The sequence below is a fragment of the Suncus etruscus genome, chromosome 11, assembly GCF_024139225.1.
Source record: "Suncus etruscus isolate mSunEtr1 chromosome 11, mSunEtr1.pri.cur, whole genome shotgun sequence".
In the NCBI taxonomy this organism is placed as follows: Eukaryota; Metazoa; Chordata; class Mammalia; order Eulipotyphla; family Soricidae; genus Suncus; species Suncus etruscus.
In genome coordinates, this window is record NC_064858.1 from 50,075,603 (window position 1) to 50,147,691 (window position 72,089).

The following is a 72,089-nucleotide window of genomic DNA, read 5'->3' on the forward strand; positions in this document are numbered from 1 at the left end:
AAAAAACAATCCGAAAGATCAATAAAAGCAGAAGTTGGTTCTTCGAAAAAATAAACAAGATTGATAGACCACTGGCAATACTAACAAAGAAAGAGAGAGAGAGAGAAACTCGATAACTTGTATTAGGAATGAAAAAAAAGAGATCACTACTGATATGGCAGATTCAAACTACTTTGAGAAACTCTATGCCACTAAAAATGAGAACCTGGAAGAAATGGATAAATTCTTGAACTCTTAAATCTTCCACGGTTGAATGAAGAGGATGTAGCATATCTAAACACCCCCATCACTATTGATGAAATTAAAATGGTAATCAAATGTCTGCCCAAAAACAAAAGCCCAGGCCTAGATGGATTCACTAATGAATTCTTTCAAACTTTTCAAGAGGAACTACTACAAATCCTGGCAAGACTCTTTCATGAAATCAAAAAAACAGGAACACTTCCAAATAACTTTTATGAAGCCAACATCACCTTGATACCTAAACCAGACAGAGATGCTACGAAAAAAGAAAGTTACAGACCAATATCTCTGAAGAATGCAGATGCAAAGATCCTCAACAAAATCCTGGGAAATAGGATTGAGTGCCTTATTATGAAGATCATCCACTACGATCAAGTAGGTTTCATCCCAGGAATGCAAGGATGGTTTAACTTCCATAAATATATCAACACAATACACAACATCAACAACAAGAAAAATAAAAATCACATGATCATAGCAATAGATGCAGAGAAAGCATTTGATAAGGTCCAACACCCATTCTTGATCAAAACTCTCAGCAAGATGGAAGGAACCTTTCTCAATATAGTTAAGGCCATCTACCACAAGCCAGTGGCAAATATTATCCTCAATGAAGAAAAACTAAAACCCTTCCCTCTAAATTTTGGCACAAGACAAGGCTGTCCTCTCTCACCACTCCTATTCAACATAGCACGGAAAGTACTCGCTATAGCGATTAGGCAAGAAAAAGATATCAAGGGAATCCAGATAGGAAAGGAAGAAGTCAAGCTCTCACTGTTTGCAGATGACATGATGCTCTACTTAGAAAACCCTAAAGACTCTACCAAAAAGCTTCTAGAAACAATAGACTCATATAGCAAGGTGGCAGGCTACAAAATTAACACACAAAAATCAATGGCCTTTCTATATACCAATAGTAATAAGGAAGAAATGGACATTAAGAAAACAACCCCATTCACAATAGTGCCACACAAACTCAAATATCTTGGAATCAACTTGACTAAAAATGTGAAGGACTTATACAAAGAAAACTATAAAACTCTGCTCCAAGAAATAAGAGAGGACACGCGGAAATGGAAACACATACCCTGCTCATGGATTGGCAGGATTAACATCATCAAAATGGCAATATTCCCCAAGGCATTATACAGATTCAACGCTATCCCTCTAAAGATACCCATGACATTCTTCAAAGAAGTGGATCAGGCACTTTTGAAATTTGTTTGGAACAATAAACACCCTAGAATAGCTAAAGCAATCATTGGGAAAAAGAATATGGGAGGAATTACTTTCCCCAACTTTAAACTTTACTACAAAGCAATAGTTATCAAAACAGCATGGTATTGGAATAAGGACAGACCCTCAGATCAGTGGAATAGGCTTGAATACTCAGAAAATGTTCCCCAGACATACAATCACCTAATTTTTGATAAAGGAGCAAAAAATCCTAAATGGAGCAAGGAAAGCCTCTTCAACAAGTGGTGTTGGCACAACTGGCTAGCCACTTGCAAAAAATTAAACTTAGACCCCCAGCTAACATCATGTACGAAGGTAAAATCCAAATGGATTAAAGACCTCGATATCAGACCCCAAACCATAAGATATATAGAACAACACATAGGCAAAACACTCCAGGACATTGAGACTACAGGCATCTTCAAGGAGGAAACTGCACTCTCCAAGCAAGTGAAAGCAGAGATTAACAGATGGGACTATATTAAGCTGAGAAGCTTCTCCACCTCAAAGGAAATAGTGCCCAGGATACAAGAGCCACCCACTGAGTGGGAGAAACTATTCACCCAATACCCATCAGATAAGGGGCTAATCTCTAAAATATACAAGACACTGACAGAAATTTACAAGAAAAAAACATCTAATCCCATCAAAAAATGGGGAGAAGAAATGAACAGACACTTTGACAAAGAAGAAATACAAATGGCCAAAAGACACATGAAGAAATGCTCCACATCACTAATCATCAAGGAGATGCAAATCAAAACAAAAATGAGATACCACCTCACACCACAGAGAATGGCACACATCACAAAGAATGAGAACAAACAGTGCTGGCGGGGATGTGGAGAGAAAGGAACCCTTATCCACTGCTGGTGGGAATGCCATCTAGTTCAACCTTTATGGAAAGCAATATGGAGATTCCTCCAAAAACTGGAAATCGAGCTCCCATACGATCCAGCTATACCACTCCTGGTAATATACCCTAAGAACACAAAAATACAATACAAAAATCCCTTCCTTACACCTATATTCATTGCAGCACTATTTACCATAGCAAGACTCTGGAAACAACCAAGATGCCCTTCAACAGACGAATGGCTAAAGAAACTGTGGTACATATACACAATGGAATATTATGCAGCTGTCAGGAGAGATGAAGTCATGAAATTTTCCTATACATGGATGTACACAGAATCTATTATGCTGAGTGAAATAAGTCAGAGAGAGAGAGAAAAACGCAGAATAGTCTCACTCATCTATGGGTTTTAAGAAAAATGAAAGACATTCTTGCAATAATAAATTTCAGACACAAAAGAGAAAAGAGCTGGAAGTTCCAGCTCACCTCAGGAAGCTCACCACAAAGAGTGATGAGTTTAGTTAGAGAAATAACTACATTTTGAACTGTCCTAATATTGAGAATGTATGAGGGAAATGCAGAGCCTGTTTAGAGTACAGGCAGGGGTCGGGTGGGGAGGAGGGAGATTTGGGACATGGGTGATGGGAATGTTGCACTGGTGATGGGTGGTGTTCCTTTTATGACTGAAACCCAAACACAATCATGTATGTAATCAAGGTGTTTAAATAAATAAAAAAAAGAAAGAAATCCTAAATGGAGCAAAGAAAGCCTCTTCAACAAGTGGTGTTGGCATAACTGGCTAGCCACTCGCAAAAAATTGAACTTAGACCCCCCAGTTAACATCATGTACGAAGGTAAAATCCAAATGGATTAAAGACCTCGATATCAGACCCGAAACCATAAGATATATAGAACAACACGTAGGCAAAACACTCCAAGACATTGAGACTACAGGCATCTTCAAGGAGGAAAGCACTCTCCAAGCAAGTGAAAGCAGAGATTAAGAGATGAGAATATATTAAACTGAGAAACTTCTGCACCTCAAAGGAAATAGTGCCCAGGATACAAGAGCCACCCACTGAGTGGGAGAAACTATTCACCCAATACCCATCAGTAAGGGGCTAATCTCCAAAATATACAAGGCACTGACAGAACTTTTCAAGAAAAAAACATCTAATCCCATTAAAAAATGGGGAGAAGAAATGGACAGACACTTTGACAGAGAAGAAATACAAATGGCCAAAAGACACATGAAAAAGTGCTCCACATCACTAATCATCAGGGAGATGCAAATCAAAACAACTATGAGGTACCACCTCACACCACAGAGATTGGCACACCTCACAAAGAATGAAAACAAACAGTGTTGACGGGGATGTGGAGAGAAAGAAACTCTTTTCCACTTCTGGTGGGAATGCCGTCTAGTTCAACCTTTATAAAAAGCGATATGGAGATTCCTCCAAAAACTGGAAATTAAGCTCCCATACGATCCAGCTATACCACTCCTAGGAATATACCCTAGGAACACTACAATACAAAAATCCCTTCCTTACACCTATATTCATTGCAGCACTACTTACCATAGCAAGATTCTGGAAACAACCAGCTATTGTAAATAGCTCTGCAATGAATATAGGCGTGAGGAAGGGATTTTTGAATTGTATTTTTGTGTTCCTAGAGCATATATCCCTAGGAGTGATATAGCTAGATCATATGAGATCTCAATGTCCAGTTTTTTGAGGAATCTCCATATTATTTTCCATAAAGGCTAGATTAGACTGCATTCCCACCAGCAGTGAATAAGAGTTCCTTTCTCTCCACATTCCCACCAGCACTGATTGTTCTTGTTCTTTGTGATGTGTGCCAGTCTCTGTGGTGTGAGATGGTACCTCATTGTTGCTTTGATTTGCATCTCCCTGATGATCAGTGATGTGGAGCATTTTTTCATGTTCCTTTGTTTTTCTTCTTTGAAGAAATATCTGTTCATTTCTTCTCCCCATTTTTTGATGGGAGTATACAGCTTTATACCACATCTATGTTCCAGAAACTTTCATATCACTCTCAAACATCCATATTTCTCACAGATTATCTGGTTATTTTGCTTGGATGCACTGCAGACTGCTCAAACTGAAAATGCATAAATCTTATCTTTCTTCTACCTTTCAGGAAGCCTCATCCTGCTATATTCCTACCTTTTCTGGAAGTAGAACCACTAAACACTCTGGAACTCAAAGCAGAAACCTGAGTGCCCTTTTAAGTCTTACCCCTCCATGCTGGCCACTCAGTTCTCTTACTTCTACCTTAGAAATGTTTCTGCAATGCCGCAATGTAGTGTCTCCTCTCAAGTCTCCTAACAAGTCTGTAAAGTTTTCATCAATACTGAATTGGTTTGGTTTGGTGTTGTTCATGGGCTACTCTTGGCTCTGCACTCAGGAATTATTCCTGGTTGTGTTGGGGAGCCATCTGGTATGCTTGGAATCAAACCCAGGCCAGCCTAATACAAGGCAGTGCCCTACCTCGAGTACTATCTCTACAGCCCTGTAATGAGACTTCTTAAGATATACGTTTAGCTATAGCCACATCCTGTAGCTTATCTAAACAAGCAGCTGTTTCCCCTAAACACAGACGCACACACCCTGTTGTAATCCCCTACCCAGGTGGCTGACACAGAGTCCACACCTTACTTTCCTTAATATAAATACCCATTTCCCACCTACAGTAAACTGAATTACTCCCTCGAAGTGGCTGGTGGATGCTTCTTTGTGAGTGTTCTACTGGCCTGAGATCTGACCTCACCAGTGATTTCTACATCCAGCGACTCTGACCTCACCAGTAGTGACTTCTACATCTTGGGTCAAAACCTTACCAGCTTTATTTACAACGTATCTTAACCTTAACCTTAGGTGACATCTATGATACTCGGACATCTAGTTTGGTGCATTCCTACTGGGGTGTCAGTATTAAAAAATTTGGAGCTATAAACTGGTCTACATATGATCCAGGAATTCAGGTTCTGTGGCTGACATGGTGGTAATTATGGGATGTGTCTGGTTGCCAGGGCTTCTGGAAGCACGGAGGAGAGGATAGGAGGCTGTTTGCATTTATTCTTGAAGACCCTAGAGTTCACAGCCAAAACAGAGTGGGGTTTTGATAAGTTAAGTGTCTCTGTAGAGATCAGAGGTAAAGTGGTGGCATGGTGGCAATTATGGATTGTGGGTGTAATTGCCAAGGACTCCACAAGGTGGAAACTTAGCCTATCCCTCCTCTCAAGAGTGCCCCAGTTTTCAGCTACAAGACTTGTTTACCCAGAGTTTTCTGCAACTTAGCTTACATCTCTTTCAAACATAAAATGAGCCTGGGGAGCTGGTCAGTGAGCTGATAGTGAGGCTACTGTGAAATGTGTCTGTGGCTGCCAGGGATTCTAGAAATACAGAGAGGCCAGGGAGCTGCCCACATTAAGTATAACAAGCCCCTAAAGTTCTTGTTACTTAACTTTTTTTGATAATTCCATCTCCTTTTAGTTGTAACAAGCAATATATAATAAATTATTTTGTAGCTGCCAAGGGGGCAGGCTTGGAGTGAGTGGGAAACTGGGGACAAAGGTGGAGGGAATGTTATATTGGTGGTAGGATTGGTGTTGAAGCACTGAATGCCAGGAAAAATTATGGGCAATTTTGCAAACCATGGTACTTTAAAAATTTAAAAAATATGTTGGTGCCAAAGCAATAGCACAATGGGTAGGGCATTTGCCTTGCTTACATCCAACATAGATTCAATCCCCGGCATCCCATATGGTCTCTCAAACCTCCCAGGAGTAATTTCTAAATGCAGAGCCATGAGTAACCCTGAATGCCCCCGGATGCCCCCCCCAAGAAAAGATGTACATTTAACAATCACTAAGTATCTATTCTTCTAAAAAATTAGTTTATAACATTATATAAGTTTCATGTGCCTGGTTATAGTTTGATATTACAATAAATTATTAATTATAGTCACCATATTAAACATTATATCACCATAATTTATTTATGTTATAGATGGAAATTTGTATTTTCCTTTTTTTATTTTCCATTTTTATATAGAAGCCATATTCAGCAATCTTAAGGGGTCTGGGGATATTCCCAGTGACACTGAGCCTACAGGTATGGGTCTGATGACTCAGTGCTAAACTCAGGGCCTCAATATGCCAGATATGTGGTCTACTACTTAAGCCATATACCCAGCCTTCTATGGACTTTTTAGTCCCTTTATCATTTCTTTCTGGCAACTACCAATCTATTATATGTATCTATGAGCTTTTCTCAAACCATTTTATTTAGGTGGTGGTGGTGAAGGGACACATTTGGCAATGCTCAGGATTTACTCCTGACTCTGCACTCTGCACTAAAGGATAACTTCTTTTTCTTTTTTTTTTTTTTGGTTTTTTAGGCCACACCCTTTTGATGCTCAGGGGTTACTCCTGGCTAAGCGTTCAGAAATCGCCCCTGGCTTGGGGGGACCATATGGGATGCCGGGGGATTGAACCACGGTCCTTCCTTGGCTAAGACACCTTACCTCTAGTGCCACCTCACCGGCCCCAAGGATCACTTCTGGCAGGGCTAAAAGTACCATATAGGTGCTGGGGATCAAATCCAGATCATGCATATACAAAGGGAACTAACAGTCTTAGCCACTGTTGTTATCTCTCCAGCCTCTTCATTTTCTTTTAAGCCATTTTTGCCAGGCATTAGGGAACCGAGTCCCTCTTCCCTTCTCCAAGAAGACAACTAACAGTGTATATTAATGGTATATGTTTTGTTCCTCCCCAAATTTACATTTACAAATTTACTAGCCCAATTGTATTTGAGTCTATATGTGCATATATATACTTGTATATATATATATATATATATGTATTCCAGATATGATCAAATATTTAAAAGCTTTTATTTTTTTTATTGTTTTTGGGCCACACCCGGCAACGCTCAGGGGTTACTCCTGGCTATGTGCTCAGAAGTTGCTCCTGGCTTGGGGGACCATATGGGACACCGGGGGATCGAACCGCGGTCCGTCCAAGGCTAGCGCAGGCAAGGCAGGCACCTTACCTTTAGCGCCACCGCCCGGCCCTATTTAAAAGCTTTTAACTATATTTTAACTATAAAGAAAATGTAAAAGCCTTAATATTGCCCTTAATATCAGGGAATTAAGTATCATCTGAATTTTTTTTATCAATCCTAATAATTTTATTATTTGGGGCTTCTAAATTTCACTTGCCCTGATACTCAGGGGCTACTCTTGGTCTTTTTCTTGGAGGTCAAAAGAATGCATTGTGATCATGCATTGTAGGGACTAAATCAGGATCAGCTACATGCAAGTTGAGTATCTTAATTCTTGTACTATTTCTCTATGCCCAAATCCACACCTTAACATATTTTCTTGTTAATCTGTTCCAAAAGTCATATAATATAAAGATGTGCTCTAGAATACCTAGACTATCACAAAAATACCTACTTCTTTACTATTAGAAAAAACATCAATGAACATAAAGTTGGGCTAATGCACTTGTCTATTCTAGAATGAAATTTTCCTCAAAAAACTGGATTGAGGAGGACAACTCGATGATTTTTATAATAGAAGTAACTCTTTACTAGGGGAGCCCCTCATTTTTGTCTGCTTATCTATTATGTCTGGACAAAAAAATCTTGTGTAATAGGAACATAAATATTCTAGAAATTGGAGAGATAGCACAGGGTTAAAGTATTTGGCTTGCACATGGCCTACTGGGTTCAAAACCTGACACTTCTAGGATTGAGCAACTAAGAGTCAGGAGTAAACAAGTCCTGAACACTGGCATGTGTGACCCCAAAACAAAACTAGTAATGAGTCTACTTTTAAAAACTGAGCTCACTTCATTAGTTCTAATAATAAATTTTATTAAATTCTTCCTTAGGTTTTTCTCAATTCATTATCCCATTCAATCTCATCTTGTAGAGAACATTAAATGACAAAATAAGAAATGAGGGGTAGAGAGATAGTACAGCAGCTAAGGGATTTGCCTTATACACAGGCTAACCGGGTTAGATCACTCACCCACATACCATAATCCCCCAAACATTACCAGGAGTAATTCCTGAATGCAGAGCCAGGAATTAAACCTTGGACATCAGTGGATGTAGCCTAAAGACCCAAAAAGTAAAAAAAAAAAAAAAAAAAAAAATTAAACCAGACATCTATTGTATCTAATTATTTAGTTAACTCAAACTCTGGATCAGGGGCCGGAGAGATAGCACAGCAGCGTTTGCCTTGCAAGCAGCCGACCCAGGACCTAAAGTGGTTGTCTCATATGGTCCCCTGCCAGAAGCTTCTGAGCAGATAGCCAGAAGTAACCCCTGAGCACCGCCGGGTGTGGCCCAAAAACCAAAAACCAAACAAAAAACCTCTGGATCATTCTGCAAAATAATCATCCACCATAAGCTCACTCACCTTACTGTGAGTTCTATAGTATTTTTCCCTTACTAGTCTTAGTTTGATTCTCCTGCCCTTTTTCAATATAAAGGGGAAAGTAGAATATAATCCATTTGCAGCAAAGAGACTTTATTTTTTCACTGTACAAACTTTGACATTGATAACTCTGTAGATCAACCTATAACTTAAGCACCATTTTAAAAAATGTGTGAACCCTACGAGGTACAGGGAGATAGCACAGGTGATATTACCTGTGCACAGGTGCAGCAAACACTGATTCCCTCCCTGGCACTGCATGTGTTATCCCTGAGCATCACCAGAAATCATTCCTAAACAGAGAGCTAGAAATAGCCCCTGAGCACCTATAGGTATGGTCTAACCCCATTCCCCCTCCCCCAAAGTTCATTAACTCTGCTGTTCAGAATTCCGTCACTCTTGGACTGGGCAAAAGTAGTAACGAGCTCTGGCTCAGGTATTTGTACAAGTGACAGAGGAATTTCAAAGATTCACAGCAAGACCCAAAGACTTTGTAAGATAAAGGTGCATGGCCCTTCTTTTCCAGTCCCATTTACAGATTCATTTGTTCCACTCCAAAGCTCAATCTCAGATTCTCTTTTTTTGCTTGAGACTTACACTAATCAATAGTAATATAATGAGTCACTTACTACAAATTTTCTAGTAGGTATGTGGTAGAGTGCAGTCTGTTACTTAAAAGGCCCTGAGACATCCCTGGTACCACATGCTCTACCCCCACCTCAGTCAGTGGTCCTAAACATTCCAGGAGAAACTTAGAAATGCAACTATTTTTTCAGACTATAACCTTTTTTGGCTTTATTTTTAAAAAGTGAATCATCATTGGTTTACAATATGCTTTCAAGGTATGCTTCATACCTCTCTAAGTATTAATTCCACCCCCAAAGTTACAGCTAAAGAACCCCTCTACTACGAGAAGCTTTAACTCCTCTTTTAAATATGCTGATTCTCTCTTACTTATTTCTCGTTTCAGGGAATATTCTTTCCTACCTTTTGCCAATTATCTTAACCTATTTACCATTTGGTAAGAGAAGCCTTACTGGATTATTTTGTCCATGCAATTCCTTTTATAATACTATTATACCGCTAGTTATACATTTGTCTTTATTGGCATGATTAACAATTGTTAGTTTTAGGACAAAGGCCATATTTGTTTTGCCCTTTGTAAGACTCAAACACAGTGAGTAACAGAAGTATGGTGGCTAGGTGGCTTGTTGAGACAAAAGAGTAGGTTAGACAGAAGGAATAATGTGTGCGTGCAGAGCACCAAGCTCAGAAAAAAAATAAAGATGAGTACCAGAACCTAGCAAGAGTGGGAAGAAGGAAGATGGATGGCACTGTCGTGAAATGCAGTTTTGTGAATTTGGCATACATGATAATCACCTCGATTTTTGTTCCAGTGCTTTTGGTGTGGGGAGGGGTGAAGAGTCCCATACCCAGGAATACTCAGGGGAGTGATTACTTCTGATTCTGCATTCAAGAATTACTTCTGGAAGCTAGGAGTACCATATGAGTTGCCAAGATCAAGCCCTGGTTGGCCGGTACACGCTGTACCTTATTTATCTGAGGGCCAGCGTGTCAGTAATGAGTCGGAGGAGAGATAGCATGGAGGTAGGGCATTTGCCTTGCATGCAGAAGGACGGTGGTTCGAATCCCGGCATCCCGTATGGTCTCTTGTGCTGAGTGCAGAGCCAGGAGCGCTGCTGGATATGACCGTTCCTCCCCCCCCCCCCCCAAAGAAAACTAGAGTCGTACAAAAATAAGGAAAGTCGTTTTTTTGGGTTGAAGAGGCCCTACTTGAACGTAACAGAAAAAAGCAACCTAAGGAAACCTGGAGCAGTCAGTGAGTACAAGTAGCCCCAGCCCGATCCAGCAGAGCCAGAGCAGCTGAACCCCATGGGTGCAGCCAAGAAAACAGAATAAAGTAGTGGGCGTTAAAACCCACCTTTCGGGGGAAAAAAAGGCGACAAATTGGAGTGTGAGTGAGGTGTGTGTATGCATGGACTTCCAGGGTCAGAACCTGCGTTTCCATAGACATTGCGTGCGTGTTTCCAGGGGTTTGGGCTCACACCAAAGAATCCCAATCCCGCCAGGCCAGGAGGGAGGCCTACACACACTGAATCCTACAATCACAACAGGAGCGGGTCCCGAGAACATCTACATTCTTCCCGGCTTCGAGAACCTTTTCTGTGCCAGCCGGGCCACCATGAGGCTAGTGCATCAGGAGAGGCTCAATCCGAACACATTCCCTTCCTAAGGGGCGGCGCTCTGCAGCCAGGACGCAGGAGACGCAGGAGACGCAGGAGACGCAGGAGACGTAGGAGACGCAGGAGACGCAGGAGACGCAGGAGACGCAGGAGGCGCGGGAAGCCGGCAAGGGTCGGGCGCGGCGCGTGCGCACCACCGTGAGCGACCTGCGGGCGGGCCTGTCCGATGCCCGAGCGCGTGGTTCCACCGCCGAGTCCTCCACCGTCCCGGCACCCCCCGCGGCTGCTCCCCCGAGAGCGACTTCCGGCGTGGCCCGTGCAGGCGGAGTGGTGGTGGAGAACGAGAGCACCCACTGCGCTCACTCTCGTTCTCGCGCGCGCTCGGTCAACATGGCGGCCGTGGCGGAGGCCGCGTCCTCCGGGAGCCACTTGAATGGCGACTTAGATCTCGACGACAAGGAGGAGGGAGCGGCCTCCACGGCCGAGGAGGCGGCCAAGAAGAAGAAGCGGAAGAAGAAGAAGGCGAAGGGCGCCGGCCCAGGTAAGGAAAGGGCTGGTGGGGTCCCCAGGCTCGAGTTCCCTGCTCAGGCCCTGCGCTCTTTGCTTCTGGACGAGGGCTGTGCACTCGCCGAGCCCCGGATTTGGGGCTGAGTCAGGGTCCGAGCCCCCTGGCGGCGACGTCTCTCCATGTGGGCCTGAGAGGGGGAGGACAGCGTGCCTCGATTTCCCTTGCCCCAGCTCCGGAGTTTGGGGTGTCTCTGGGTTGGGAGCCGGGGCTCAGACACCCCAACGCTGCTGGTGCGCCTCGCGCCCGACCCTGTCTGTCATCCTCCTGCCTGCAGGCCCGCCACCAGACTTCGGGGGGTCCCATCTTCTCCCCCTCCCAGCCCCCGAGGCTGCCTCCTCTTTAGGGGAGCAGCAGCAGCATCTGGGGTGTATTTGTGCCCTGCAGGTAAAGGTGCAGGAGAGGAGAGGCCTGCCGGCTTCTCCACTCCCAGCTCCATCGGCCTCTCTCCTCTCTCTCATATCTCTCTCCTCTCTCTTCTCTCTCTCCCTCTCTCCTCTCTCCTCTCTCTTCTCTCTCTCTCCCTCTCTTCTCTCCTCTCTCTCCTCCCTCCCTCCCCCCCTCTCCTGGCTTGCGATCTCGAGGTGTCTGCCTGTCAGTGTTGGGGTTCGGGGCCCCGCGAGCGCACCTGCTCCCCAGAAGGAAATAATGGGTGATGGGAGCGAGGGTTGATAATTTTCACCTGCCCAAACCCACCCAATCGCCCACTGCCTCAGCCTGGCCTCTCCTCGCCTCGCCTTGCGGGTGGCCTAGAGCAAATCCAGGAGGCCAGGCTCTCTCTCGGGGGTTCTGCGTGGATCTCTGTGCAAGCACTCCCGGTTCGATCCACGACGAAAAGGCAGCGGTGGGAAGTGGCTGGGAATCTCCGAACCTGCAGAGATGCATTTGTTTTTCTGCTTGCTTGCTTGCTTGCTTGCACCAGGTTGGGCTCATCCCGGGGCGAAGGGGATTGTTGTCTGTTTTTAATTACTATCAGCCCTTGAAAGCTAGAGTGCGAGAGGCCAGGAGCGAGGAACTCGGCTTGGCTTGGCGGCTTGGCAGCTAGGCTCTGATCTTTTTGGGGTTCTGATTGGCTGCGAGTTGTCGAGGGAGTGCATAAGTAGGTGCTGGGACACTTGCAAAGGAAGCTCAAATCCCAGGATTTGTACGTTGCCCATTTCCGGCCAGCTGATGAAATCCACCCTCCTCTGGTTTTTATTTCAGGCGTTCAGCATACCGACCCTAGTATAGACATACATACATACATACATACATACATACATACATACATACATACATACATACATAGATGATAGATAGCTATAGATCTATTACTTTAGTTTTTTTCAGGTTTATTTGGGGGGGGGTCACACCCAGCAGCGCTCAGGGATTAGATAGATAGATAGCTATAGATATATGACTTTAGTGTATTTCAGGGTGTGTTTTTATTTTTTTTTTTTTGGTTTTTGGGCCACACCCGGCGGTGCTCAGGGGGTACTCCTGGCTGTCTGCTCAGAAATAGCTCCTGGTAGGCACGGGGGACCATATGGGACACCGGGATTCGAACCAACCACCATTGGTCCTGGATCGGCTGCTTTCAAGGCAATCGCCGCCGTGCTATCTCTCCGGGCCCTAAGGGTTTTTTTTTGGGGGGGGGTCACACCCAGCAGCGCTCAGGGGTTAGATAGATAGATAGATAGCTATAGATATATGACTTTACTGTATTTCAGGGGTTTTTTTGGAGGGGGGTCCAACACCCAGCAACGCTCAGAGGTTAGATAGATAGATAGATAGATAGCTATAGATATATGACTTTAGTGTATTTCAGGGTTTTTTTTTTGGGGGGGGTCACACCCAGCAGCGCTCAGGGATTAGATAGATAGCTAGCTATAGATATATGACTTTAGTGTATTTCAGGGTGTTTTTTTTGGGGGGGGGTCACACCCAGCAGCGCTCAGGGATTACTTCTGGCTCTATGCTCAGAAATTGCCCCTGGCAGGCTCAGGGGACCATATGGGATGCTGCGATTTGAACCATTGACCTTCTGCATGCAAGACAAACGCTTTACCTCCATGCTATCTGTCTGGCCCTCGTATGTCAGTATATTTAGGGTATTGTGTATTTGACTCTTAACAGGCAGCATGCCTTTGTGTATAAAACTCATGCTCTAGATTCGCTTTCCATACACCATGCATAACATTCAGATAGTGCACTCTTCCTCTGAACCAGGGGTGGCGAACAAGTTCGACACAAAGAGCCAAATTTCAAACTGTGAGAGTCAGAGAGCCACACCACGCAGTGGCCTGCCAAAACAAACACTCACACAAAAGTATATAGTTTTAACAATAATATATTAAACACATAAGAGGCAAAGAGCCGCATTCATTTTGGCCGGGAGCCGCTTGCGGAGCCGCGTGTTTGCCACCCCTGCTCTGAACCATAATGTTTCTGTTTTGTGTTGTTTTGTTTTTTTGGGGTCACACCTGGTGGCGCTCAGGTTTACTCCTGGCTCTGCACTCAGAAATCGCTCCTGGCAGGCTTGGGGGAGCATATGGGGTGCCGGGAATTGAACCAAGGTTGGCCTTGCAAGGCAAATGCCCTATCGCTATCACTCCAGCCCCTGGACCATAATGTACTTTAATAGTTTTATTTCACAGTTCAATCTTATAATACCACTTCATTAAACACTGTCTAGTTAGACTATGTCTTTCTACATGCACAGTCTTTCTACATGCACACACATAATGCTCCTATGGCTGGCTGGGTTGTATTCGATTCCAGTAGGGCCTGGTCTTAAGCCTAGTTGAAGACATTTTTAATAATGGAATATCTTTTCCCATTTGTTTTTTAAACTTGAGAGCTTTCTTTGTGGAAGTCTATAGCTCCTACTATGCCACAGCGATTTTTTTCTAAGGCCATTGCCAGTTACTGTCTTTTTCTTGTTTGTTTGGGGCCAAACCTCAGTCTACTCCAGGATTACTACTGGCTCTGTCCTCAGAGATCACTCCTGGCTGCTCTCATGACCATCTGTAGTGTTGGAGGTTGAATCCAGATCAGCCTAGGGGGTCACTTCCTGGGGCTTGGGGACCATTTGGAGAGTTCTATCAACTGGGTGTAAGGCAAACTTCTTGCCCACTGTACTATTGCTCTGGCCCAAATTTTTCTTTTTAAACAAAATTCTATTGTAGCAGAAAATATTTTATTGAGTATGATTTACTATATTTAATTTGATCAGCAGGGCAACAAGAACCTGATAAGGAATCAGGAATCTCAGTTGATGAGGTTACAGGACAATTGGAAAGACAAGCTTTGGAAGAGAAAGAAAGAGATGATGATGATGAAGGTAAATGGTTATTTTATTTTTGTGATTAAAAAGGCAAGAACACCTACCTATTTGTGTAATTTATTCTCTAATGTTCTTTTTATTTATTTTCCTCTAATGTTTTGATTGGTATGTAAGACTCATTGTTACAGATCAAGAGAAGATGGTATAGCAACTTTAAAATAGTTGTATATATTGAATGACTGCTTGAATTACACTGATTTTAGCTTTTCAGAATGTACTTGATAAAAGACCATAATATGGCTGAATAGTAGTGAGATAATATTGATAGGCTGTTTATTTGACTTATTAAACAGCTAGTATATGCTAGATATTATCCATGGAAAATTTTATAGCATTACCCTAAGTTTAAGTGAAGTAGGTTCGCAGTCAGGAAATAATGGCTTTTGTTATTTGCCGATATGTTACTGATAATATATTTGGAGTAAATATAAATTTGAAATTTAGTACCTCATCTAAAATATGTTCCTTTACCAAGCAAAGTAGATGTTCTATTTAGAAAATAATAGTTTTTGTTATTTGTCAATATTCTACTGACTGTATATTTAGAATAAGTAGAAATTTGGAACATAGTACCTCATCTAAAATCTTCTTTAACTTTCTCATCAGAATTATCTTTCTCTACTCGAAGGAATATATTGGGATGTTTCTAACTTCCATAAATTCCTTGACCATAATTTCTTAGGGCCTTTTATTGTTAAATTTTTTTAAAGTTAACAACTGTCAAAATTCTGGAATTGGTGCTGTTAATGAGACAGTGGAAGATGAGATCACACAACTTTTATTCTACATCTCCCATTGACAGTTGGAAATAGGGTGTACATTTTCAGTTATATATAGCTGTCACTTTCTTGTTCTGCCTTAAAGCCCTGCCTATTTGGGATTATAACTTTCAGCCATTAGTAGAAATCTGATTATATCCTATTTGGGATTATAACTTTCAGCCATTAGTAGAAATCTGTCAATTCTTTTGCAGAGTTAACTATTTTGTAGAGCTAATATTGCTACATAATTACATATATCTTCTAAGGCTACAGAGAGTTGTGCAAAAAAGAAAAATCAATCACTATCTCTAAATTATGGTACCATTTTTTTTGTTTTGTTTTGTTTTTTGTTTTTCGGGCCACACCCATTTGATGCTCAGGGGCTACTCCTAGCTAAGCGCTCAGAAATTGCCTCTGGTTTGGGGGACCATATGGGACACCGGGGGATCGAACCTAGCGCTTGCAAGGCAGACACTTTACCTCTTGCACCACCTCACCGGTCCCTATGGTACCGGTTATTAGGTAAATCTTTTAAGAGACTAATGCTAGGGTGCCAAAGAGATAGATAGTACCAGAAGTATGAGGTATTGAATGAATAGAGGTAGATGAAAACAAGACTTGTGGTGGTGGTTCTCATTTGATGTACATAGATGTAGAGTTGTGTAGACCTATATGTGAAAATTATATAGTGTTTGTCAGTGCTACCTTCATTTTTTTCATTTTTATTTTTTTAAATTTTTTATCTTTATTTAAACATTGTGATTACGAACATGACTGTAGTTGGGTTTCAGTCACAAAAAAGAACATCCCCCTTCACCAGTGCAACATTCCCACCACCAATGCACCCCATCTTCCTCCACCCATATTCCCTGCCTGTCAGGCAGACATTCTACTTCTCTCACTCATAAACACTATCATGGTAGTTGTTAAGTGTATCATTTCTCTAACTGCACTCACCCCTCCTTGAGGTGAGCTTCATATTGGCCCTTATCTCTGGGCATTATTACAATAATGATTTTATTTTTCTTAAAACCCATAGATAAGTGAGACTATTCTGTCTCTCTCTCTCTCTCTCTCTCTCTCTCTCTCTCTCTCTCTCTCTCTCTCTCTCTCTCTCTCTCTCTCTCCCTATGACTTATTTCACTCAGCTTAATAGTTTCCATGTCAGTGGTACCTTAATTTTAAATGAAAAGGATATATATTGAAAAACTATGTACATAAAAGATGGGTTTTATGTGTATGTACTTGTCTGGTTGCTTATTTCTCTACATATAAGGTTAAAATGAATATGAACTTCTTTTCTTAGATGGAGATGGTGATGGAGATGGAGCAGCTGGAAAGAAGAAAAAGAAGAAGAAGAAGAAGAAAGGACGTTAGTGTCTTTAAGTTGATCTTCCTTGATAAATTGGAAGTAGTTACTAATAGGTTTAATAACTGGTTATTGGATTTATTTTTATTATTATATTTTGGTTATTAGGTTTAAATTAGGATCCTTATATAACTTAAGCACTAATAGAGGTATTTAACAAGTTGGATGCATCATACTATAAGTTAGAAATTGATTCTTTTATATGAAATTTAAGGGGCAAGAGTGATAGTACAGCATGTGGGGCATTTAATTTCCAGCCATCTTAGGTTCAATCCCTGGCATTTCATATGGTCTCTTGAGCCAGCCAGAAGTAATTCTTGTGTACAGAGCCAGGAGTGACCCCTGTGTTTTTTGGGTGTGGCCCAATAGTCAAAAAAGAAAATAAAAATACTTTGCAATCTACTGTTCCACTTTGAAATTGTTGAAAGTATGCAAAGTTAATGAGATTTTTCATTAAAAATTTATATATGGTGAAGTTTTATTAATAGCATTTATATTGTATTATTTCGATTCACTAAAAATAGAATCCTTATTTGTATTTTGTGTCTATAAATGGTGTCGCCAAACTTTTGTATTTGCAACTTATTTAGAACAACCTAGGTGAGAGTGTAGTACTGAGGATAAAGGTTGGGTTGAGCAGAACTCTTCTAATCACAAACACTCTTTGGGTAGTTGAGTAGCTGGTGATCCTTTCCTTTAAAAACTTGTAGGTTAGGGCTGGAGAGATAGCATGGAGGTAAGGCATTTGCCTTTCATGCAGAAGATAATTGGTTCAAATCCCGGTATCCCATATGGTCCCCCGAACCTGCCAGGACCAATTTCTGAGCATGGAGCCAGGAGTAACCCCTGAGCTCTGCCGGGTGTGACCTAAAGAAAACAAACAAACAAAGAAAAAAAACCCAAAAAACTTGTAGATTAAAATTTTATGAACCAGATTTTGGAAACTTAACTTTGATTTTTTATCTGTATTAATAGAAATAATTGTTATTTAACATAACACTACTTATAAGAATTATATAATTTAATTCTTTTTTTTAATTTAATTCTTATAATAAGAATTGTAAGTATTACAAATACTTTTTTTTTTTTTTGGGCCACACCCGGCGGTGCTCAGGGGTTACTCCTGGCTGTCTGCTCAGAAATAGCTCCTGGCAGGCACAGGGGACCATATGGGACACCGGGATTCGAACCAACCACCTTTGGTCTTGGATCGGCTGCTTGCAAGGCAAACACTGCTGTACTATCTCTCCGGACCCTACAAATAATTCTTATATAATATAACAATACTTATGAAAATTATAAGTATTACAAATACTTCTTAAAGAAAGTTTTTGGCATTGCCAGCCATTTCCTCGAATGATTTTTTGAATGAAACGCGTTTCTGTCCTCGGTAGACTTTCTACTCTCAGAAGGCCTATCCCTAGCAGTTTCCTCAGTACAGATTATTTGCATTTAGGACTCTTAGTGGAATTGTAAGATTGTATTCCTTTTATTCAGTGCTTTCTTTGAGTTCTCTGAGCATCCTCCATATTTCTACTCTAAACATCTTATCTGAGAGGATACCTAGCTGGTTGGTACTTTTTGGGTTATCAGAGCTGTTATCTTCATTTTCTTTATGTGGGGTTGTCCTGCATTTTTTCCCCATTGCCACGTATGTGTGGGGTGGTTTTTACTGCTTGCGGGTTTGGGCCCTGGAGAGACTATGTTCAATGGCGTCTTCTTGGCTGCCTCATGCAGAAAAGCAGGCAGGAAGCGAGGCAGCAGTCCTTTATATAGCTCTCGTGTGCCCAAACACACAGCAGGAATCAGCCCCCACATTTATAGGGTGAAGATTGATACTCCGTTTGGGCCCTGGAGAGATTCTGTTCGATGGTGTCTTCTTGTCTGCCTCCTCTGAGGATGTTGAACTTATCCTTCTTTATATATCCTGATGAACATTTTGGAGAGTGCTTTTTTTTTATCTTAATATCAAGAATGTGTATTTCCTGGGTAGGTAATGTGTTTTCTTTCAGACATGAATAGCCTTGCTTTTCATTTTTATGATGGCTATTAAAGGGCACAGAGCCAAAATCACTGGTTTTATATTGACCTTATTTTAGATTCTATTTTTCTGTTTGTTTTGGATTGGTTTGGGGGTCACACTAGCTGCTGTTTTCAGGACTTATTCCTGGCTCTGCACTCAGGGATCACTCCTTGTGGGATCAGTAGACCATATTGGATGCCAGGGATTGAACCCAGATTAGCCACATGCAAGGCAAATGTCCTACCTGCAGTACTATTGTTCCAATCCTTGTTTTTACTTTTTTAGATTTTGGTTTTTGCTTTTTTCCTGTTGGCTCTACACACAGGTATCTTTCAATCTTTTTTTTTTTTTTTTTTTGGTTTTTGGGCCACACCCGTTTGACGCTCAGGGGTTACTCCTGGCTATGTGCTCAGAAATCGCCCCTGGCTTGGGGGGACCATATGGGACGCCGGGGGATCGAACCGCGGTCCGTTCCTTGGCTAGCGCTTGTAAGGCAGACACCTTAGCTCTAGCGCCACCTTCCCAGCCCCATATCTTTCAATCTTGACTCTGCACTAAGGGATCATGACTGGCTAAGGATGGGGAAGCCTATGGGATGCTAGGGATCAAACTCTGTTCAAGCCCTGGTTGATTTGTTTGCAAGGCAAACACCCTACCCACTGGGCTATTGCTTAGCATCTGGTTGATGTAGCTTTTGATAGATTTAGTTGATAGGATTTTGATGTCCTGAGTTGTGAACTTAGAAACTTGTCATAAAGAGCCTTATTTATTCATTTAAATTTGTGGAGCCAGGGATTGAACCTGTCTTATATTTTAAAAAACAATTGGGATTTGATCTTCAGCATCATATATGGTCCCTTGCACACTGCCAGTAGAGACTTAAGACCGTAGAGCTAAGAATGGCCCAAACCCCCCAAAAATAAAAGTCAGGGGTGAGAAAGAGAGTACAATGGTAGGGTGCTTATCACGCCAACCTGAATTTGATCCCCAGTGTTGGTCCCCTTAACACTGCCAGCAGTGATTCCTGATTATAGAGAATGAACTAACCCCTGAGCATTGCCAGGTGTGCCCCCCCCCCCCGAAAAAAAAGTCCAAGTCAGCTTTATTACCTTAAATTATAGCAAAAGGAATGCAGACAAGTTCAAGGTTTGTTAAGTATGGTTGAAGATGAGTACGCACTTAATATGTTTTGTCATAGAGAGAGGAATCAATTGAAATAGATTTTCTTTTTGTTTGTTTTTGGGTCACACTTGGCGGTGTTGCACATGCTAACCTAGGGGATAGCGGTTCAATTTCCCCCAGCGCCCCATATGGTCCCCCAAGCCAGGAGCGATTTCTGAGCGCAGAGCCAGGAGTAGCCCCTGAGCGCCACAAAAGTGTGACCCAAGACCAAAATATAAAATAAAATAAAAAAATAAAACCTAGAACAAAACCAATTGAAATTTAAAGATATATATACTGACATAATAATTGCTATGGTATATATTGAAAGTCCAATCTGCTTGAATTAACTGAACTTTCTTATAGTCCTTGGGATAGCATTAATTGCTAAAAGGCCTTTCATATTCTGAGAACTAATGAGTAGTTATTACATATTTTTAAATAAAAGAAGATATGTTTTACAAAACTTTTGGAAATCTCAGTGTTTTATTAAAGCATCTAAAAATCTAGCGACATCTAAAATGTAACATAGGAAATAATGTCCCTGAAACAATGCAAACTACTAGAGCTTTTTTGTTAAAGTATCTGGAATTGTATGATTATTTAAAAAAAAAAAAGAAAAAAAGAATACAGTCTTTTCTAATATATTTTTTAAATAAATTTTCTATTTTATTAATGTTTTTTACTTAATTGGCAAAGATTCATTGTTGATTTTGCGAAAGCCAGCCTGTTATACTGTTCTATTCCCTTATATATAATATATGAAGACACAAACCTTAAAAGATGTATGTTTTATATCAAGGTAATGCTGTTTAAAAACATAATGGAATTCCAGGGGGTTGAATGTTTCTATTTCTAAATAAAAATGAATCAGAGTAACTGTTGTGATGAAATGATGAACTATTTTCTGTTTTTAATTTAAGGAGGTGCCTTCAATTCATGCAATGATAACTGCTCATTCATTTTCATTTTAAACCATTTGGAAGTTAATGCTTTATTTGTTTCTTACAGCAAAAGTTCAAACAGATCCACCCTCAGTTCCAATATGTGACCTGTATCCTAATGGTGTATTTCCCAAAGGACAAGAATGCGAGTACCCGTCCACACAAGATGGGTAAGGATCATAGCTTTTAGTTTGATTTTTAAAAACAGTAGTTGAGTAGTGAAGTATATTTGATTTTTCTCAGAACTTTGCTCCATAACCTTACTAAAAACTTGGAAATTTGTTGGCAGAGAAAGTAAGAGAACCTTAAGCAAAAATAATTGGGACCAGTGGTAGTTTGGTTAGTTACAAATTGTATTAATGAATAATACAACATAGATACAGAGGTTAAGGTGCTTGCTTTGTGCACAGCCAAGCCTGGTTTCATCTCCACACTAAGTCTGATCCCTAATGCATTGCCAAGCACTGAGTACAGAGCCAGGAGTATGCTCTTGACATTGCTGGCTTGAACTTAACACTCTTCCAACCGAAGATTATATTAAAATGGGGATTATGAAAAATAACAAAAATCTTCATTGACGTAAAAATGTATGTAGACCCATTTACTTTTTATCTAACACTTGGTGTTTGAGCACTGATTTTTTTTTTTCTCCTTGTAAGTTATTTTGTTGTTGTTGTTATTTTGGTTTTTTGGGGGCCCACACCCGAGGTAATCAGGTTACTCATGGCTCTACCCTCAAAAATCGCTTCTGGCTCAGGGGACAGTATGGGATGCCGGGGATCGAATCTGCATCTGTCCTGGGTTAGCCACCTGCAAGGCAAATGCTCTACCACTGTGCTACCTCTCCGGCCCTCTTCATAAATTATTTCTATAATTTTCATTTTGAGTAGCTGTGAAGAGCAAGAACTGAATAATGTCAGGACTGATGCCTTTATAGTTGCATGTATTTCTAAAGATTTATAGGGTATTTTTATGTTTTTGTGTTTTTTTTGGTTTTTGGATCACACTCAGCAGCACTCAGGGGTTATTCCTGGCTCTCTATGTTCAGAAATTGCTCCTGGCAGGCTTGGGAGACATATGGGATGCCGGGATTCGAACCTCCATTCTTCTGCATGCAAGGCAAACACCTTGCCTTCGTGCTATCTCTTCAGCCTCAGTTATTGGTTCTTTTTTTTTTTTTTTTTTTGGGTTTGTTTTTGTTTCTTTTGGGTCACACCCAGCAGCGCTCAAGGGTTACTCCTGGCTCTATGCTCAGAAATCACTCCTGGCAGGCTCAGGCGACCATACGGGATGCTGGGATTCGAACCACTGACATTTTGCATGGGAGGCAAACGCCTTACCTCCATGCTGTCTCTTCAGTCCCTGGTTATTGTTTTTTATTTGTTGGTTTTGGTTTTGGTTTGGGGGCACATCTGGCCAATCTCAAAGTTTATTTGTTCCTGGCTTGATACTCAGGATAGTTAACTGGTAGTGCTTGGAAGATTGTATGGTATAAGGACTGATTCTGGGCTACTGGAATCACATCTAAAACATGTGATCTAGCCCTTTAATCTATCCTCCTGACCCTACAATTTTTAACTATAAATGTAAAAAAATATATGATAATTTACAAAAAATAGTAAGTCATCTATTGTGACTTCTAGAAAAGCAGTTTATTTTAGATAGAAACATTTTGGGGGGGAGGTAACTAAGTTAAATTACACAATTATAATAACGGGTTTAGGAAAAGTTTTGCCAAGGATACATTTATTGATACACTGGTTAGTAGAGATTCGCAGTGGTAATATTTGGAATGATAAAGAAGTTGAGGGTCCTGAGAGAGATAGTACAGTGGGTGGGGCATTTGTCTTATATCCAGCTGACCTGGGATCGATCTATCCCTATTTGTTTCCCCAAGCTCTGCCAGGAATGACTCTGAGTGCAGGACCAGGAGTAAACCCTTAGCACCCCTCCACTCTGAAAAGAAAATGTTGAGTCGGGCCGGGCGGTGGCGCTCGAGGTAAGGTGCCTGCCTTACCTGCGCTAGCCTAGGAGACGGACCGCGGTTTGATCCCCCGGCGTCCCATATGGTCCCCCAAGCCAGGAGCGACTTCTGAGCGCATAGCCAGGAGTAACCCCTGAGCGTCACTGGGTGTGGCCCAAAAACCAAAAAAAAAAAAAAAAAGAAAATGTTGAGTCTAGACCAAATAATCTGCATTTGAATCATAGCTTAACACTTGCATTTTTTACTTTGACAGCTTATGTCTGTGCTTTCATTTTCTCGCCCATAAAATAGATACTTCATAGAATGGATGCAAGGAGCTTTTTTTTTTTTTTGGTTTTTGGGCCACATGGCTATGCGCTCAGAAATCATTCCTGGCTTGGGGGATCATATGGGATGCCGAAGATCCCCAACCGCAGTCAGTCCTAGGCTAGCGCACAAGGTAGACACCTTACTAATTGCGCCACCGCTCTGGCCCGAGGAGCTTTTTTTTTTTTTTTTTTTTTTTTTTTTGTATTTCTGCAGATAAGGGAAACTGGGGTAAGAGAAATTAATTTACTGCTTTTATTTTTTTAATATCTTTATTTAAGCACCATGATTGCTAACATGTTTGTAGCTGGATTTTAGTCATAAAAAAAAAGAATATCCCCCTTCACCAGTGCAACAACCTTCCTACCACCAATGCCCCCATCTCCTTCCTTCCCCACCCCCTGTCTGTATTCTAGATAGGTATTCTATTTCTCTCAGTTATTATTATTGTCATGATAGTTGTTAGTGTAGTTATTTCTCTACCTGCACTCACCACTTTATTGGTAATATTCATATCATGGGCCAGTCCTTCTAGTGCTCATCTCTGTTGACTCTGGGTATTATTACAATAATGTTTTACTTTTCTTAAATCCCACAGATGAATGAAACTGTTCTGTGTCTGTCACTCTCCCTCTGACTTATTTCACCCAACATAATAGGTTTCCATGTCCATCCATGCATAGGAAAAATCATGACTTCATTTTTTCCCCTGATGGCTGCATAATATTCCATTGTGTATATGTACCACAGTTTCTTTAGCCACTCATCCATTGTCGGGTATCTGGGTTGAGTTTCCATATGATCTAGTTACACCACTTCTAGGGATATATCCTGAGAACACAAAAACACAGTACAAAAATACCTTCTGCACACCTATATTCGTTGCAGTACTATTTACAATAGCCAGGATCTGAAAACAACCCAGGTGGACAATCAGTTGTACTAAATATGTTTATTAAATCATTCTACTGTGTTGAATGACTACCTTTGCTATATTCTTACGTAATAGAAATATTAATATACTAATCGATTTCTGTATTAACTCATTGGTCCATTTATTTATTCCTGTGCAAAATTCTATTTTGACTTATCAAGTCAGGTCATTAGCCTGTCTTTGCACAAGTACTCAAGCATAATCGTCATTCAGGCTAAATATTTATTAGCATTATTTTGATTTGTATTATATTTAAAATATTAATTCCATTAATATTAATATTAATTTGACTCAGTGGTAGAACACATGTCTTGCATGTATGAGGCTTCAGAGTTTAATTCTTGGTACTAAAATTTAAAAGTAGAAAATAGTTTTAGGGGCCAGAGAGATAGCACAGCGGTGTTTGCCTTGCAAGCAGCTGATCCAGGACCTAAGGTGGTTGGTTCGAATCCCAGCATCCCATATGGTCCCCCGTGCCTGCCAGGAGCTGTTTCTGAGCAAATAGCCAGGAGTAACCCCTGAGCACCGCCGGGTGTGCCCCAAAAACCAAAAAAAAAAAAAAAAAAAAAAAAAGTTTTATATTGTGAGTTTACTTTTTACTCAGGTTCTCTGAGCTGAGCTCAGGGGACCCTGTGTTGTGCTAGGATCAATCTCTGTTCGTTGCATGTAATCAAATGCACAACTGCTGTGCTATTAGTTTGGTCTCAATTAGTGGTTTCCTTTTATGAAACAATAATAATAGCAATAACATTCTGAGTCTGACACCTGCTGCTGAGACTACATTGGAACAGTCTCATATCTTGGGGACATAGACACTGCTGTCTTGATTGCCTTGGTCCTCATGCTCCAAAAATAAACAGAACTTTGATATGCTCTGAGCACAAGGCCAAGGCTCAACAGATTATAAACCTGTTTGGCCTCAGCCCTAGTCAACTGCTCCAGTATCTCATGCATAAAGCCAGCACCAGCTAATACCCCTCCAGGGGTCTCCATGGCTGATATTGTACTACAGTAGTAAAAGTAAGAGATACTCCTGAAACAGAAAGGAAACTCAGCCTGAAAGACAAGTACTGACCAAGAAATAACTAAGACTTGGAAAAGTGGGTTCTGGGGAGCAATTAAATGAGGATGTGGAGGAGATTCTCCTGCAAATGGCTAGTGACTTTGAGAGTGATGGCAGCACCTGCCAGCCTCTTGGCATGGAAGCCCAGTGCACTAGAGTTTGAAGGTGCCCAGTTTCATCTAGAATACCGGTGGAATGTGTGGATCCCAGGATTTAGTTTGAAGACATTTAATCCTGCAAATAAGCTCGTATCAGAACTGGAAAACCAAATTAGCATGTGGGATAGAATGACAACAAAGCGTTTGGAGATGTTTAAGCGATATTTTCACTATCTTTCATCACTTGAAATTTAAAAACTAAGTGCTTTACAGAGAAACTTTTTTTTTTTTTTTTTTTTGCTTTTTTGGGCCACACCCAGTGACGCTCAGTGGTTACTTCTGGCTATGCTCTCAGAAATTGCTCCTGGCTTGGGGACCATATGGGATGCCGGGGGATCGAACCTTGGTCTTTCTTAGCACGGGCAAGACAAATAAATGCCCTACTGCTTGTGCCACTGCTCTGACCCCGAGAAACATTTTTTTATTATTAGTGCAACAATATAACCTGAAAGGATCTGCTGAAAAAATAAAAGCTTCCTACCCCAACTTTTTTTTTTTTTTAAGATCTTTCTTTAGTGTGCATTTCCTGTCATTAGAATTGTAGGGGTTAGGATTTGCGTCATGCCTAGCTGTGCTCAGAACTTCAGAAATACTCCTAAGGGTCCAAGTGGAGACCATATATGATGTCAGGGTAGAACCTAGGTTGACTGCATGCAAGGCAAGCTCCTTAACTACTCTAGCCTGTTAGTTTTCTTTTAAATTTTAAATTTGGTGGGGGGCATACCCAGCTTTCTTCGGATTATTCCTGGCTCAGTGCTCAAAAATCACTCCTGGCAGGCTTGGGGGCCATATGGGATGCTGGGGATCAAACCCAGGCTGGCCCCATCAAGGCTATTGCTCCAGCCATGTCATTAGAATTTTAAACCAATTTTTAATGACTAATAATATTCTGTTCCATATCTAGCATAATTTATTGAATATTTTCTTTCTTTAACATACATATAGGTTATTAAAAAAATTCTGTGATGATAATCAGTCTGTTTTTCAGATCTGATTTTTCTCATTTTGAATTCCTAGATGTGTGATGAACAATTTGTTATGAAAATTTTAGTAATTGTTTCTAAGATTAGTTTTGGAGGTAGATATTAATTTTAAAAACTTTACATGTTCATCTAGAACAATAATTACCTTTATTCTGCCAGTTAATTTAAAAGAAAATTAACATGTTTTGTGGCAATATTCAGACAATTTTTGTTTAGCGGCATATTGAAACATTTTTCGGGATATACTCGGCGTATAAGACGACCCTGATTTTTGATTGACTTTTTTTTTTTTTTTTTTTTTTTTTTTGGTTTTTGGGCCACACCCGGCGGTGCTCAGGGGTTACTCCTGGCTGTCTGCTCAGAAATAGCTCCTGGCAGGCACGGGGGACCATATGGGACACTGGGATTCGAACCAACCACCTTTGGTCCTGGATTGGCTGCTTGCAAGGCAAACACCGCTGTGCTATCTCTCCGGGCCCTTGATTGACTTTTTTTGTTTGTTTGTTTTAAAAGTCATCTTAGGGGCCCGGAGAGACAGCGGCGTTTGCCTTGCAAGCAGCCGATCTAGGACCAAAGGTGGTTGGTTCGAATCCCGGTGTGCCATAGGGTCCCCCGTGCCTGCCAGGAGCTATTTCTGAGCAGACAGCCAGGAGTAACCCCTGAGCACTGCCGGGTGTGGCCCCAAAACAAAAAAAGTCATCTTATACGCTGGAAAATAGGTATATGTGTATTACTTATTTTTGGTTTTATGTTAACTCTTGGGGATGCTCAGGGGTTACTCCTAGCTCTGTACTTAGAAATTACTTCTGATAAGATGGTAATAATGGGAGGCTGGGGATTGAATTCGACTTGTCCATGAGCAAAGCAAGCACCTTAGTATTGTACGATCTCTTCAGCACCAGGTTAGTCCCTTGCAAGGCAATTGCTCTACTTGCTGTTCTATTTATCTAGACCCTCATCTGTACCCACCCGCCTTTTTTAAGCCATCCTTGCCTCCCTGGGATGAATCCCATTTGGTCGTGGTGGTGTATGTTCTTCTTGATGAATAATCAGGTTCAGTTTGCTGATACTTGTGTTCATCAGAGATATTAATTTGTAATTCTCTTTTTGTATTGTCTCTGCTTTTAGTATCAGTAAACTGGGAGTGTTTACATTACCAACCGGAAAATAAATCAGAGGCCTCTTTAATTCTTAAAATATCCCCAGGTTCACAAGAGGACAGCTCTTCTGTGTCTTTGTAGCAAATTAGAGGTGCTAGAAGTTGGGTGTCTAAGTAGCAGCTTGCAATAAGGAATGAACATAATGAACTTAATATTGATACCCAGAAAGTATTTTGGAGCATTAGCTTAGAGAATGTATTTTAGACGTGTGTTTCTTGATCTTTTTTCTGTCTGTGGCTTCTCTGTCCTGCCAGTTGGCCTCATAGTCTCCTACTATGTCTTGCCCTTTTTTTGTGATTTTTCTTTTTTTCCCTCTTGTAGCCCTCTTGTAATATCCTTGGGACTATAGTGCTTCAGGTTAATGCTGGTTTAGAGCGTCGTTGGGTAAGATTTTTCTATAAAGAATTGTAAATATAATATGTTGGCAGTTACTGAGTTCTATATTAAATATTATTTGAAATAAGATTGTTTGAAAGTTATAACACATGTGTTAAAGATTGCTATTTTAAATAGTTCCTTGTTTTGAATTCTAGTGACTAAAGGAATCAAATGGTCTCATTTTATATATGTCTTCTGCATATAAAAATCTGTTACCCCGGGCCCAAGAGATAGTACAATGTGTAGGGTGTTTGCTTTGTATGCTGCCAAATCAGGTTCACTCCCATATGGGACCTGAGTTTACCACAAGTGATTCCTGAGTGCCAAGCTAGGAATAATCCCTGGCCCCAAAACAATAATATCTATTACATTAACCCATCCCTAAGGATAGCCAGCAGTGGCCCCAAAACATACAAAAAAAAATTAAAGGAAAAAAATTGTTTCTTATTTTTGGTGTGTTCTTTTGGAAGGGAGTTTGGGTTTTGAGCCACACCCAGTAAGCTCACAGGTTCCTCTTGGCTCTGTACTGGGTGATCATTCCTGGAGGGCTTGGGGAGACCATATGAATCCAGGTTGGCCAAATACAAGGCAAGCGCCATAGTACTGTACTATTTCTTCAGCCCAGGTATGTTCTTTTGAAGTCTCAATGTCTATATGACCTAAGTGAAAGGATAATTTTTTCCTAGATTACTAGAGCTCATTTTCTGACTGTTTGTTTGTTTGTTTGTTTTGAGTCAAACCTGGTGGCATTTGGGTTACTCCTGGCTCTGCTTTGATATTACTCCTGGCAGGCTCGGGATGCCTGATATCTAACCCGAGTCGGCCATGTGCAAGGCAAATGCCCTACCTGCTGTACTATTGCTCCATTCTCTCACTTTCTGAATTATTTTAAAAAATGCTATTTTGGGGGCCAGAGAGAAAGTACAGTGGTAGGGCTTTTGCCTTTCACGAGGCCAGCCAGGTCAGAGAGTGGTTCCCTGCATCCCATATGGTTCCCCCCCACCCCCATCCCCATAGCCTGTCATAACCCCTGAGCACCACCAGGTGTGGCCAGAAAAAACCAAAACAAAACAAAAGTTATTTTGTTGGGGCTAGAGCGATAGCACAGTGGTAAGGCCTTTGCCTTTCATGTGCCAACCAAGCCTGCCAGGAGTAGGCCCTGAGGGCTGCTGGGTGTGGCCCAAAAATAAAAAAAGTGTCGAGTGACAAAGATTTTCTTTGACAATGAGTGAAAGCACTTGAGGACATTTTTCACTGAGAGCCTTACACTTCTTTGCATTTGATTACAAATGTGTGGTCAATTGTAGTTCAGAAACTTTGCTAACATTTAATAAACCAACATAATGTATTTTTTTAATCTATAAATAAATAGTATATAAGATCCAGGGGCCGGTGAGGTGGCGATAGAGGTAAGGTATCTGCCTTGCAAGTGCTAGGCAAGGAAGGACGGCAGTTCGATTCTCCCAGCATCCCATATGGTCCCCCCAAGCCAGGGGCGATTTCTGAGCACTTAGCCAGGATTAACCCCTGAGCATCAAATGGGTGTGACCCCCCCAAAAAAAAAACCAAAACAAAATAGTATATAAGATCCATATATAATGTTTACATTTAACTTTCTTTAGGGCCTTATGGTTAATATAACTTTTTTGCTAACACTATTTTTAAAATGACTAATTCTGTGCTACACCTACTTAAAGGAGGACAGCTGCTTGGAGAACTACAAGTGAAGAAAAGAAAGCATTAGATCAAGCCAGTGAAGAGATTTGGAATGATTTTCGAGAAGCTGCAGAAGCACATCGCCAAGTTAGAAAATATGTTATGAGCTGGATCAAACCCGGAATGACAATGATAGAAATCTGGTAAAGGAATATATTTTATGATAAGATGGAGCATAAGCCATAGAATTTATTTATTGTAACAAAAAATATATTTTGTGTGACCTTCATTTGTATTTTTTCAAAACTTACAGTGAAAGTTATAGAAAAAGACATTTTGGATTCTTGTGTCATGGTAACAAGTCAACCTTAGAGAAACAAGTATTTGTACTTCAATCACCTTGTATTTATGTACACTCTGTGCAAATGCACATGGTACTAATTCTCTGGAAATCTGTTCTACTAACACTTTATTTTTTTTAATTTACTTTTTTGGTTTTTGGGCCACATCCGTTTGATGCTCAGGGGTTACTCCTGGCTATGCACAGGGGGATCGAACCACGGTCCATCCTATGCTAGCGCTTGCGAGGCAGACACCTTACCTCTAGCGCCATCTTCCCGGCCCCACTAACAGTTTATATTAAGTTAAAATTTGGGGACATTAAAACATTTACAATGGAATGAGATACCAGTAGCAGTAGTTGTATCTTCAGTTTTGCTTCTCAGAATGAATTATTAAGTTATCTGATTATAGTTTTCGAAACTGCCAACATTGAGCAAACAAAATGTTTAAATATCTTACTTCCATGGGGCCCAGGAGAGAAAGTACAGTGGGTAGGGCACTTGGATTTCACAGTCAACTTAGGTTCCATCCCTGCCGCCACCCCCATATGGTCCCCTGAACCCACTAGGAGTGATCCCTGAGTGCAGAGCCAGGATTAAGTCCTGAGCACAACCAGATGTTGTCCCTGGAAAGCACACAAATAAAGTAAGTCTTACTTTCAAATGAACTAGGTTAAAAATGGCTACTATGTTTCTCTAGATTTCTAGTGGAATTTAATTCTTTTTTTTTTTTTTTTTTTTTCTTTTTGGTGGTTTTGGGTCACACCCGGCAGTGCTCAGGGGTTATTCCTGGCTCTATGCTCAGAAATTGCTCCTGGCAGGCATGGGGGACCATATGGGACGCCAGGATTCGAACCGATGACCTTCTGCATGAAAGGCAAACGCCTTACCTCCATGCTATCTCTCCAGCCCAGAATTTAATTCTTGAGCTAGTTTTCTAGCATCAGTGAACTTTTATTTACATCTGGAAAGTTCCCATATCACTTCCAGAAAGCAGTTTAACAGTTTTAGTGAACTTTCTGGACTAGATGAACTGTATGTGTGTAAGGGTAAGAAAGTAACAATAAACACATGCATCTTTTTCTCCTCCTTTTCTTTTCAGTGAAAAATTGGAAGATTGTTCACGGAAGCTAATAAAAGAGAATGGCTTAAATGCAGGCCTGGCATTTCCTACAGGGTGCTCTCTCAATAACTGTGCTGCCCATTACACTCCTAATGCTGGTGACACAACAGTATTACAGTATGATGACATTTGTAAGATAGACTTTGGAACACATATAAGTGGTAAGTTCTTCTAAACCATTTTTGTCCCACCCTTTTTTTTTTGTGTGTGTGTGTGTGTGGTTTTTGGGTCACACCCAGCAGTGCTCAGGGGTTATTCCTGGCTCCAGGCTCAGAAATTGCTCCTGGCAAGCACGGGGGACCATATGGGACACTGGAATTAGAACCGATGACCTCCTGCATGAAAGGCAAATGCCTTACCTCCATGCTATCTCTCCAGCCCCTCGTCCCACCCTTTTCCTTAAAAACTCTCGGCAAGTTTCTTTTGGATGTAGCTCAGATCTTAAACTCCCAGATTTTCTTGATGCCTTACTTTCCAGTAGAGCTATATTTAGGCATAGCTTCAAAGCCTCTGACAACATGGTGGACAATTAACAATTTAAAAAAATTGGCAATTGAGGATTATTACCTCTTATATGAAGGAATGAAAAGAATAATCTTGTCTTCATTCAGATCATTACATCTGACACAATTTATTCAAATAATGACAATAGACATATTTAGTGGATTTTTATATATATATTTAATAGCTTTTCTAAATTCTCCCTTAAATCATCTTACATTTTTATCTGACTTGAATATGAGAAAGCAAAATTAAAAGTTTTTTTTTTTTTTTTTTTTTTTTTTTTTTTGGTTTTTGGGTCACACCCGGCGGTGCTTAGGGGTTACTCCTGGCTGTCTGCTCAGAAATAGCTCCTGGCAGGCACGGGGACCATATGGGACACCAGGATTCGAACCAACCACCTTTGGTCCTGGATCGGCTGCTTGCAAGGCAAACACCGCTGTGCTATCTCTCCAGGCCCAAAAGTTTATTTTTTTTGTTTTTGGACCACACCTGGCAGTGCTCAGGGGTTACTCCTGGTTCCAGGCTCAGAAATCGCTCCTGGCAGGCTTGGGGGACCATATGGGACACCGGGATTCGAACCAGTGACCTTCTACATGAAAGGCAAACGGCTTACCTCCATGCTGTCTCTCTGGCCCCTTTATTTATTTATTTAAAGTAAAAGTTTTTACCTCTAGTCTTAATTGAAGGAGCTGGAACTCCAGGTTAGCAGCATGTTGTGGTCTTGTACATTTTCTTCTGTCATCTCGCTATTGAAAAGTATTTGAGACTTCTCACTTTGGTCTGTTTCTGTTTCTATTTATGCCTAAGTAGTGCCTGATGAGAACTATCTAGAAAGCAATGCATACTAGCTCTAGAATTCATCTTTTTATTCCATTATTTTTATTTTTATTTTTTTTTGGATTTTTGACGCTCAGGCTATGCGCTCAGAAATCGCTCCTGGCTTGGGGGACCATATAGGACACTGAGGGATTGAACTGGGTCTATCCTGGGTCAGCAAGGCAAATGCCCTACTGCTATGCCATCGCTCTGATCCCCCCCCCCCTTATTCCATTATTCTTTTTTTTTTTTTTTTTTTTTTTGGTTTTTGGTTTTTGGGCCACACCCGGCATTGCTCAGGGGTTACTCCTGACTGTCTGCTCAGAAATAGCTCTTGGCAGACTCGGGGGACCATATGGGACACCGGGATTCGAACCAACCACCTTTGGTCCAGGATCAGCTGCTTGCAAGGCAAACGCCGCTGTGCTATCTCTCCGGGCCCTATTCCATTATTCTAAAGTTCGTAATTTTTCCCCTTTGATTATGAATGCTTCTGGATACTTACTTGGAGTGTTGCCATTGTTAACTAACAAGGTTTATTGTCATAAAATTAGATGCTAAAAAGTAGGTAACTAAACTTAACAGGAATTTTCTTTTTTAGGTAGAATTATTGACTGTGCTTTTACTGTCACTTTTAATCCCAAGTATGATACATTATTAAAAGCTGTAAAAGATGCCACTAATACTGGAATAAAGGTATGTGAGCTTTAAACATTCATTGAACCTAGTATGAGTACTATATAATCTGATTATGGCTTCTGGGTTGTAGATATGTACTATGCTTAGAGTCTTAAATGAGAATTAGAGGAGACAAAATGTATACATACTTTTCTAATGTTTATTGTGTGATGGGAAAGAGAGCTATGGGCACATACTTACTGCTCGGAACCATATGTGGTGTTGGGGAACTATGGACAGCAGCCACATGCAAGGCAAAGATCTGGCCTCTGTACTATCCTCAGGCACTGATTAAACATTGAAACATTAAATTGCTGTAAAAGTACACATTTTTAAATAGCATTATGTACCTTTTCTTATTTTTAGTGTGCCGGAATTGATGTCCGTTTATGTGATGTTGGTGAAGCCATCCAAGAAGTTATGGAATCATATGAAGTTGAAATAGATGGGAAAACATATCAAGGTATGTACTTAGAAATATATGATAAAAAGTGCATTATTGGGGCTGGAACATTAGTACAAAAGGTAGGGCACTTGCCTTACAACTGAACCAGGTCCTATCCCCAGCAGCCATATGGTTTCCAACCCACCAAGAGTGATTGATCCCTGAACACAGCCAGGAGTAACCCATGAACAGTGCAAGATACAGTGTAAACCTTCCCCACCCATAAAAAGTTATCCTTTGCATTTCTAAATCCCTAGATTTGATCCCTATCATCGAAAAGAAAGAAAATATGGTGCTGGAGTGATAGCACATCAGATAGGGCATTTTTCTTGCATGTGGCCCACCTGGGTTCAATCCCTGGCATCCCAGATGGCTTCCTTAGTCTGCCAAAGTGATTTCTGAGTGCAGAACCAGAAGTAACCTTGAGTGCAGCCAGGTGTGGCCCAAAAATCAAAAACCAAAATTAAAAAAGAGAAAATATATCTACCTGATTTTGAGTGTGTGTTACCTGCAGAGATTACTTTACAAAATAGTGTTTTACAAACTTTAGGTTAGCTCCTCAGCTGTACCTCTTGAGGCTAGAGAAAAAGAAAGGAAATGCCCTTTCTGTGGTAGAAATTTTCTGGTACCACCGGGGAGTCGTTGCTGGGCTACCTAAGCTGTTGATGAGAATACTTTTGGGGACAAATCTCACTGTGGACAAAATCAATCCTTTTTATTGATGATTCTTTAATTTTATTTGGTTTTAGAGACCAGGTAATTCTGACCTCCTGTCTTTTAGTCTTTATTTCCTTTGCATTCTAGTTTTTCCTTGACCATGCCGTTGACACATGATCCCAAAGTTGCCTGTGCTCTGGTGTCTGTCTGCCCACCCTAGCTAATGTTTCCTTCTTTGTCTTGTTTCTTATACCTGCTCAATAATTCCCTTTATGTACTATTTTCTGTATTTCCTTTACCTGATTCTTATCTCCATCTTCTTTATGGTTCCTTCCTCCCTCCCTCCCTCCCTCCCTCCCTCCCTCCCTCCCTCCCTCCCTCCCTCCCTCCCTCCCTCCCTCCCTTCCTTCCTTCCTTCCTCCCTCCCTCCCTCCCTCCCTCCCTCCCTCCCTCCCTCCCTCCCTCCCTCCCTCCTTCCTTCCTTCCTTCCTTCCTTCCTTCCTTCCTTCCTTCCTTCCTTCCTTCCTTCCTTCCTTCCTTCTTTCCTCCTTCTCTCTCTTTTTTTCTTTCTTTTTTTTTTTTTTTTTTTTTTTTTTGAGTCACACCCAGTGATGCTCAAGGATTACTCCTGGCTCTGCACACAGAATTACCTCCTGGCATGCTCGGGGGGGGACTATATGGGATGCTGGGATTTGAACCGGTGTCTGTCCTATGTTGGCCATGTGCAAGGCAAACGCCTTACCCGGTGTGCTGTCGCACCGGTCCAACCTTTATGGTTTTCTGATTATAGACTGACGCTTCTTTGCCTCTTCAGTGAATTCACATCATTCACTGGGATTGATATATGCCCCAGGCTCCCCCCAAAAAAAACAAAAAGGGAAGAAAAAAGAAATGTAAAAGTCTTGGTGCTAGATGAAGTACTGATTGTTTCAAATTGCCTCTTGCTATTTTTCTTAATCTGTAAATTTGATTGACATGTTGTTTTTTGAGATCTAATAGGTGATGTTTTGACAAAATGTGTAATTTCTCCATGATCATTACAACCTGTAATATTGGAATCTTTAATATCTGTGCCTTCCTGCCTTGTGCCATATTTCATTTTATTTTAATAAAATAACTTTGGGTTTTGGACTACACTCACAATGCTTTGGGGTCATTCTTGGCAGTACTTGGAAAACCTTAGGGGATGCCGGGATTGAATTTAGGTTGACTCTTTGCGAGACAAGTGCCCTACTCACTGTACAAGCTCTCTGGATCTGGTGCGGCATTTTAGGTTTTACCCTTTTTTTGTTTTGTTTTGGGGTCACAGCTGGCAGTGCTCAGGGTTTACTCCTGGCTCTATGCTCAGAAATCGCTCCTGGCAGGCTCGGGGACCATATAGGATGCTGGGGTTCGAACCACCGTCCTTCTGCATGCAAGGCAAATGCCTTACCTCTATGCTATCTCTCCGCGCCCCCCTCCCCCTTTATGGTATTTTGGGCCACACCTGGTGACGCTCAGGAGTTACTCCGGGCTCTTCGTTTAGAAATCGCTTCTGGCTTGGGGGGTCATATGGGATGCCCGGGGATTGAACCGTGGTCAATCCTGGTCAGCTGCATGCAAGGCAAACAGCCTACCGCTGTGCTATCACTCCAGCCCCAGGTTTCACTATTTTTGAATCCTCTTTTGCATCACACCTGCCTATGCTCAGGGGACCATATGTGGTACTGGGCTTTTAAGCCAGTCTCATGACCCAACTTAACCTTTGTACAATTTTTCTGACTCCTTCCATATACCTTTTTGATGCAGTTATTGACCAAGGTTTTTGATAGGAATTGATAGGACTCATCACCTAAAACTTTCAATACACCAATGCCTACAATAGAACCTTGGGCCTCATTCATTCGAGGGAAATGCTTCCCTTGTCTCTCAGGGAGTGGTTTTGATTTACTTTGTTTAACTACTACCTTTCTGTTTCATTGTTAACGGTTAGGAATCTTACCCATATTTGAGTGCTATGTGAGAGACACCAAATGACAGTGCCACAAGTGGGGAGGTGCTGGGGATAGATCTCGTGGCTGCCTCCTGCAAGGCCAGTGTTTTAGGCTATCCAGTGGCCTGTGGTGTCAGAGTAAAGCTTCGCTTTTAATGTAAATTTAGCTAATAAAAAAAAGTAAGACTTTTTGAAGTGCCCACTGAGGATTGTTGTTTGGTGGTATTTTTGTTTGTTTTTGATATCACTCCCTAAATTGATATTTTTGTAATTTCATTGCAGATTTTAAAAGGTGGTTCATTCATCAAATATTTCAGAACTTCAGCTCTAACTTTTTTTTTCTGGTTTTGGGGCCATACCCAGCAGTGCTGAGGATTTGCTCCTGGTGGTAGTTATGGAACATATGTGGTGTCAGGGAATCGTGTACCCTGTCGATCACATGCAAGGCAAGCTTCCTACTCACTTTACTTATACACTTTGTTCAGTCCTAATCGTGTGTGTGTATGTGTGTATTTTCTTTTCTTTTTCTTCTTCTTTTTTTTTTTTTTTTGGTTTTGGTTTTTGTTTTTGAGTCAATCCCGGCAGCACTCAGGTTACTCCTGGCAGGCTCCGGGGACCATATGGGATGCCGGGATTCGAACCAATGACCTTCTGCATGAAAGGCAAACGCCTTACCTCTATGCTATCTCTCCAGCCCCTTGTCTGTGTATTTTCTCTTTCAAGAGGTTACCCTGGTTCTGCACTGAGGTCACTCCTGGGTGTGTGTGGTGTGTGTGTATGCTGTGCTACACCTGGCAGTTCTGAGGGATTACTTCTGGGTTGGGGTACCATATGGGATCCTGGGATTGAACTGGGGCCTCTCTGCCAACCTGCCTTCCTCTCTCCTTCCCTCCTTTCGTGATCAGGGCTTACATTGCTCAGGGATTGTTCCTGGTAGGTTCGAGCCTGCGTCAGCCACATGGAAGTCGTGCCCTACCTGCTGTACTATTATACTCAGGCCTTTGTCTTTGTAGGTTGTAAAATAAATACTGAAAATTCACACCAAAGTCTAAGTAAAGATGGGGGCTAAGGCAGGTTTGATCACCAACATCTTGTGGTCCTTCATACACAGCTAACAATCACCCCTGAGAGTACCTAGGTATGGCCCCCAAACTTAAAAAGAATTGTTAAAGCTGAGCCTAAGAGATAGAACAGGAAGTTAAGCCATTTGCTTTGAATGTGGCTGATCTAGTTCAATTTCCAGCACTGCTTAGATCATCATCTGAGCACCTCAGTGCATAGCCTGGAGTAAGTCCTGACACCATCGGACATATGTCTAACTCACATGCCACCCCTTTCTTCAAAGAAAGAATTGTAAAAGCTGTGGGACTTGATCCTCCAAGAATAGAATATTGCCAGCATTCTAGAAGCATCTGAGCACTAATATTCTTTCTCAACTATGCAACTTTCTCTGGTATATACCACTATCTTGAATCTAAATTATTGGCTTTATTTCTGTCTTTAATTATCTTAATAATGAACTCTATATATGGAAATGTATAGTATATTTATGTATTGTACCTTTTGCTCATTTTAATTTTCAGTTGGTAAAATTACATATTTTGATTGCTGATGCTGTAATGTATTTTGTGACTATTCCACAATTTTTTTTCTTCTTGGGGCAATACTTAGCATTGCTCAGGGGTTGGTTATTCCTGGCTCTGCGCTCAGAAAGCGATCCCAACATGCTTGGGGGACCACATGGAATGCTGGTGATCGAACCTGGGTCCTTCCCAGGTCATCTGTGCTCAAGGCAAACACCCTACCACTGTGCTATCACTCCAGCCCCTATTTTATAATATTAAATTAGCAATATCTCCTTGGATGGCTACCAGTATGTTCTCATATTTTCTAGCATCTCCCTTTATTTCCTTTTAGTTTCTTGTCATTAGCATAAACATCTTTGCTACCCCACAAATTTTTATTTGTATTTAACTGTGAAGTTTAATAAAGCTTTGTTTCAGAATTCTTGAACTATGAACTAAAATGCCAAGTGTAATTTATGTGTTTCTGTGCATCATATTTTTTTCCTCTTTTTTCATTATGCTAGTGAAGCCAATCCGTAATCTAAATGGACATTCAATTGGGCCTTATAGAATACATGCAGGGAAAACAGTGCCCATTGTGAAAGGAGGAGAGGCAACAAGGATGGAGGTGTGTATACTAGCAACTTTGTGTTTTATGAAAAACATTTTGGTTTCTTTTCCCAAACTAAAGTTAGTGTTAGTTTCTAGATCTGGTAGATAAGTTCTCTTGATCAAAATTAACTTGCCATTCCAGCATGAGTTCGACTGGTAGGTGTGCAGATTATATGTAGTCAGGTCAAGGCTCCACCAGCTATGCAAATGAGTCTGTCAAAGGTTCTTTCACACATTTTTTCAGCGCCTTCCAGTTTCCATTATTAATTGGCATTAAGGATGTGGCAGTAAAACCATTTCTCTGTCCATCTTAGTTTTGTTTTAATTGGACACAGAATCAGAAAGTGCTAAAAGAGGAAGCAAAGAAAGATGAATGATTTGACCTACTCAAGATAATTTTGTTGATCCTTGGGGGGGTGGGGTCCAAGCACACCCAGCGGTACTCAGGGATTACTTCTGGCTCAGAAATTGCTCCTGGCAGGCTTGGGGGAACCATATGGTATGCCAGGGATTGAACCCATGTCCAACCTTGGGTTTGCTGTGTGCAAGGCTCTACTGCTGGGCTATCACTCCAGTGCAATTTTGTTGATTCTTAACAGAATTAGAGAAATGGTTCAACCTACAGTGAAGCATTAATATTATCTTGAATTTTCTTTCCCTTGTTTATTTAGGAAGGAGAAGTTTATGCTATTGAAACCTTTGGTAGCACAGGAAGAGGTGTTGTTCATGATGATATGGAATGTTCACATTACATGAAAAATTTTGATGTTGGACATGTGCCACTAAGGTGAGACTTAATTCATATATTACTAAGCAGGTTCTCTTCTTCATTAATAGTATTTAAAAATATGACAGGCTTCTACAGTAGTATATTCATCAATATTTTGTGGTCTAAACAGTTAAGTTCTGTGATTTCTATAATACTGCAAAGAAATATCCTGGGTACAGAATTTTAACTGAGAGGAGAGTGTTGTAGGTAATGCTTTCTTCAGATCCTTTTCAACAATTACAATAATAGAAAATATTGCTCTTATATATTTAGATTTCTGTTCTATATTCCCAATGTTAAACATGTTTATTAACTTTTTTGGGAAAACATTGAATAGATCCATAACACAATGTTCGTTTGTACTACCAGTGGCTCCCACTGGAATGTTAATATGCAGGATTTTCAACTTTTATTGTACACGTGTGATACCCAGGAGCCGGAGTGATAGCAGAGCTGTAATAGGATGGCCGACCTTGGACCAACCATGGAACAACCCGGGTTGGATTCCTGTCATCCCATAATGGTCCCTTTGAGCCTGCCAGGATCAGTTTCTGAGCGCAGAGCCAGGAGTAAGCACTGGTTGCCGGGTGTGGCCCAAAAACAAATATAATACCCACTGTATATTATTGACAAGTCTGCTGGCGGTTTCAGATATGCTGACTCACAGACAAAAGATAGCTTCCAGCTGATCAGCTATCATCTGTAAAAATCATCTGTTTCTTTTTTGCAAAGGCACAGTAAATATTGGGGAAATTAGAAAGGGAGTTCCCTTGGCCTAAGAGATACAGGGTTTCCCCACCCTTAAAGCAGACTGCCATGGGATCAACTACAGACTCCATAAATGCTCATTTTCACTCCCCATGTTCTTTTTATGTTGCCAGGAACTTTCTGGTCAGTTGAGGATGATAACATGCCTCTGTAGCTAGAGATCTTGTTATTTGTGTAGGTCATAGGACTAAGGCTAGGAGAGAGCTTTTTGGTTTTGTTTTTACAGTTCTAGAAGTTCTGTTCCAAACCTTTTTTTAAGTAGTTGCTGGTTTGGAGGTTTTTATGTTTGTTTGTTTTTGGGCCACACCCAGTGACACTCAGGGGTTACTCCTGGCTCTGCGCTCAGAAATCGTTCCTGGCTTGGGGGACCATATGGGACTCGGGGGATTGAACCGAGATCCATCCTAGGCTAGCGCAGGCAAGGCAGGCTTACCTCTAGCGCTACCTTGCCGGCCCCTGGAATTTTCTTTTTGACTGTTACTGTTTTTTCTGGTTTGTTCTTTTCTTTTTTTGTCCTTTTTGTACTTTAGTTATTACTGCCCTATAGTTTTTGTTTGTTTGTTTTTTAGTTTGTTTTGCTTTATTTCGTTACCCTTTTTTCCCTTCCTCCAAGGAAATTTGTAACACCTAGACAGTCTCTTCCTAGTTCCTTTTTTTCCCTTTTGCTTTCTATTCCCTTATACCTTTTTGTACAACTCCAAGAGAACCACATTACTGGAATCATCTTGCTCAGCCTCACAATTTGAGGGGGGAAAGTGGATGGTACCAAGACCAGACAGTCAAATGAACATTTAGTGAAAATAAAAAATGATCAAACTAGAACACCAAACCCATAGTCACTGACAACAGAATCGATATCCAATTTACAACGAGCTGTACAAGTGGGAAACAGTTACACTAACATTATGGCGGGGGCGGGGGAGTTAAAGGTGGGAGATATGGGATGCATGCTGGGAACAGGGGTGGAGGGAATGCTCCTCATTCATTATCACTGCCTTAAATATTTTCTGTGAAATAATTGTAACTCACTTTGACCAGGATAAAAAAAAAATAAAAACTTAAAAGTCCTCAGCATTAGAACCTACAGGACTTAAAAAAAAAATCTGTCATCTGAATGAGTTTTCAGATTTTGGCGCTTTTGGGGGGAGTTCGGGTCACACCCATTTGATGCTCAGGGGTTACTCCTGGCTAAGCGCTCAGAAATTGCCCCTGGCTTGGGGGGCCCATATGGGATGCCGGGGGATCGAACCCCAGTCCTTCCTTGGCTAGCGCTTGCAAGACAGACACCTCTAGTGCCACCTCGCCAGCCCCATTCAGATTTTGGCTTTTGAAAAGGTTTTTTTAGTTTACTTTTGAGAGGGAGGAAGATTTGGGACACACCTAATGGTGCCCAGGGGACCATATGTAGTGCCAGGGAAGATAAGTGCCTTAACTGTTACAGTCTCTCTAGCACCAAGTTGTTGCATTTTGACAGAGTGCAACAGTTTTAGTTAATGGGGAAAATAAGTTGTTAACCTGTAGTGTAGGTCTACTATTAATTTTGGCTTTTTCTCCTCTTAGGGTTTCAAGAGCAAAACACTTGTTAAATGTCATCAATGAAAACTTTGGAACCCTTGCCTTCTGCCGCAGATGGCTAGATCGCTTGGGAGAAAGTAAATACTTGATGGCTCTGAAGAATCTGTGTGACCTGGGCATAGTAGATCCATATCCGCCATTGTGTGACATTAAAGGATCATACACAGCGCAGTTTGAACATACCATATTGTTACGCCCAACATGTAAAGAAGTTGTCAGCAGAGGAGATGACTATTAAAACTTAGTCCAAAGCCACCAAAACATCTTTTATTTTCTAAGCTTTGTTGGAACACATTATACCAGAATTAATTTGCAACTTGTCTGTTTAACAGTGGAACAATATAATACTGTTATCCATGTTTTTAAAAAAGGAATTTGATCAAAGGCAAACCATCTAATGTAATTAACCAAGGAAAAAGCTTTCAGGACTTTTGAGATTTAACTGTCCATCCTTCCCCTCTCCCCACTCCTAAAAAAAATGCCATAAAGCTCAAATTAGTTAGGAATGACCTAAATGTTTTGTTTTGAACACCTAAGAGATGCTTTTCAGGTCTTCATATTGTTGTATTCTTAATTGAATGCTTCAAATGACTACATCCGATTCTGCACCTACACCCTCTGGTATTGCTTTTTAACATTGGAATTCATTTTCTAAAAAATAAAGACATTTTCAGATCTGAGAGCTACATTTAATGTCTGTGGTTATAATTTTGCCCAGGAAAATACTGGGAAATATGTTTTATTTGGATTGTAGAATGCTATCTAATGTTGAAGCTTTCTTACAAGTGGCTAAAACAAGATCTACACATGTATAAAGTCGGAGAATCTTCGTAACTATAATTTTGGGGGACTATTTTTAGAACCTTCTTAGTCCTTGTATTTTTCCATCAACTGAAACATGACAGTTAAGACTTGAACAAATTTGGAATCTTTAAACTTCACAGTAAAATTTCAGCAAATACTTTTGGATATCCAATGATAGTATTAATAGGGAAAGTTGATTCAATAAACCCAAAAAGTCATTAAGAGCACAAAAAAAGAAAAACAGGAAAAATTACCATGTCTGGATCTTGTTCTAGTTAGAAGTTAAATTGAGTCAAATCCTCTAATATTATGCCCCTCTCCTGGTGTAAATTTGCTATATCTGGGAGATATTTTCAGGAAGTAAAGTTATAATGACACCATTATAACAGATAAATACTTAAGTTAAATGTAAGGTTTCTGATCTGAGCCCCCTAAATTATTGAATCTACTGCTTGACGTGTAAATAATGTTGGTACTGTTCCCCAACAATTTGAAAATTGTTATGTACCCAGGTATACCAAGCCTTAATTTGTATATGCTTTAGCACAATGAGATTACCTCTAGGATGCTGTTTAGTCTGTATTTTGTTAAATGTTTTCTCATTGGAAGAGAAACCTGATTTCTGTTTTTAGATCATTTATTATAAATTAAAAAGCTGCTCTTTCAACATTAGAGCTATAAATGATTATCTTATGGGATAGACAATCTAGTTTTTAGTATTATGAGCCATGTTATGATGGTGCTAATGTGTACTAGCTGCCTTTGGATAATTTCTCATTTTCTGTGATGATTTGCTAGTGGCAGAGCACACCTGGACATGCAGATGGGCTTGGGCCTCCAACTTGGTCTGTCTTTTGGAGTTTCAAATCCAAACCTAATATGCTTTGGTATTTGGGAGGTATCAGAAGTATCTTGATTTCTGAGTCAACAAATTTTAGAAGTTCTCAATGGAAGAATTTGGGAGCTTTGTAAAAGACCTTGTTAGCAGTAGAAATCTCAACCTTTCTGAGCTTCAAGCTCCCCTCCCCCAGGCAACATGGAAACAATGTTTTTTGTTGTTGTTTGTTTTGTTGGTTTTTTGGGCCACACCCGTTTCATGCTCAGGGGTTACTCCTGGCTAAGCACTCAGAAATTGCCCCTGGCTTGGGGGGACCATATGGGACTCCGGGGATCGAACAGTGGTCCTTCCTTGGCTAGCGCTTGCTTACTTCTAGCGCCACCGCGCTGGCCCCACGTGGAAACAATGGTACACCATTCCCCTGGAATGGCCCGAAGGAATACGATCTTGTCAGTAGGAAAGCTGTCACTTAAAGGAAAAAATTGTATTGTTTACCAACTAGCCATGTATCTCTTGAAATCATTTTGTCATGTTTACAAAGATGTACCTTATTGGTAACTAATTACTAGTTTGATGTTTAACAAGAGTGCCTTTAGTAAATTATTTTATAACTAAAACGTTGTTTTTTGTTAGATCAACTTAGAATGTAGAAAAGATGTACAATAAGAAATCTTAAGTTTATTCATTTTAGTTTTAAGTTCCTAACAAAACTGAAAACATGTTTTTTGTTAGATCAGCTTAGCAGAATGTAGAAAAGATGAACAATAAGAAATCTAAGTTTATTCAATTTAGTTTTAGGTTCCTAACAAAACTGAACTTCAAGTACCAAGAGTTCTCTGTAATCCCTCCACCCAAACACCCCTCTCCACATGCCTGCCTCCCCCACAGGTTTTCATTTCAAGGAATAAGTGTGTTAAGGGCTAAATCATTTTATTTCTTTCCCATATATTTTTACATTGAAATAATTACTGAAACAAGTGATTATATCATAACAAACAATAGTTTCTATAAATGCTTTTTAAAAAAAAAGGACTAAAATGCTTCTAAGTTTTAGCACCTCAGAAAGTCCTTGAAATTAAAAAAAGCTAGACTTCAGTTTCTTGACCATTTAAATCTTTAATGAGGTATAATTGTGTGACAAATGAGGTAACAACTTGCATAGGTATATTTAATAAATGATTTTAAGCCATAGCTACTTAATACTCAAGCTGTATTTTTTGGCATAAATGACATTTCTGGCCAGTGATAAATTCTCATCGTACTTCATGGTTAGCTGCCCCAGATGACTATATATTTAAGGAAAATTTGCTAGTAGAGGGCCTTTTCCAAGATAACTTTTAAAGATCATTATTGAACAACAATCTACAGAATTACTACTTTTCATTACGATTTCAAACTGCAAGTAAATCCACTTAAAAGGGATACATAGAAACCATCTCATCTTTCAGCATAAGATTAAGTTAGCAGCAGTAGAATTTTAAAGAGACCAAGAATATTTGAGATTGATTAGGGGAGAGCAAAATATTTCATAGATTTCTTAAGACTGGTAATTTTATATAAAATTCAAGTTTAGAACATTTTTAATTCAGATGTGAGCCCAGGGTTGGAGTAGCTAATGGGTACCCACGTATTAATACCAGCAAGATTTAAAACTTCAGGCTTTAGTTGTTAGAAAAATAAAATGCTGATTGCTAATTCTGAGCAATTATTTGTCATGCAATCCTCTCAAGATTTATATTCCTTTAAAAAGAAAGCTTTAAGGGGGGTGGAGGGGTCGTGGCTGACCCAGAATGGACCTGGGTTCGATCCCAGTGTCCCATATGGTCCCCCTGAGCCAGGAGCGATTTCTGAGCACATAGCCGGGAATAACCTGAATGTCACTGGGTGTGTCTCCCCCAAAAAATAGCTTTGAGAGGTCTAGTGTTAAAATGAGTTTGTATGTAAACTAAACTACTTTTGTAGCCTGAGAATAGAATTTGCTAGGTTAAAATCTGTGGTACAACTGCTTTATCTAGACCAAATCCGTTTGCTGCCAATCATTTTTTTTTTTTTATCAACGGTAACAGTATAGTGAAATTACATTAAATAAAGAATCCTTAAAATTAAAAGTTCCATTTGTTAAAACATTGTCACTTCTGGGCCCTGTTTAACAAACAAAGCCTTTAGTCTACATGAATAACTGAGGAGTTTGGAGATGAGAGAACTTCATGTAATTTAACTGTCCAAATGCTGCTGCTTATTTTCTTGGTAAGACTATGAGGAAAGTAATTTTCTATCAAGCATTTATATAGAAAATTGGTACAAAAGGTAAGAAATATATAAAATGTGACATTGAGACATCAGTATAAGATTGCACAAATTCATGATCTGAGCCAGTTAAGACATCAAAATATAAAAGAGGAAATATCAGTCTGAGGTAAAGGCTAAAAAATTAAACTCCCAGGTATTTGAAAAAGAAGTCTGCTGTTGATATACATGAATTTATGCTAAGTCTATTTAAAAAATTTTGCTGTGATTAGATATAAAATATACAAACAGTGCGCACTGATTCCGAAGTAAAAAACAATGCAGCCCCAAATTTTAAGTCACCCCTTTTAAAAAATATATATACAAATCACAAGAAAGCCCCACTATCTTTGGGTCAGCTAAGAATTTCATTAGGAGAGGTATCAGCTTCTTCAACGAAAGGCTGGCTAGCAGAGAGCAGTTCTGGAGGCAAGAGTTTAGAATATCCATTCTCAGTAACTCGCTGCGTATAAAACAAGATATAGGCTTGGGCCTTGCATACTTCATCCATAGTGCACATGCTTAGCTTGGAATCATTGCAGTGTACCCAGAACCCTAAAAATGAAGCACAGAAATATACCTTAACATTTATAACTTAGACATTTCTTTGTGTGTGTGTGTCTGTGTGTGTGTGTGTGTGTGTGTGTGTGTGTGTGTGTGTGGTTTTTGGGTCACACCCGGCAGTGCTCAGGGGTTATTCCTGGCTCCAGGCTCAGAAATTGCTCCTGGCAAGCACGGGGGACCATCTGGGACGCCAGAATTCGAACCGATGACCTCCTGCAAGAAAGGCAAATGCTTTACCTCCATGCTATCTCTCCAGCCCCACACATTTCTAATGTACATTAAAACAAGGGCGTAAAAGTTTCAGTATGAGGGCCAGAGAGAGAGCATGGAGGTAGGGCATCTGCCTTGCATGCAGGAGGACGGTGATTCGAATCCTGGCATCCCATAATGGTCCCAGAGCCTTCCAGAAGTGATTTCTGAGCATAGAGCCAGGAGTAACTCCTAAGCACTACCTGGTGTGACTCAAAAACCAAAAAAAAAAAAAATTTCAGTGAGAGCCAAACTCTTGTTTTGGGGGCACAACTAGGCAATGGAGGGTGTTATGGTACCAGCTATAAGTAAGTTTTGTGATACCAGAGATGGAACCCAAGTCTTTATACAAAGCATGCACTCAACCTGATAATTGCTAAGCCATTCACTTTCCTCAGATTTCAGGCTTTTCTGTAGGTTTCTTTTTTTCGTTTGTTTTTGTTGTTGGGTCACACCCAGTGATGCTCAGGGGCTCCTCCTGGCTCTATGCTCAGAAATCACTCCTGGCAGGAATGGGGGACCATATGGGATGCCGGGATTCGAACCACCATCCTTTTGCATGCGAGACAAACGCCCTGCCTCCATGCTATCTCTCCGGCCCATTTTCTATAGGTTTCTAACTCGTTTATCTATCTCATTTCCATTTAATTAGAAATACAGCTTGGACAGAGTATTACTCTGTCAAGAAATAAAAAACAAATGACTCCTACGGGGCCAGAGCAATAGCATAATGATAAGGCGTTTGCCTTAGCATGCAACCAACACAGGACAGACCCCAGTTCCAATCCCGGCATCCCATATGGTCCCCCGAGACTGCCAGCAGTGACTAAGTGTGGAGCCAGGAGTAACCCCTGAGCGCAGCTGGGTATGACCACTCCCCCCCCCCCCAAAAAGACAAATGACACCTAAATCCCATCTTTTTAGCTATAGATGGCCCATGGAAGCAGTGTTAGAACCTTCACTTTGGATCAGATTTCTGCAGTTCATTAGCTGTCCTGTTCTTTAACAAAATTGTTATTTAAGCCAGCAAAATGGGACCTTCCCTTGAAATGTGACTCTGGGACTACACTCTTACTTTAAGGTTAATTCTACAGTGAGCCAAAACATTTTTGCAGGGTGGCCAGAGTGACAGCACTGCAAGTAGGACAGTTGCCTTGCATGAGACCAACCCGGGTTTGATCCCCAGCATCCCTTGTGGTTCCCCCAAGCCTGCCAAGAGTAATTTCTAAGTGCCTCTGGGTGTGGCCCGAAACAATCGAAACACTGCCCCACAGAAAAAATGTCCCATTTTTATACAAACTTAAGGTGCTTCCTTACATGGGGCTGATCGTATTTTGAGCCCTGGCATCCCATATGGTCCCCTGAACAATGACAAGATTAATTCCTGAGTGCAAACTGGGGGTGGCCCCAACCTTTAAATTAAGATGGTTCTGTGACTTAATTAGAAACTTAAAACATGGGCCCGGAGAGATAGCACAGCGGCGAGATGCGGCGTTTGCCTTGCAAGCAGCCGATCCAGGACCAAAGGTGGTTGGTTCGAATCCCGGTGTCCCATATGGTCCCCCGTGCCTGCCAGGAGCTATTTCTGAGCAGACAGCCAGGAGTAACCCCTGAGCACCGCCGGGTGTGGCCCAAAAACCAAAAAAAAAAAAAAGAAAGAAACTTAAAACATTAACTTCCAAGTGTGACCCAAGCGAAATGTTCCCATGTGTACCTCCTTCAGAATTATAACAGTAGGCAGTGTAGTGTCCTGAGCCAAATCCTTTCCCATGATGCATTACTACTGCAGACAAGTCATAGAGAAAGCATTCTGGTCTGAGGGATTTCAGAGACTCCCGACAGCAATAGGGCTCCATATTTAAGATTTCTTCAAAGCCAACATGAACACCAATCTTCTCTCGGTTATTACGTCCTGACCACCTGTGAATAAATCGGTGAGATTAACAAAAATGAAGAGAACTGAAATTGTACTACATTCAGGCAATCTTAATAGAAGAGTTCACTCAATAAAGAATACAAAGCATCAAGTAGAACAGGACTTTTTAAGCTTTTTTCCATTTATCTCCTTTTTCCCATGAAATTTTTATGTTACCCTTGGCATAGCAGGGGTCCTCAAACTTTTTAAACAGGGGGCCAGTTCACTGTCCCTCAGATCATTGGAGGGTCTACTATAGTAAAAACAAAACTTATGAACGAATTCTTATGCACACTGCATATATCTTATTTTGCAATGAAGAAACAAAACAGATACAAATACAATATGTGGCCTGCGGGCCATAGTTTGAGGACCACTGGCATAGAGCCATATAAAATAGGTGAGCACATTAAACATAGTAAGTCAAAGAAATTGTTTTTACAAGATTTCTTTGTGGCCTCCCTGTCATGTTCCATTTCATGACTCTGTATGGAATCATGACCCATAGTCATGAGCCATAGAAGCTAGATATAAAAAAAAAATTAGTGGGCCAGAGAGATAACATGGAGGCAGTACGTTTGCCTTGCATGCAGAAGGACAATGGTTTGAATCTCAGCATCCCATATGGTCCCTCAAGCTTGCCAGGAGCAATTTCTGAGTATAGAGTCAGGAGTAACCCCAAAACAAAACAAAAAAGTAATGTGAATATTAAATCTTCAGGCTAGCACTAGCTATAAATGGGAAAAATTCAGAATTTTGGGGGGCCACACCCAATGACCTCAGGGGGTTACTCCTGGCTATGCGTTCAGAAATCGTTCCTGGCTCTGGGGACCATATGGGATGCTGGGGGATAGAACCACAGTCCGTCCTAGATCAGCAAACGCCTTACCTCCATGCTATCTCTCCAGTCCCTAAATTTAGATTTTAAATCTAAAAAGAAGATTTTTGGACAAGTAAATTTGAGGATCTATGCTCAAGACATAAATAATTTTTTAAAAATTAGACCTAAAAGATGCTCAACAAAAACTATATGAATTAAACTTTCACAAATAATATATTACTCAGTAAACCAAAATGTAAGGAGGCTGCTGATCAGCAATGCATTCTACTATCAAAGCTCATCAGAAAATTTGCTATCGAATTTGCTACAGACAATAGTAGTGGACATAAGTCATCTATCAGCCAGGTAGACCATATTAAAAGTTAACTCATCGGGGACCAAAGAAATAGTATAGAGGGAAGGGTGCCCTATATTTGATATGGTCCCCAATCTGTCAGAAGTGATTCCTGTGTGCTGAATCCAAAGTAATCCCTGAGCACTACCAGGTATGGTCCAAATCCCTCCCACATCTTCCAAAAATTTAACTCATCATACGTTGAGTTTTGAAGTAGAAGAAATTAATAGAGTTCTATATTTATAGGTGGCAGACAACTACTAACCTGAACCGTTTGAGATGTAGTCTGAGAACCTGAGGTAGGTGGCATATCATAAGCTGCTTTTGGGCTTCTGTGAGTACAACTGATTTTGAAGAAAATCTTCTACGCTTTACTATGACAAAGACAAAAGAATGAACTTAAGAAACCAAGCAAGGCTGAGTAAATTTTTGAGTAATTTAGACATGTATTACAAATTAAACACTTGTATGTTACAAGCACTATGTAAGCTAGGAAATAAAGATATATGTGGCCTTCCCCTCAAAACACGCTACAAAACATGAACCCAACTTTTGAGGTAGTCAGACATGTAATCAAATAAGTACGTGGTCTAGAATAATCTTACAAATAAATATGTAACAGAATAAGAGCAATTTCTCCAGCTTGGCCCAATCAGCAGCAGCTACTCACACATGAGGTAGTCAGCCAATGATGAAACTGTCTCACCATCTCTGTCCACTAGAGGCTTTTCTTCTAGCTCTATGTCCTTATAGTCAGGAGCAACTGTTGAATGTGCTGAACCTCACCAGACTGCTCCCAGCACACATGGTCCAAGTGTAAATAAACAAGGGAAGCAGGCAGACCCTTGACTTGACATTTTAAACAATTATTTTTATTTTATGAAGCATATCTTTTAGAGATTTCTTTGCTAGACTCAATCAACACACATACAAATATACATATAATTGTTTTTATTACTGATTCATTCATATGAATTTGTGATGAAAAGTATCTAAGACCACTATTATGTTCAGGAAAAAAAAATACAGGGGTCAGTGATAGTACAGCAGATAGGGCGCTTGCCTTGCATGCAGCTGATCAGTGTTCAATCCCCAGCATCCTGCCAGCAGTAATCCCTGAGTGTAGCAGAACCAGGAGTAAGGCCTGAGCACTGCATCCAAAAACAGCCCAAAAAGCATAATAATAATTCATAAAAATGTTAGTATAAGCTGTTCTAGAAAATTACCAATTGAGGCAAATTTCTTCAATGTTGGAATATATAATCTCAGTTTTTATATTGCAGTATAAGTTTAATATCTAAGGCCCCAGAATCCTTTTTACAGATATATAAATTTTAAAATGCCATGTACATACTGAAAGAGGAGACAAGGATACAGCCAATCTTAGATGGTTTTAAACAACATCATACTTGAGGATAACGCTTGACCTCTGAAAGGAAGTGTTGGATGCCTGTGTTTCTCTGTAGCAGAAAGTGTATCATACATAAAAGATCTTAGTCTTCTGTTCCTCTATATCACTCAGGAGCACCCTGGAAATGTCTCACCCCTGTCCATGGCAAGCAAAGCAATAGAAAAGGTAAATTTTTTTTTAAACTACTATTTTTATCTTTTGGTTTTTGAGTCACACCGGCAACGCTCAGGGGTTACTCCTGGCTCTCCCCTCAGAAATCACTCCTGGCAGGTTCAGGGGCCATATGGGATGCCAGGATTTGAACCACCATCTGTCCTGGATCGTCTATGTGCAAGGCAAATGCCCTACCGTTGTGCTATTTCTCCGGCTCCCAGACAAGGTAAATTTTTTTGTCTTGTTTTGGAGTCATATCCAACTGTACTCAAGGATTATTTCTGGCACTGCTTGGGGAACCACATTATTCTGGGGATTGAAATGGTGTTGGCCACATGAAAGGCAAGTGCCTTATCTGCCTTGCTCTATCTGGCCTCAAGATTTAAAAAAAAAAAGATATTTGTTGTAAAGTTGATATTCTCAGCAGTCCTGCTACAGATTATTTCCTCTTATATGTAAATGGATATACATATATTATATATTCAAAAGATCACAAAGTAAATGTTCCATTCAGCATGAAATGACATGCTGTCTTTCACTATTTCCCTTGCTTAGCAAATTTTTCATTTCCTATATCCTGTCTCCGCAATTGACTCTTTTATTAAAAACATCTTTATGTCATCAATAAGACAGAACAAAGACAGTTCACAAATATCATTTAGTAGAGCTTAATCTAGTTTTTTTTAATGAACTATAAAAGAATTGTTATTTTCCTAACTGCTACTTGAGGACTTCATGCTACCTCTGATTGTGTTTCTCTTTGCTAATCTTAGAAAAGCAAAGAGAATTTAGTGTCTACTCACAGTTACACTCGTCACATACGTAGACTTTTCCTTCTAAAGCTTCGGTTTCTGTGAATTTGGCCAGCATTTCAGTAACTAGACATGGCTGAGAAGCAACATCTTTTCCACTGCATTGATACCTTTCTGGAAACTCCAATGACAAGTCCCAGAAAGGTTCTATAGTATTTGATTTGTTGTCACATGCAAGACATGTAACCTGTAAATAAAGATATTTGATTCTGATAGCAATCCTAATGTGAGAACATTGACTCCTTTCTGGCCAGAGAGGTAGCACAGGGTTAATGCACTTGTCTTATATGCAGCTGACCCCAGTTGAATCTGGCTCACCACATATGACCTTCCAAGTCACACTGGGAGGCACCCCTTAGCACAGAGCCCTAAGTAGGCCCTAGCACTGCTGGGTTGTGACCCCAATACTCACCCCACCCTCAAGACATATTTTATTTTCCTAGAGGATACTGTCAGAGTAAATCAGCCTCTCTTCTGAAAATGTACCATCAGAATTATGAATGATCTGCTTTATATTACCTCTAAGTGATATTTTAACTTGACACTTTCTTCTAAAAGACAGCCTAGTAAGCCTGTTAAGCATTGGTGTGCTTTTACTACTAAAGACTCACCAAGATCAAGGACATCAGTTAAATCTGAGTTTGGTTTAAAAACAAAAAAAAACACAAAACAACACAACACCATGCAATCAGGAAGATGGAATACAAGTTTGCATGTCAAAGTTCTATATTAGAACCCCTGCAGTGCATGATCCCTCAGTACCACTGGATGTGGTACCAAAACAAAACTGTGGTCTATGTATATTATACATATATATAATTTCATATAATTTATGTTATAAATTTATGTATTATATTTATTTATATGGATTTAATATTTTTAAATTATTAGATTGGAGGTTTTTCACCTTCACTGATTTTCTCTGCCAAAACCTCTCTTATATCCTCCTTGGTCATAATAAATTTTATTGTAAAAATGTTGGGGGCAGAGAAATAATACAGCAGGTAAGGCTCTTACTTGCACATACAGTCAACCCAGGTTCAATCTCTGGTACTCCATTGGGTCACTGGAGCCCACCAGGAGTGAGTCCCTATGTACAGAGCCAGAAGTTCTGAGCACTGTCACCTGATATATACCCCCAAAATAAAAGTCATATAGCCATTAAAGTAATAGTTTTACAATAAATTTTTTATCAGAAATTAGAAAACATGGGCCAAAGCAATGATACAACTTGTATGATGCAAGTTTTCCAAATTCAATCCCACACTATATATTTCCCCAACTCCTGCCAGGAGTGATATGAATGCAAAAGCAGTAGTAACACTGCATGCTTCTGGGGATGAATGGGAGTGAGAGAGAAAGAATGAGAGGGGGAGAGAAAGGAAGAGAGGGAGGTGGAGCTGAGGAGTGAAAGGAGGGAGACCAAGTGAGCACACTCACGTGGGGCCATATAGATAGTACAGGAACTTGCCTAGCATGAACCTGACCATGGTTTGATTTCAAGTACCACATATGACCCCCAACACCACCAGAAATAAGCTCTGAGCACTGCCAGATGTAACACAGACTGGTGGGGGAGGAACCACAGATTATGGGGACAGTTGTAATCATTTCCACAGGAAACAATCACTGGAAAGGGAATAAATATTATACTTCAGGAAGAATTCAGCAGGATTTAATGCATGTTATTAAGAAAAAAAAAAAAGACTACAAAGCCAAACTCACTATCAGCACTTGATAAGAAATATCAATATTGGTAGAGCCATGCCTTGCATCTTGAGGCCCAGGGTTCTACTCTAGCAGCAAAATAAGAAAACACTATTGAGCTCTTTTATATAAGTTATAAGTTCTTTTTATATAAACTCTGAAAATGGGCTGGTGAGGTAGCGCTATGGATGAGGTGTCTGCCTTGTAAGAGCTAGCCAAGGATGGACCGCGGTTCAATCCCCGGCATCCCATATGGTCCCCCCAAGCCACGGGCAATTTCTAAGCGCTTAGCCAGGAGTAACCCCTGAGCATCAAATGGGTGTGGCCCCCCAAAAAAACAAAACAAAACAAAAAGTTCCTGAAAACAAAAAACAAACCAAAAAAAAAAAAAAAGTACTAAGATAGATGTTAGATTTAATAAAGCTACCACAAAGAAAATACAAAAAAGAAAAAAGAAAAGACCAACAATCTGAACTTAGTAGGGGGTCAGGGTTTTACTCTTTGAGACCAATTTGTTGAATTTTAAATACAAGACATAAAAAAACCCATTCCAGGAGGGTCAGAGAGGGGGCAGGGCTGATGGGTACTTAGATGTGGCCAACCCAGATCAATCCCTGGCACTGCATGCAGTCCCAGAACACTGTAGGTGTAGCCCAAACCCCTCCAACCAGGGCCCCAACCATAGTAAAAAAGTGATCCCAGCAACCATCTTCTGAGATAACCTATTTCCTAAAGATAACTTATTAAATGTTTAAAGGAAGAAAGCAAAAAGTTGATATAATTTTTATTGATTCCAAATTTATCCATGAAGAAAACAAGCAGAGATACATGCAATTTGAAAAATAACAAGGTGACTTTCTGTATAAGAATTTGTCACCAACTATCAAATATTTGACTAAATCAACATCTGAGCCTATCTTAAAGAAAGTACTATAAAAATGTATCAATACAATAATGGAAAATCTAAATTCTTTACAAGCCAATAATTATAACATGGACATATAATGGTCATTGAAAGGTAAAGAGAATAAAAATAATCAAATTTTAAAAAATCCAGGGCAAAGTGATAGACAATGCCTTGCACGCAGCCAACCTGGGTTTGATCCTTGGCATCCCACCCCATATGATTCCCCAAGCTCACCAGGAGTGACTGAGTGCAGAGCCAGGAGTAAGCATTGTGCACCACCACTATGCACCTATGTCTGATAAAAAAAAAAAGGGTAAAAAATCCTATGCATTAAATTTAAAAAGAAAAAAGGCAACAAATTCAACATGGCAATTATTAAGCTAAAAAAGAAGGCAAATTTAAAATAACCACATCATTAAGGGGTAACAAATCAAAAATGATGAGAAAAAATAAAGAATGTAAAGAAATACACCAAAATTTAATAGTCTTATAGTTGGGCATTAAAAGATGGTATGCCTTCTCAATTAGTGCATGCTATATTTTACCTTTATGATTATATTTTAACTTTTGCATAACAGAGAAAGATAGTGTGATAATAAACTGCCATGCAAGAAGCATGACTCCCATGTAGCTTTATTTTTCTGGCAATCAGGAAAACTGATTCCAGGTCATCCCCAGCCCAGGAAGTATAACTTTTATTTGCTAATTGGGGCAACTTAGAATCTTTATGTTTATTTTTATGTTTATTTCACAGTAAGTGAAATAAATGTCAAAGATTTCCCTGTGAAGAATTACATTAGATACTAAAGCTACATTCCAGAGAAAGATGCTATGTGAGAAGGGTGTTACCATTACCATACCAGTGAAAGTGGAACTGAAAAGAGGCAGGTGAGCAGAGAGAAGGAAAGGAATGAAAGTTTACAAAACTTCTGAAGGGCCGGGGAGACAAGGTGGTAGAAGGTTGGTGAGGTTGGTGCACATACACAACTGTTCGTGCAGGGCCCGAGGTTTCACTGCCAGGAGTGATGCTGCTCCCACAGCTGCTGGTCATCTCTAGGTCTGGCTCAAAAGCAAACTAAAAACTCCACCTTTAAAAAATTTTATTTGCGGGGGGAGGCTGGAGTAGCACAGCGGTAGGGTATTTGCCTTGCACGTAGCTGTCCTGGGACGAACCTGGGTTCAATCCCCAGCATTCCATATGGTCCCCTGACCCTGCCAGAAGCAATTTCTGGGCAAAGAGCCAGGAGTAATTCACTTGGTGTGGTCCCCCCAAAAAAAGGGGCCTTGAGTAACCCCTGACTATCACCAAGTGTGGCTCAAAAACCAAAAAAAAATGTATTTATGCTACGGGAAAAGTCAACAATCATTTGCCAACACAAACAGCAAACTAGATGGAAGGCTCTGATTTTATGAATTCTTTTAAAGTATTTTTAATGAATTATTTTAAAAAGGTGCACATTTTGCCACTGTAGTCTAAACAAAAAAATTTAGGACTATTTTGAATGAAATAAATTATTTAACTAAGAAATGCCTCTACTGACTTTCTTTTGTTTGTCTTGTTTTGGGGTCACACCCAGTGGCACTCAGATTACTCCTGGTTTTTCGCTCAGAAATCGCTCCTGGCAGGCTCAGGGAACCATATGGGAGGTCAAGGATGGAACCCGTGTCCCTCCTGGGCCGACCGTATGCAAGGCAAACACCCTACCTCTGTGCTATCGCTCTGGCCTCTACTGACTTATTATTAAAAGTTTTCAGACAGTTCACCTCTGTTGATATTTATAAGCAGTCTATTGAATTTGCCCCTTGGTATATGTAATCACATAAGGGCACACCAAAACCATCATTAAATATGTCTGGTACAAAGTCCTCCTCTTTTCCTTCTCTCAGGGAATTCAAAGAATATTATTCAACCAAAAAGCTGGGTTTTCATTCCCTTTTTCCTCTCACACACAAAAGCTTGATACCATGATTCATGAAGGGAATAACTTATTTGCCAGAGGTAGCCTGGATGGGGAGTGCAAAGAAAACTGGGGACACTGGTAGCTAAAAGGATGTTCTCCTGAAGGGATGGGTGTTGAAACATTTTAAAAGTAAAACTGAATCATAAACAACTTTATAATTGTGTATCTCATAGTACTTAAAATAAAAATCTTTTAAAAAAATACAGAATGGGGCCAGAGATAGCATGGAGGTAAGGTGTTTGCCTCGCATGCAGAAAGTCAGTGGTTCGAATGCCGGCATCCCATAAGGTCCCCCGAGCCTGCTAGGAGTGATTTCTGAGCGTACAGCCAGGAGTAACCCGAGTGCTGCCGGCTGTGAAACCCCCGCCTCCCCCCCCCCCCCAAATACAGAATGGCCATTTACAACAGTTAACATCCATAGCAGAGAAATAAAAGCATCTCTACAATCAGGCACACACACACACAAAAAAAAAACAGAATACAGACTCACCAATATTATCTCATCAATATTATTAACATAATCATACAACATAATTCAACAATATTATTAAAGGTAAGTCTCAAAATCACAATGGGGCAAGGGTGGGAAGGTAGCAAATTAGAAAAGTGGGTATGCTATCACTATCTGAAGAAAAATACAGAAGATCATAATGATCTCACCGGGGTAATCCTTGAACACAGAGCCAGTAGCTCCGCCACCCATAAAAAAAGTAAAGCAAGGAAACAGACAATCCCATGAAAACAAACCAATATTTTGTGATTCTGTCACAAAACTAAAGTGACCAAGGTAGTGGGGAAATGGGTTGAAATCATCTACATGACTGGGGTGGAGAAATCCTGGCATTTTGTTTGCAGGTATGACTGGTAGCATTATACCCCTAAAACAGGGGTGGCGAACAAGTTTGACACAAAGAGCCAAAATTTTAAACTGTGAGAGTCAGCCACACCACGCAGTAACCTGCCAAAACAGACAAACACTCACACAAAAGCATCTAATTTTAACAATAATATATTAAACACATACTGCATTTTGCCATTTTGAGTGAAGTGTTTGCGGGGCTGGAGAGATAGCTTGGAGGTAAGGCGTTTGCCTTTCATGCAGGAGGTCATTGGTTCGATTCCCGGTGTCCCACATGGTCCCCCGTGCCTGCCAGGAGCAATTTCTGAGCCTGGAGCCAGGAATAACCCCTGAGCACTGCCGGGTGTGATCCAAAAACCACAAAAAAAAAAAGAAAAAAAATTCTGTTTGCCACCCCTACCCTAAAACATATAAACATATAAACATTCACATTGAGAGGGGGCCCACATCTGGCAGTGTGCAAGGCTGACTCCTGATTCTGTGTTCAGGGATCTCACCTGTTAAGGACTCAAGGGACCATATGGCCTGCTGAGATACAACCAGGTACAGCCACATGCAAGGCAAGCAGCCTACCTACATGCTGTTTTGGTGTTGTCTGTTTTGCCACAGCTGGCACTGCTCAAGCTTTATATCTGCCGCTGTGTTTAAGGATTATCCCTTTTGGGCTGGGGAGACTATATGGAGTGCCAGGGAACAAATCTGGGTTGGCAGCATGCAAGGCAAATGCCCTACCTACTGTATTATTGCTCTGGCCCCAATGTTCACTTTTTTAGGCCACACCCAGCAATTCTCAAGCATCCTGGCTCTGCTCAGAAATTACTCCTGGGGGTGCTCAGGGAACTATATGAGATGCCAGAGATCTAACCTGGGTTAGATTATGTGCAAGAAAAGTGCCCTCATTACCTGTTCTAGCCCCTCAACATTCACTTTTTTTTTTTTTTTTTTTTTTGGCAACACCTGGCAGTACTCAGGCATCCTGGCTCTGTGCTCAGAAATCACTCCTGCTAGGCTCTGGGATGGCAGTGATCAAAACTGGGTCAACCACATGCAAGGCAAATACCCTACTTACTGTCCTATTGCTCCGGACCCAGTATTCACATTCTTATAAACCAGTATCATCCCTCAGTGAAAGAGAAAAATTTAAAAAATCCATACCTGACTAAGAAGTTGTCCATGAAAAATATTATTCACAACATTCAGAACCTGTTTGATCATTTTTCTTTGAGAAGTGGGGATAAGAGCTGGTAATTTGGTACCCGTTGTCTCTAGTTCATGTTGTATTTTATCTAAAAGTTCACAAAGAAATTCCTGAGCATCTTGCTGGGCATAACCACGAAATGCAGGAATTAGTCTCCATACTGAGTGCAGCATAGCAAATGGTGAGACCAAGGCCCATTTTCCAGACCACATGACTTGGAACAAAGTATGCAATTCATGACAGAGAGAAATGTACTGAGAACTTGGCTCCCTTGGCTGAATAAGTTCCATCTTTCTACTCTTTGATGCTCCACCACTCAGTCCTAATGATAGACTCGGATGTCTGGAGTGCACAGAGCTGGTATCTTGGTATTCATCTGCTTGATATACTGCATCTGTGATCTGTGGGTGCTTGTAAGAAGTTCTCGTCTTCTCACTAGCTGTCATAGCTAGCCATCGGTTCAGATCGAGTTTTAGAAAACATTGCCGAAAAATAAGTAAATGACTTAACACTTGAAGAACAGAATTCATGTAACAAGTATTTCCTAGATTTCTCAATCCGGTTACACCAGGAGTTACTACTGGGCTTCGTTTTACCGATGAGTCGGTGGCACTGTTTAATCTTATATCTGCTGAGGTAGATACAATGTTTTTTGCTGGTGATGCTGAGCTTTGTTGTAGCACTTGAATAGGAATTATTTCAATTGTGGTGGACTGAGTTAGACCTTGCAAACGTAAACTCTTTCTTGGAGGCACACTTTCTAATTCAGCTTTATTCTGACACTCCGATTCTTGCCTTCTTTTCTTCACTTCCCTTCTGACTATTATTTTCTCTGTAAGTTGCTCTTCTTGCCTTTTTCTTCCTTGTTCAAACCACATTCGGAAGATTTTACCCATCAGTATCCTTCTCCTGTGCCAAAGAGCAGTATACATTTGATCTTCATTCTGCAGCAGAGTCTGGGTGCCATCATGTACAAAGTAAGAATCATCACTTGTGCCCATAGACCGTAAAACTCTTCCACTACGAGTGGTACAGTGATAATTCTGACTTTTGATGGCACTTAAGGTACTTCGTAGTAACTTCAGGTCTCCAGCTGCATTATCATTAAGCACATAATCATCACAAAGGTAACAGAAAACATACATTTCATTCACCTCAAATGCAATAGGATGGCTGCTTTCCTGAAAGTGCTTGAGTGCATGTTCTTCGATATATCGTCCACAGGCAACATGGGAACAGCTAAGGCAAGCCCAAGTGGACTCAGTTGTATTGCAGTCTACACAATGCCATTTCTGAGGGTTGAGGATAGAATGGTCTTGAGCAAGCTGCAACTGCCCAATGTGTTTGCAATTATCCATCGTCAACACTTACTTAGTCTAGCTGAGAAATACATAATCCAAATAATTCTGTTCATAATACTTGCAGCATCTGAAACCTAAACAGAAAAAGGTTCACTTTATTTTTAAATGAAGAGGCAATATTTTACATTTTTTCTTTCTTAAAACAATGCTAGTTTATTTTTTAAACAATACTAGTTTATTACTTGTAGAATGCCTTTTTGGTTTTTTGAGGGGGACACATCTGGTGGTGCTCAGGGTTTTCCTTGGCTCAGTGCTCAGAAATTGCTCCTGGCAAGCTCGGGGGACCATATGGGATACCAGGAATCGAACCTAGGTTTGTCCTTGCTCGGCCGTGTGTGAGGCAAATGCCCTACCATGTGCTATCTCTCTATCCCCAATGTTTTACTTTTTATAGTATTTTTCTTTTTTTCTCTTGTTTTGGTTTTTGGATCACACCCGGCAATGCTCAAGGGCTACTCCTAGTTCTACACTCAGAAATCACTCCTGGCAGGCTCGGGGGACCATATAGGCTGCCAGGATTCGAACCACCGTCTTTCTGCATATAAGTCAAATAATGCCTTACCTCCATGCTATCTCTCTGGCTCATACTTTTTTTTTGTTTGTTTGTTTTTTGGTTTTTGGGCCACATCCAGCGATGCTCAGGGGTTACTCCTGGCTGTCTGCTCAGAAATAGCTCCTGGCAGGCACGGGGGACCATATGGGACACCGGGATTCGAACCAACCACCTTTGGTCCTGGATCAGCTGCTTGCAAGGCAAACACCGCTTTGCCATCTCTCTGGGCCCTCTGTCATTTCTTGTGGGGGAACCTTGCATTCTATTCTAGTACAAGAGGAAGGAAAAGGACAGCAGCAATGAAGCTGAGAGATGAGGCCAGAGTCCACTCTACATTGCAGAACTCTATAATTTTCCTGACTGAGGGCAAAGCTTTCAAATCAGGCAACCCATGTCAATGATTTGGCTTAATAACAAACCTGACTTAAGAGACCAGAGAAACCATAGGGCACTTGGCTTATCGGCATCTGACTTTGGTTTGATCCCTACCACCACATATGGTTCCTGAGCCCTTCCAGGAGTGATGGAAGCTCACAGCCAGGGGAAAACCCTGAATACCACCAGGTATGGCCCCAAACCAAAAAAATTTTTAAAAATTAAGTAACAGCGATTTGATATTCTTTATAGAGAAAATAAATTCTCAGAATTAGATGAGGATATACAGCAAATGAAAAAAAATCATATAAAGATGATAATAAACTTAATGCTTCTATAAGCTTATACTATTTTGGGGGGAGTTAGGAAACATTACATGAATTGGCATGGCATCACACATGCAAGAAATCTAGCTTAGCTCTGAACACTACTTCCCTTCCCTATCCAACAGCTTATTCTACAACACACACAAACACACACACACACACACACACACACACACACACACACACACGCACGCATTCATACACATACATCCCAACACTAGAAAAACAACAACAATGTCTAAGTGATTTTAACCCTAAGACTTGTTTGTTAAAGTCAGGAACTTCTGCTACAAGCACCTCAAACAAGTGAGCTGAAATCTCATTAATTACTGTGAGGTGGAGGTGGTGCTGAAATGTGGAAAATGAATGAACCCCTATCAGTAACAGTATTGAAAAAGTCACATAGTGGGCCCGGAGAGATAGCACAGCGGTGTTTGCCTTGCAAGCAGCCGATCCAGGACCAAAGGTGGTTGGTTCGAATCCCGGTGTCCCATATGGTCCCCCGTGCCTGCCAGGAGCTATTTCTGAGCAGACAGCCAGGAGTAACCCTTGAGCACCGCTGGGTGTGGCCCAAAAACCAAAAATAAAGAAAAGAAAAAGTCAGTGACTGAAAAAAAAAAAAAGTGCCTACCATAGAGGCAGGCTCATGGTGCATGAGAGGGAAACTAGGAATGCTGTGGAGGAAAGTTGACATAGGTTTGGAATTAGTGTTGAAATATTGTATGTGGGATTAGTGTTAAAACATTTTTTTTGGCCACACCCGTTTGATGCTCAGGGGTTACTCCTGGCTAAGCACTCAGAAATTGCCCCTGGCTTGGAGGGACCATATGGGACGTCGGGGGATCGAACCACGGTCCTTCCTTGGCTAGCACTTACAAGGCTTACCTATATCTATATCTATATACCTATATACCTATATCTAGCGCTACCTCACCGGCCCCGAGTTAAAACATTTTATGCCTAAAATTCAATCATGAATAACTTTGTAAGTCACAGTACCTAAACACTTTTTTTTTTGGAAAAAAGCACTGATTAGGACAAGGAGATATCTCAATGAGCTCTGCACACTGATACTGAATTCACTTTCCAGTACTACATAGATGCCCAAGCACTAGAGGGAGCAACCCCTGAGCACTGATCCATGAGGAGCTCCAGAGAACTGTTGGAAATGACCACAAAACAAAAAAAGCTGTGACCGGGGCCGGAGAGATAGCATGGAGGTAAGGCATTTGCCTTTCATGCAGGAGGTCATCGGTTCAAATCCCGGCGTCCCATATGGTCCCCCGTGCCTGCCAGGAGCAATTTCTGAGCGTGGAGCCAGGAATAACCCCTGAGCGCTGCCGGGTGTGACCCAAAAACCAAAAAAAAAAAAAAAAAAAAAAAAAGCTGTGACCACAGACCCCGATACACTCTTTAGTTTAATAAGGCATTTGCTTTACATACACGAAACCTAAGGATTGATCCCTGGGATAACCTCACAATTCCTCAAAATCAGTAAATGACTTGCCAGGAAAAAAAAAAAAAGACTCACCACGAAACCCCAACTATTTTCAGGGCCTGATAGGAGTTATGAAAGTACAGGAGGGGCCAGAGTTGACAGCATGTAGAGTGTTTGCCTTGCCCAAGGTAGACCCGAGTTCAATACCTGACATCCCCATATGATCCTCCAAGCCTTTCAAGAATGATTTCTGAATGCAGAGCCAGGAGTAATCTGAGCGCCATCGGGTATGGCCCAAAAAAGCAAAACAAAAACATAACAAAACAAAAGTATAGGAGTAAAGAAGGTTGACTAGCAATGTGGCCAATCCTGGTTTGATACCTGGTATTATTTATGGTCACTGAGTACCACCAGTAGAGGACTGATTCCTGAGCAGAGCCAGGAGTAAGACTAAAGCATTGCTAAGTGTATTTAAGTACACAAGTGAAGTTATTTAACACAAATTTCAAGTCACGGGTACAAAACTAGTTATGGAACATGCAGAACATTCCATGTAGCTGGACAACCATTTTATGTTTTTAGGTAATGAGACATGAATTTTTTTAATTTATTTAAAGAAAATGCATCATGGGGGGGTGGAGAAAGAAAATGCATCACATATTAACATATGTATCATAATACATATGTTTTAGGAAGGCCAAAAGCAAAATAATTAAAAAAAATAGAAATTTGAAAGAAAAACTAAAGAGATGGAAGAGAAAGGAAAGTTCAGCAGCAAGTATATTTTTGAAAATTACTGAATCACCAATGAACTCATTAAAGCACTAGCAGAAAGTTTAGTAAGCTCTCTTCTTTTTTTAAAGGATAAGATTTAAAAAAGATACAGTAATCATGGTGTGAGAGTTGCAATTGTTGTTTGCATAGGCCCAGCAAAATATGGGGGAAATGGAAAGGAAAAGCCTTGGCCTAAATACAAGAAAACATTACCCCTGAAGTTTTCTGGCATAAGACTGACTCTGGGCTCCAGGCATACTAGGTGTCCAACCCGAGTCATTATCTGTGGTCCCGGTGAAATATTTTCAGCACATCAGCTGTTGTTGGTGTCAGGTTTCTATAGTTAAAGATTCTGGGGACTGGAGAAATAGCATGGAGGTAAGGCGTTTGCCTTTCATGCAGAAGGACGGTGGTTTGAATCCCGGCATCCCATATAGTCATCCCCTGTGCCTGCCAGGGCATGGAGCCAGGAGTAACCCCTGAGCGCTGCCGGGGGTGACCCAAAAACCAAAAAGAAAAAAAAAAAAAAGATTCTGGTTTCTGTGCATCTCCATCGAAGTCAGGATGATGTGGAGCATGAGACATGAATTTTAATGGTATTTTTTGTTTGTTTTTGTTTTTGGGTCACACCCTGCGGCACTCAGAAATCGCTCCTGGGAGGCTCGGGGGACCATATGGGATGCCATGCCGGGAATTGAACCAGGTCCATCCTGGGATGACCGCATGCAAGGCAAAAGTCCTACTGCTGTGCTAGCTCTCCAACCTCTTTTAATGGTATTTTTTATTAAAACATGTGCAAAAGTAGATTTTTGCTCAATTCCACCTCTATGTTGTAAAGACATTAGCAACGGAGTCCTCCATCACATAAACCCTATTTCTTAACTTTGGGAATTGGATATTCTCAATCTAGTCTGACCAACCCCATCCCTTCTTTATATCTGTCAGATTTATTTCTCCCTCAAAGTTTCCAGATGCCTAAAATGCTATCATATATGCTATCTTATTACAACTTCTAGAAATCAATAGCAGCTAATGAAAACCTTGAGACATCAGGGATGAATAAATATATGCTAATACCTCACATTTTCCCAAGAATTAAAAAAAGCCACTGGAAAATTCTGTGGAGAGGATAGGTAGATTAGAGAAGAGTGTGAAGAGCAGAGTTAAGGAGGAGTTAAGAAACTCCTATTCCAGGCTTTATGAGGAAATTAAAATTTAAACAGTGTTGAAGCAAATAAGGAAACAGATTAAGGGCTTAATATGGTTAACTGAATTAGGGGACTAGAACACTATCATAGTAGGTAGAGCTCTTACCTTGCAGAAGTCTGAGCTTGGTTTAGTCGCTGGCAGCACATATCCCCCACGCCTGCCAGGAGTGAACCCTGAGCACAGAAACAGGAATAAACCCTGAGCTGGCCCAATGTGGCCCCCAAACCCAAACCAAACAAACAAAAATAAAGGAAAATGAACTGATTTACTACAGAGATTAAGAATCTAGGGCTCCAGAGAGATAGCACAGCAGCGTTTGCCTTGCAAGCAGCCGATCCAGGACCAAAGGTGGTATGGTATGGTCCCCCCGTGCCTGCCAGGAGCTATTTCTGAGCAGACAGCCAGGAGTTATCCTGAGCACTGCCGGGTGTGGCCCAAAATCAAAAAAAAAAAAAAAAAATCTAGGGCTCTCTTCTATTTTCTTTTTAAAGGATTATATAAAGAACACAGATAAATAAAGCATTTCTTTGTGGTAATTATTAGATTCCCATAGAGAAAGAAATATTTATGTGGCAAGGAAAAGTTCATTCTAACATTTTTCTCCTGTTTGTTTTTGGACTACACTCAGAGGTACTTAGAGCTTAACCCTGGGTCTGTGTTGAGGAATCAACTCCTGGTGGAGCTCGAGGACTGTATGCAGTGACAGGAATCAGTCACATGCAAGGCAAGAGTGCTGATGACTCAACTATCTCTCAGGTCCTATTAAAGTACTCTAGATCTAGATCATTTTATAACTACAATTAATAGCACACTTTCAGATTGTTTTAAAAAATAATTTTAGGAAAAGTCATCACAAGTTACTATGAAAAAGCACACAAAATAACTAGGATAAACTACTAAAAAAGATGTTGCAAAATGAAGAAAAAGAAAGTTATTTATGGGGCCGGAGAGATAGCATGGAGGTAAGGCGTTTGCCTCTCATGCAAAAGGTCATCGGTTCGAATCCCGGCATCCCATATGGTCCCCCGTGCTCGCCAGGAGTGACTTCTGAGCATGGAGCCAGGAGTAACTCCTGAGCACTGCCGGGTGAGACCCAAAATGAAAAAAAAAAAAAAAGAAAGTTATTTATGTTTTAGAATCTGACTAGATATTAAAACAACATAATTGTATTCTATTAAGAAGTTCCCCCTGTGATGGCCAAGAACTTCCCCTCTTCCCAGGGAGATGGCTGAAAGGGTTGGGGCACATGCTTTTTATGTAGAGAGCCCTGGGTTCCATTCCATCATGGTACCAATAGGAACCCCACTCCCATTAGTAGCACGATGGGCTATGAACCCAAACCCTCACCATCAAATGAGAAGCCCAGCCCCCTCTTGTAGTTCATCCTTGGTCAAATAAATGTTACTCGTTTTGTATAATTCCTAGTGTGTCTTGTAAAAGCAGTTTACGATTACTAAATAAAAGGCCATTTCAAAGTCTTTAGAGACCACAAGATAAATCTAAATTCCTTGACACTACATTTGGGAGCCTTCAAACTGGTTACAATACATATACTATTCTTCTCTCATCTAAAACTAGCCAGTTTCTATACATCTTTTGCTCAAGTGTTTTTATATACAAATACCCACTCTAAAACTAGCCAGTTTCTATACATCTTTTGCTCAAGTGTTTTTATATACAAATACCCACATTGTGAATAAATTTAACTTTAGTTTTTCATAATAAAATAATGAACCTTTTTCATCTAAATGGCTGAGAACATTTAAAGAAAGCTATAAAAGTACCGCTGGCCACTAAGTAGAATAAATAAAACTGTACCATAGTAGCCATCTTTATCTCATTAAAATTCTAAGATTTCCCAAAGGGATAGATATAAAGGCATAGCCATACATACAAAAGATACATACAAAAGATAATTTTTGTAATGAAAACCCAAATAGAGTCTCTGAAAAGCTTACATATAGGAAGATCTGTTTTTTTCCATAAGAGATAAAAGGAAGCGGTAATTTCAATAGGAAGTAGATCTTCCGTATTACTAACTACCACAATCTCTACGTTTTCAGAAAGGAATGAAAATAACTTTGTTCATAAGCAATTAGGGCAAACCCTACCAGCTTCTTATAAGCTGTTTTCAATTTTCCATTTCTTTCATGGAACCACTACATGACTGTGTCCTCTTAAGAGCTGTTTGTAAAATGTCAAGGGTCAAGCATATTGTCTGGTACATAGAAAGGGGTTCAATATTTTTGAATGAACAAATTATTGAACACATACACACACACAATGGTCTCTCAAGCTCTCCCTGTTTGCTCTTAGGTATGCTATTATGCCTATTCTGTACTACTGCGCCTCTCCTTGTCAATCATGATTGTATTTCCTTTATATCCCAAGAAAGGCCCTGGCTATTCTTTCTCCCAGTAGAGATATATAGAACACATAATTACTCTGATCTTGCTTGAAAATTCAGATAAAACAATGGATATCTTTCCCCGCCCCCTAGGCATTCTTCATCTCTCCAACAAGCCTCTGTTGAAAGACTGAGTTGAGACTGAATATAGTTTTATGTTTTAAGAAAAAGTTCATCAAAGTAAGTTTGCCAAAATTATTTCATTTCCTCACCTGTTACTGCCTACAATTATTTAATTCCTGGGCTAAATATTTACCATCATACTGACAAATCAACCGAGTATAGCTAACCTCTTAACAATGGGGCAAATATTCACTAATGAACTGAGCAATAAATTGAGTGCAAATACTATGTGTAAAAATGTTTAGACTAGGGCCCGGAGAGATAGCACAGTGGTGTTTGCCTTACAAGCAGCCAATCCAGGACCAAAGGTGGTTGGTTCGAATCCCGGTGTCCCATATGGTCCCCCATGCCTTCCAGGAGCTATTTCTGAGAGAACAGCCAGGAGTGACCCCTGAGCACTGTTGGGTGTGCCCCCCCCCAAAAAAAACCCCAAAAAACAAAAAACAAACAAAAATGTTTAGACTAATATTCCAGCAAACATAATTCATGTCAAAGGTGTGTGTGTGTGTGTGTGTGTGTGTGTGTGTGTGTGTGTGCAAGCAGGTAGGTGTGTGTACACCAGGGCTGGAACCTGGGTTAGTCTCATGCAAAGCAAGGAGTGCCTGCTGTATTAAAAGTTGATGCTTCCATACATTAAAAGCTGTACTCATTAATTATAAATCAGTTTCTTCCTATGACATGTAAAAATTCTTGACAATAAAGTGTTTTGTTATTGTTGTGTTTTTACACCTTGTAGTACTAGGGATTGAACTGGGCTTGCATGCAAGGCAAATACCTCTCTGGTCCATAATAAAGTTTGATTTTTTTTGTTTGTTTTTTCAAAAATCTTTTTTTTTTTTTTTTTTTTTTTTTGGTGCTCAGGATCACCAGAGCTTGAGGGTAACAAATGTGGTTTCAGGATAGGCCACATAAAAGGCAAATAACTGGGGCCAGAGTGATGGCACAGTGGATAGGGCCTTTGCTTTGCATGGGGCCAACCTGGATTCAGTCCCATTCTATATGGTTTTTCTTTTTTTTTTTTTTTTTTTTTGGTTTTTGGGTCACGCCCAGCAGCACTCTGGGGTTACTCCTGGCTCTATGCTCAGAAATTACTCCTGGCAGGCTTGGGGGACCATATGGGATGCCGGAATTCGAACCACAGTCCTTCTGCATGCAAGGCAAACACCTTACCTCCATGCTATCTCTCCATCTCCTCCAGGAGTAATTTTTGAGTGCAGTAGCAAAAGTAACTCCTGAGCACCAATGGGTGTGTCTCTATCCCTCAAAGGGACAAACATCACCGTTGTACTATAAGCCCTAATAAAGATTCATTTTTAATTTTTTGGGCAACACTCAGCTGTATTCAGGGATTACTCCTGGCTCTGTGCTCAGAAATTACTCCTGGCAGGCTCGGGAACACTATGGGAGCCAGAGATGGAATGCAGGTCTGCTGTGTTCAAGGCTAGCACCCTTCCTGCTGTGCTATTATTCCAGCCCCTGTTACAAGGAGTTTTTATGTTGTTTAGTTTTTGTGTTTGTTTTGCTTAGTGGTGCACCAGGGATTAAATCCAAGACTCCCTGCATTTAAGGCATATGTTCTACTCATATGTTCATAAGCACTGTGAAAAATCAAGTATTTAACAATTTCAATTAGCGCCATATGACAACCATTTCTAAAATTCTCCACTATTTTAATACTTGTCAACTATTTTGGCTAAGCCTAATGACTGGAGCACATTCCTTATCTGGGCTCATATCCTCAGTCTGTGCTCTAGCCTCTCAAACAGATCCCCACTAGACAACTCCATTACAACCTTTGTTCTGCCTAAGAAGAAAACTTCAAAGCACTGTATTTCCTGCTACCAAAAAGTAAAAATGGTATCCTAGTCTCTACCTCATTCAAAACCCTAACTCAAGGAACATTTACAGTTTCGCTCTATGTTAAGCTCTAGTCGATGTTAGGGGTTCAAATCATCAGATAAGCAGCGAATTCTTGTATGTACCACCAATGTTATATAGATTTAAGTATGCAGAGAAAACGTTTGGTAGAAGGTATATATATACACACCTTATTCCTTTCTTGTTGTAGTGCAAAAGTAAGTGTGAAAAAAAGCAAATGTAATTAAGCTGAAATAATGCATTTCATATATTTAATCTAAATCTTCAAAATTTCCATTTCAAGTATTGTGCTTAAAGAATGATTCACTTAACATTTAAATCTATTCCATGTAAAACACTGGGACAATCAATACTTTGAAACAAAAACAAGTTGCAACATTTCAACCTTCTACAATGTATGCACTTCGCAATTAAATATCAAAGCACCTCTAAATTTCTATGTGAGTCCTGTACAATAATACTGGATCGGAAAAAATAAACCTGCCATCTGATGCACAGATCAACAACAGCTAATATACGAAAAGCTAAAAAGTGCACGTGTGTGCGAAGCAAAAAGCTCAGAAAAATCTCTTCTACGTTTCAAGAAGCTTAATTGAGAATAAAAATATTAGACTCCCAAGGAAATGAAAGTTTTAACCTCTTTCAAGTAAACTGAGTATTAAAATCTCACAGACCATGAACTACTCCTCAAACACATGCTTAACTCATGTTTGGCTTTCTGAACTTGATGACAGTGAACAGTCCATTCTTTTTCCTCCTTTACAGGGGGGAAAAGCAGATTTTTTAAAGAGAACTCCAAGAGGAATTCCAGGGACAATGTCCCTACCCGCCTCCACTCACCCGACCAGCAGCTACTTAACAGATAATAAGGAATTCAAGTGCAGCGCCTGGAAGTCGAATTCCCAAGCTAATTTCACAGTTCTGCGAAAAGATCTGACTAATAATTAAAGTTGAAAAGTGGGGGGCGGGCCCGGAGTGGGAGGGGGGAGCCGCGACTTCCCACCCTTTCCCTCCCCCCCCCCAGCTGCCGCCTGATTTTTCAATGCAAAATCAAAACTCCAGATACAGGGGTCTTCAAACTACGGCTCGCGGGCCACATATTGTATTTATTTCCATTTTGTTTCTTCACTTCTAAATAAGATATATGCAGTGTGCATAGAGATCGGTTCATAATTTTTGTTTTTACTATAATCTGGCCCTCCAACAGTCTGAAGGACAGTGAACTGGCCCCCTGTGTAAAAACTTTGAGGACCCCTGCTCCAGAACTTAGTGTGTCTGAAAGCTAGCGTGCAGGTAAGGCATTTGCATTGCATGCGGGAGGACGGTGGTTCAAATCCCGGCATCCCATATGGTTCCCCGAGCGAGCCTGCCAGGAGCGATTTCTGAGCGTAAAGCCAGGAGGAACCCCTAATTGAGCGCTGCCGGGTGTGACCCAAAAACCAAAACAAAACAAAACAAAACAAAACAAAAAAAACAAACCAAAACCAAACCAACCAAAAAACAAACAAAAACTCCAGAACTTAGCAGAACTGATAACAGGCTCCGAGGTGCATTTGAAACCATCGTGTTTCACTTTCTTTTCCTGGGGGATGCGAGAAGGGAGAGAGGGAGGTTCCCCCAAGTCTAAAAAACCTGCAAGATGCTCTTCGGTGACATCTCTCCAAGGCAAAATCATTTCTTGACCTTCCCCAAAGGCTGGAGAGCGAGCCAGTAAGCGATGGCGGGGTAGGTACCAACATGCCCGAGGGTCTGAGCAAGGAGCAGCAGGTGCCCGCCCGGCTCGCCACTGGGCTGCGGCCCCGAGCCAAGAGGAGGCGAGGCGGGACTCGAAGCGCGGCTCCCCGCAAAGCCGAGCCAAGCATCCCCCGGGGGGGCCCGCGGGGCCGGGATGGATGCGGATGCGGATGGAGCCCGTCAGCGCCTCTGCGAAGCCGTCAGGTTGGCGCTCCCGAGAGCTCCCTGAACCGGGCGCGCTCCCCACCCTCCCCTCCCAGCCCCGAAAAGCCCGAGACCCGCTTCTCCCTTCTCCGTCTGCGGAGTCCCCGGATGCGCCGAGTCCCCGGATGCACAACCCACCGCCACTTCCCAGAGAGGCGCCGACTCGAGCCGCGCGCGCCTCGCCTCGCAGCTCCGTCCGCGGCCGCTCGGCGGGAAAACGCCGCCAGGTGCCTCCGGGCCCTCTCTCTCTTTCGTCACTCGCGCCCGCTCCCTCAGGGACCGCCTCGCTCGCTCCTCCAAGCGCGCCCCTCGCGCACTCACCAGCCCCGGGGCCCGGGTCGGCCATCTTGGCCAAGCTCGCCCCCAAGACCCCTTCCCCCCACCCGCCCCACGGTGGCCGCGGGTGGCGAGGCGGGCCCGGTCGGGCGTGACGTCGGCGCTGACGGCGCGGCAGACCACGCCCCTTTGGTGTAGCTCCGCCCCTCGCCTGGCCCTATGGGCGGGGCCTCGGAGACCTTCGGCGGGGAGGCGCGCGCCGTCAGGGGGCCCGTCTGAGAAGAAAGTGCAGGAGCGAGCAGAGCTGGCGTCGGGCCCCAACTCGACTCGGCGAGGGGCTGGGTGGGAGTGAGGAGTCTCGAGTTGCTAAGTCGAGGCTTTTCTCAGGTGTGCCCGCTGGGGTGTGGAAGGAAGGTGTAAAGGTGGAAGCCCCCCCACGGGGGGGCCTTGCGCAGCTTTTCTCAGGAAAGCCAATTTTTTCCCCCACAGGATTCGCTTCTTCTCACGTTTGGCCGAAATCCTCAGAGCAAACGCAGCCTGAATTTTTTCATTTTGTTTTTTGGGGGTCACACCCGGCGGCGCTCAATTAGGGGTTCCTCCTGGCTCTACGCTCAGAAATCGCTCCTGGCAGGCTCGGGGGACCATATGGGATGCCGGGATTCGAACCACCGACCTTCTGCATGCGTGACAAATGCCTTACCTCCATGCTATCTCTCTGGCCCCCGCAGGCAAGAAGAGAAATTCTGACAGCGAAGTGTCAGGGATGCTGTTGGACGCCTCTTATTTCTAAACGTGCCTTACCTGGAATGGCAGGGAGAAAGGAGAGAGAACAAAAGAGGGGGGCTAGAGAGATAGTTAAGTCGTACAGAGGGCAGGGAGCTTGCTGGCCTTGCCAAGCAAGCACTACCAACCCGGGTTTCCATTCGCCGCACCCCAGAGGTTCTCCAGGAGAACTCCTCCAGGAGAGGTCCCCGAGCA

General features: G+C 41.1%; 2 protein-coding genes across 3 annotated transcripts; one reads left to right on the plus strand and one right to left on the minus strand.

The window, feature by feature from the left end:
• The first annotated feature begins 11,381 nt into the window (after window positions 1-11,381).
• Window positions 11,382-42,294, plus strand: METAP2 (methionyl aminopeptidase 2). Of its 2 annotated transcripts, none has more exons than XM_049782822.1 (11): window positions 11,382-11,560; window positions 14,799-14,906; window positions 16,977-17,042; window positions 21,235-21,337; window positions 29,831-29,992; window positions 31,233-31,414; window positions 33,175-33,269; window positions 33,618-33,714; window positions 38,415-38,518; window positions 39,174-39,289; window positions 41,600-42,294. In XM_049782822.1, the coding sequence occupies exons 1-11, from the start codon at window positions 11,410-11,412 to the stop codon at window positions 41,850-41,852; spliced, it is 1,437 nt and encodes a 478-aa protein (XP_049638779.1). In that variant the 5' UTR covers window positions 11,382-11,409; the 3' UTR covers window positions 41,853-42,294. The 2 variants fall into 2 exon arrangements, with proteins under 2 accessions (XP_049638779.1, XP_049638780.1); XM_049782823.1 differs by having other exon boundaries at window positions 14,802-14,906.
• A 3,222-nt stretch (window positions 42,295-45,516) lies between these two features.
• Window positions 45,517-59,884, minus strand: USP44 (ubiquitin specific peptidase 44). The gene is made up of 5 exons (XM_049782807.1): window positions 58,411-59,884; window positions 51,813-52,008; window positions 49,711-49,819; window positions 48,070-48,275; window positions 45,517-46,097 (listed from the first exon to the last, which is right to left on the minus strand). Exons 1-5 carry the CDS (start codon window positions 59,809-59,811, stop codon window positions 45,898-45,900), a joined length of 2,112 nt encoding a protein of 703 aa, XP_049638764.1. The 5' UTR covers window positions 59,812-59,884; the 3' UTR covers window positions 45,517-45,897.
• Window positions 59,885-72,089: the final 12,205 nt, after the last annotated feature.

Bases quoted from the DNA above. Each gene is read 5' to 3' on its own strand.
- METAP2 (XM_049782822.1), top strand. From the start codon at position 11,410: ATGGCGGCCGTGGCGGAGGCCGCGTCCTCCGGGAGCCACTTGAATGGC. The intron at 33,270-33,617 runs GTATGTGAGCTT...TCTTATTTTTAG, and splicing joins CCACTAATACTGGAATAAAG to TGTGCCGGAATTGATGTCCG. The intron at 39,290-41,599 runs GTGAGACTTAAT...TTCTCCTCTTAG, and splicing joins GTTGGACATGTGCCACTAAG to GGTTTCAAGAGCAAAACACT.
- USP44 (XM_049782807.1), bottom strand. From the start codon at position 59,811: ATGGATAATTGCAAACACATTGGGCAGTTGCAGCTTGCTCAAGACCAT. The intron at 52,009-58,410 runs GTATGGATTTTT...CTTTATTTACAG, and splicing joins ATGGACAACTTCTTAGTCAG to GTTACATGTCTTGCATGTGA. The intron at 49,820-51,812 runs GTGAGTAGACAC...TCTTTGTCATAG, and splicing joins CGTATGTGACGAGTGTAACT to TAAAGCGTAGAAGATTTTCT.